At 45.1% G+C, this 72,089-nt stretch overlaps 2 protein-coding genes across 2 annotated transcripts; one reads left to right on the top strand and one right to left on the bottom strand.

The window, feature by feature from the left end:
• Positions 1 to 12,475: 12,475 nt before the first annotated feature.
• LOC144609151 (kelch-like protein 25) lies at positions 12,476 to 48,572 on the bottom strand. Its single transcript, XM_078427574.1, has 4 exons — positions 48,466 to 48,572; positions 29,793 to 31,661; positions 25,805 to 25,852; positions 12,476 to 12,978 (listed from the first exon to the last, which is right to left on the bottom strand). The coding sequence occupies exon 2, from the start codon at positions 31,625 to 31,627 to the stop codon at positions 29,801 to 29,803; it is 1,827 nt and encodes a 608-aa protein (XP_078283700.1). The 5' UTR covers positions 31,628 to 31,661; positions 48,466 to 48,572; the 3' UTR covers positions 12,476 to 12,978; positions 25,805 to 25,852; positions 29,793 to 29,800.
• A 7,425-nt stretch (positions 48,573 to 55,997) lies between these two features.
• On the top strand, positions 55,998 to 64,370 carry LOC144608909 (apoptosis-enhancing nuclease-like). The gene is made up of 4 exons (XM_078427150.1): positions 55,998 to 56,031; positions 57,323 to 58,062; positions 58,712 to 58,912; positions 61,359 to 64,370. Exons 2-4 carry the CDS (start codon positions 57,361 to 57,363, stop codon positions 61,572 to 61,574), a joined length of 1,119 nt encoding a protein of 372 aa, XP_078283276.1. The 5' UTR covers positions 55,998 to 56,031; positions 57,323 to 57,360; the 3' UTR covers positions 61,575 to 64,370.
• Positions 64,371 to 72,089: the final 7,719 nt, after the last annotated feature.

The raw sequence follows: 72,089 nt of genomic DNA, 5'->3' as shown, positions 1-72,089 counted from the left end.
CAACATTTGACAGTCCCGCCATTCCGGGAATTAACCTAGTAAACCTACGCTGCACGCCCTCAATAGCAAGAATATCCTTCCTCAAATTTGGAGGAAGTGTTTTGTGTTTATCTTCGATGTAAACCAGCATCTGCAGTTCTTTCCTACACAGCTAAAGTTACTGGTCCTTGTGGTTAGTGTCAGATGTGATTTATTTTTAATTGGTTGGTTTGCAAATCTTTCCAGGGTCTCACTCCTTCCCCATTTCTCCTTGTACTCCCTCTCCCCCTCCCCCTCCCTCTCCCCCCTCCCCCTCTCCCCCTCTCCCTCTCAAGGTTGACTTGCTTCTAATCTGGTTCTGAGTGTGGGAGTCACAAATGGGGCAAGAGGTCCTCGATGGGGCAGGTGGGAGAGGAGGTTAAGAGGTTCTGCTTGTTCCAAGATCACTGTGTTCCTCCAATTTTCCTTCCTAATAATCACTCCTCCATTGGCAGCCATGTCTTCAGCTGCCATGGCCCTACGCTTGAGAATTCTCTCGCTAAACCTCTCCACCTCCCTAACCCTCTCAAACACGCTCTCAAAACGACCAAGCTTTTGATGGTCTGTCCTTAAAGCCTCCCTATGTGGGTCAGTGTAAGTTTTTGTTGGACAATGCCCCTTGGGCATTAACAGCACTCCATGATTGAAAGCTGCTGAGATTGAGTTGGTGCTGTGTTCTAAAGAATAGCCTTCAATCCATAAAGCGAGTGGCTGTAAAACTGTGCCATCTCCCACTTGCTGAAACATGTCCTTGGGCCTTTGAAGAAAGCAACCAATAATCTCTTCTCTTTCTTTCAAGCCTTGAGCTATATTTTTTGCTATCATTCAGATGTTTTCAACATTGGAAAAAAAAACACTTGGAACTGTTGGCATCAGCAACATTCTTGTGTGTAGCTGACAAACAAGCCTCCAAGCAACTTTTCCCTTTTTTCTTTTGATGTTACTATTGTGCTTGTGTTATAATAATGTCTCGGAGTACTTTCTATTTCAGTGACCTATTTTCAATATCATCAGGAGCACAAATTATTTACGGAGTAGAGACATCTTCAGGCAGCACAATGGAGCTGCTGCTCACAGCGCCAGAGACCCGGTTCAATCTTGACCTCGGGTACCGTCTGTGTGGAGTTTGCACGTTCTCCCTGTGACCACATGGGCTTCCTTCGGGTGTTCTCGTTTCCTACCGCATCCCAAACACTTGCGGGTTTGCAGATTAATTGGTCTCTGTAAATTTGTGGATACGAAAGTGGGATAACATGGAACTAGTGTGAACAGGCAAAGTTTCCAGGTGAGACAAAGGTTCACCTGCACCTCCTCCAACCTCATCTATTGCATCCGCTGCTCTAGATGTCAACTTATTTACATCGGCGAAACCAAGCGCAGGCTCGGCGATCGCTTCGCTGAACACCTGCGCTCGGTCCGCGTTGGCCAATCTGATCTCCCGGTGGCCGAGCACTTCAACTCCCCCTCCCATTCCCAGTCTGACCTTTCTGTCATGGGCCTCCTCCAGTGCCATAGTGAGGCCCACCGGAAATTGGAGGAACAGCACCTCATATTTCGCCTGGGCAGCTTGCAGCCCAGTGGTATGAACATCGACTTCTCCAACTTTAGATAGTTCCTCTGTCCCTCTCTTCCCCTCCTCCTTCCCAGATCTCCCTCTATCTTCCTGTCTCCACCTATATCCTTCCTTTGTCCCGCTCCCCTGACATCAGTCTGAAGAAGGGTCTCGACCCGAAACGTCACCCATTCCTTCTCTCCTGAGATGCTGCCTGACCCGCTGAGTTACTCCAGCATTTTGTGAATAAATACCTTCGATTTGTACCAGCATCTGCAGTTATTTCCGTATACTACAGGCAACCAATGGTCAGTTTGGACTAGGTGGGGCCTGTGTCCAAGCTGCATTTTTATTCAATTCCATTCTCTCCCCAAATCAGATGCACCAACTCCATCCTTGAAAATATGCCATCCTCAGCTTTTTTTCACTGTTGTGCCTCCAAAGTTTAATTCTGGTTAATCATTATGAGGATTTCCTTCTAAACGTCATCAGAGTAAACCCTTATGCAGCCAATCCTTGTTCCTAATCATGAGACAGACAAGGTATTGTAGTTTTAATCAGTGACCAGCAGGATGTGTGATTCCCCACTCATTGTGTTGAATCCATTCCTGTACCCTTGGATCAAGGTACTTGTCCAACCCGGTCCCTACCTCTTTACATAAACATGGATGTCCTGGAATCTGTTTGATGTCACTGTCTGTCTGTCCGGAACATTTACTTGCTGTGGAACACTAATCAAGTATTATCTTTCCATTGACTGGTTAGCACGCAAGAAAAGCTTTTCATTGTACACGTGACAATAAACGGAACTCAAACGCAAACCTTGAAGGATAGAAAGTATGAAGATAGACACAGAAAGCTGGAGTAACTCCAGACTGGTCTGAAGAAGGGTCTCAACCGAAACATCACCCATTCCTTTTCTCCAGAGATGCTGCCTGTTCTGCTGAGTTACTCCTGCATTTTGTGTCTAGGTTCTTGAACTGACCTGCACAACCCTAATCCTACCTTGACAATGAAACACCAAGGACCATCGATGTTTAGTATGGGTGTCAGGGGTTATTTGGAGAAGGCAGGAGAATGGTGTTGAGAGGGAAAGATAGATTAAACCATGAGTGAATGGCAGAGTAGCCTTGATGGGCTGAACGGCCTAACTCTGCTCCTGTAACTTATTAACATATGAAGATGTTTTCTAATTGTGCATTTTGGTGCTACTTGTTTCTTTGTTCCAGTTTTTTAATGTAATTTATGTTTTAGTGTGACTGATGTTGCTGCAAGCATGATTTCCATTGTACCCGCACGTCTCTGTAGTTGTGCATGTGGCAGTAACCTCCAACTTTACATCTGTTGTGGATCACCAGTGCAATGGCTTGACAAGTCTGAAATTCCCTCACTTACAACTCACCTGTCAGTGATCCTGACAGGAAAACTGAGGGATCCTGAGGGAAAACTGATCCTGTCTGGCAAAGGATTAAAACTGAATTCACATTGAAAGAGCGTTGCATATTGAGCAATAGTTAATGGCCCATCAGTCTCTTCTTGGACGATGATACTTGGGATTGCTGACCTGGGGGAGGTTGAAAAATAATGTCTGAACAAACATATCGATCTAGTCCAATAATAAAGAGGAAGAAGATGGACTTTATTGCCTTCCATCACAGTGAGGAATGTGGGGAATCCGCTGTGGTGGATGTTTATGTTAACTTTTATGTAGTTGTGTGTCTTGTTGCTTTTTTTTGGTATGGCTGTATGGTAATTCGCATATCACGGTACCTTAATTGGCACACGTGACAATAAAAGACCTTTGAAACCTTTAAATGGCAATTCCAACTAACCAATGCTTTTAATTAATACTGAAAAATAACAATTTCACCACTGGTAAACCCTATTCAATTGGTGATTTCTTGGAGCGCAGAAGGGAAGGGGTAATCTTATAGAGGTATAAAAAAAATCACGAGGGGAACAAGGTGGTTGCACAGAGTCTTTTACCCAGAGTAGGGTGAATCAAGAACCAGGAGACATAAGTTTAAAAGGTGAGAGGGGAAAGATTGAATAGGTACCTGGGGGAGCAATGTTTTCACACACAGTCTCATCTGTTCAGAATGTCCCTCGTGATGTATTGTCTTTCCGCTGACTGGTTAGCACGTAACACAAGCTTTTCACTGTACCTCGGTACACGTGGGAATACACTAAACTCAAACTCAATGCTGCCAAGAATAAAGTCAAACTATTTGCAACACTACAGGTTAAAACTGAAGCCCAGCATAAGTACATCAAAGTGCCTGGTTTTGCATTGCTTATTTGTGGTATTCCTAATCACTTTGTAAGTGCATTTTATTGACACTAACTCCATTGGCAGAGTTCCCACTCTGCACAGTACCGGCTTTCTGGTCTTGTTTCTGAAGACTGATGTTCTGCCAAGATTGAGAGCCTTTCAAATACCTTGCAGAAAGATGTGGCCAAGGTGCTATTAGCATCTTCAAAGCACACAGTTCATCAAAACGTGAGACACCAAAGCATTAATTATAATTTTTAACCAAACAATGATAAATGGAGTTATTCACAAAATGCTGGAGTAACTCAGCAGGTCAGGCAGCATCTCAGGAGAGAAGGAATGGGTGACGTTTCGGGTCGAGACCCTTCTTCAGACTGATGTCAGGGGGGCGGGACAAAGGAAGGATATAGGTGGAGACAGGAAGATAGAGGGAGATCTGGGAAGGAGGAAGGGAAGGGAGGGACATAGGAACTATCTAAAGTTGGAGAAGTCGATGTTCATACCACTGGGCTGCAAGCTGCCCAGGCGAAATATGAGGTGCTGTTCCTCCAATTTCCGGTGGGCCTCACTATGGCACTGGAGGACGCCCATGACAGAAAGGTAGGACTGGGAATGGGAGGGGGAGTTGAAGTGCTCGGCCACCGGGAGATCAGTTTGGTTAATGCGGACCGAGCGCAGGTGTTCAGCGAAGTGATCGCCGAGCCTGCGTTTGGTTTCGCCGATGTAAATAAGTTGACATCTAGAGCAGCGGATGCAATAGATGAGGTTGGAGGAGGTGCAGGTGAACCTTTATCTCACCTGGAAAGACTGTTTGGGTCCTTGGATGGAGTTGAGGGGGGAGGTAAAGGGACAGGTGTTGCATCTCGTGCGGTTGCAGGGGAAAGTGCCTGGGGTTGGGGTGGTTTGGGTAGGAAGGGACGAGTGGACCAGGGAGTTATGGAGGGAACGGTCTCTGCGGAACGCAGAGAGGGGAGGGGATGGGAAGATATGGCCAGTGGTGGGGTCCCGTTGTAGGTGACGGAAATGTTGGTGGATGATATGTTGGATCCGCTGGCTGGTGGGGTGGAAGGTGAGAACGAGGGGGATTCTGTCCTTGTTGCGAGTGGGGGGAGGGGGAGCAAGAGCGGAGCTGCGGGATGTAGAAGAGACCCTAGTGAGAGCCTCTTCTATAATGGAGGAGGGGAAGCCCCGTTTCCTGAAGAACGAGGACATCTCGGAAGCCCTAGTGTGAAACACCTCATCCCGGGCGCAGATGCGGTGTAGACGGGAGAATTGGGAGTAGGGGATAGACTTTTTGCAGGGGACCGGGTGGGAAGAAGTGTAGTCCAGATAGCTGTGCGAGTCAGTGGGTTACTGATAAATGGAGTGTGGCTTCATAATTCAGAGTTAAAGCTTAGAAAATCAAATTGGGTTTTAGGAGATTTACTATAAGACTTTGGGGACCCTTAAATAAAACTTCGGGTTATTAAATCATAAACAGTGTGATGAGACCTGAACCTCGTTAGACCAAGGGAATTGGGGTTGAATAATAAAGGTCAGAGAATCAAAGACCAAGATCTTGGACCCTGTCTGACACTGAATTAGTCTCCGTGTTGTATTTAACTCGTATCCATATCATCCATATCATGGTTACGCAGCGGTAAGTTGCTGTCTTACAGCACCAGAGATCCGGGTTCGATCCTGACTACGGGTGCTGTCTGTATGGAGTTTGTACGTTCTCCCTGTGATCGCGTGGGTTTTCTCCGGGTGCTCTGGTTTCCTCCCGCATTCCAAAGACGTTCAGGTTTGTAGGTTAATTGACTTTGGTAAAATTGTAAATTCTCCCTAGTGTAAAGGATAGTGCTAATGTATGGGGTGATTGCTAGTCGATGTGGACTCGGTGGGCAGAATGGCCTCTTCCTCTAAAGTGTAACTCTGGGATGTGAGATCAAGGCATTTGAGATAAAGAGCCAAAAACCAGAGCAAAAGGATACAAGAACAAACCTTAGAAATGACATATAAGGATAATATATATCTTTGCTTAACTTATGTAAGGGAAATCCTTTTGAGGCCTGGGTCAGGTCAGATTTGGTAGCTATTTGAGGGGAAAACAGCTAGTGTTGAAGGACTTTTTTCATTCTTATGCTCTTCAATCCTCCAACTAAATATTGGAAAGACCATCACTTTCTGTCCTGACAGTAGGTTGGTTTCCAACTCCACTCCACCAACTCCAACAGCAATGATTTAACACTTTCCCAAGTGGGATTAATTCAGGAGTTTGTAGCCCCCAGTCTCTTCCCACTGGATCACCGATCATAAGTGCAGCACCTAAGAGAAAGAAAGTTGCCAAAATATATCCAATGGCCATGCGAATGTGTATCGCAGAATTGCAGCATTAATAAAATAGATTCTCTATGTAGGGGCAACATGGGAAGACAAGAAAAAGAGGTTTGAGGGATGAAATAAGAGGGTAAAGTTAATTACAGCAGATTAAGGACAGGATGACACCACAAATTACTGGCAAGCCAGGTTACATTAATCATTCACAGAACAAGATTGGTCATTATCAGAGCACATTCTATACAGACCTAGAGAGTAATTCAGTTCCAATTCATTGTGATATATGATTGATTTTCTCATAACTGGTTCTTTAAACTGTTACGTACCTACCTTTCTCATTACCAGGGCAACAAACACTTCAAGGCTACGACTTAATCTCCTTTTACGGTGCTGGAAACAAATGCGATTAGTGAAAGGGTTAGTAAGTCAGTGCTATTTTGTTCAACTATGAATCATATTGAATTTTTTTTAATGTTTAAAGGTTGACAAGGAATGAGTGGAATTTCTTGTATCATGAAATTAATTCCTCTGACATACTTTGTTTTAATTTAATTGAAAGTGATATAAAATGCATTTCTGCTAGTAGTTCTTTGCATTTCAAAGTTATTCTAATTTCTTGTTCCTTGAAAGGCTGCATCAAGTGAAGCCGACATCTTAAACCACTACCGAAGGTATCACAAAATGCTGGAGTAACTCAGCATTCCACTACAATCCATGTGTTGAAACTACATCCACAGTGCATGCTAATAAGATCAGATGAGATTAGTTTATTGTCATATGCACCTGGGTGCAATGAAATTTCCTTGTGCAGGAAGCTCATAGAGTATACAGTATAGATGGTATTGATAGATAAGACAATAAATACAGACCTGTTTGAAACAGCAGAATGGGGCAAGATTGTGGTGCAAAAAATCACCTAAGTGCAATAACAGAATAACCGGTTGTAGTAGAGTTAAGAGTAAGAGTACATTGCAGCAACTCCGGAGGAGGGAGTGTGAAGGAGGTGAATGGTTCAGAATCCGATAACTGTGTGGAATGAAGCTGTTCTTAAGTCTTGAACACCCAAGCTTTCAAGCTCCTGTATCTTTTCCAGAAAGTAAAAGAAATGGGAATGGCCAGGGTGGCGGGTATCTTTGACGCTACTTCCAGCCGTCCTGATGTAACGCACCATGTAGACTGGATGGATGGACGTACTGAGCCTGTGATGGACTGGGCTGTGTTCACCACTCCTTGCAAGTTCAGGTAGTCAAGAGCAGGACAGTTGCCGTACAAGGCCGCGATGCTTCCTGTCATAATACTCTCCATGGTCCATTGTGGATGAATCTTTGTGGACATGCTGAATCTTCTCAGATATTTAAGAAAGTAAATACGCTGAAATGCTTTCTTGATCACCGCATTGTTGTGAAGAGACCAGGTGAGGTTGTTGGAGATATGAATGCCTTGGAACTTGAAGTTCGGAACATCAGAATTCTGGCCCATATTTGATGAAGGACTACAAAATATGTCCTTGCCTTAATGTTGGATGGCTTAAAAGGGAACCCAATGGTCCTTGTGCATCTGTTGCTCTTGCTTGTCAAACATAGAAAATAGGTGCAGGAGTAGGCCATTCGGCCCTTCGAGCCTGCACCGCCATTCAATATGATCATGGCTGATCATCCAACTCAGTATCCCGTACCTGCCTTCTCTCCATACCCCCTGATCCTTTTAGCCACAAGGGCCACATCTAACTCCCTCTTAAATATAGCCAATGAACTGGCCTCAACTACCTTCTGTGGCAGAGAATTCCACCAATCTTCAAGGTTAGTGAAGATTTTTGTTCAGTAGTCTATCAAAGATTCGTTGGCAGTTTGTGGCCAGTGCAGCTAGAGTGTATTAGTGGATGAGGATGAGATATCCACTGGAATCATGAATGGTTACCAATGTTAATATCAGTGCAATCTTTCATAATTCTCATGTGCTTGCTCCGGTTCATCTTAATTTCCTCTGTCACGAGGCATTTAATCTCTGGGGCTATCAGCAGTAGCTGATCAGATCAACATTTCAAAGCCTTCTCTGGTTTTGACCACTTGTTTGTCTTATGAAATTATAAACATGTCAAACCAGTCCTTTTTCTATCGATGCTCCTTTTGGTGGGGCTTTGCTTGTGGAACGGTTCATTCTTTTTTTTAGTTATTGCGTTTTATTTTTGTTGACAAGGCCAGTTCATATTGCACTTTCAACGGGCACTAAGGATTATATTACTGAGGGTCTGGGATCATATAAGTGGCCAGAGAAGAGGCAAACATTGGAGATATCATTCTCTGAAGGAGATCGATAGGTTCTTGATTAGTACGGGCATCAAAGGTCATGGGGATAAGGCAGAAAAACGGGTTGAGAGGGAGGAATAGATGCCATGATTAAATGTTAGAGCAAACTCAATGCCAAATGACCTAATTCTGCTCCTGTCTTATGGTCTAAGTCTGGGAGGTTCCAATGTCGGCATTATTGATACTAGTACTTTCATTACCGATTTATTTAGTTGTACTAAACTAAATTCTATACTGGTCTGGTGGGGTTTGAACTTGAGTCTCCTAATCACATCCAAATTACTAGTTCAGTAAGATAACCACAACATTATCATGCCAATGTAAGATTTTCACAGACTATGGTGATATCCTTGTTTCTTAAAATGTTATAAAGTTCAGCTTTTGTTTCCATGCTAATATTATTTGAAGTGTGGCACTAATATTTGCTTTGGACCAAGTAAGATATCTCATCTGCTTTTCATTCGTCGCATTTATTGTTGTATTTATCTATCATTTCCATGTATACTGTGTACTCTGTGAACTTCATGTAAACAAGGACTTTCATTGCACACTGGTGTGTATGACAATAAACTAATCTGAATCTGGGACATTGTACAGAAATTGTGGTGATCCAGCTGGACATTCATTCATGATCCCTTATTCTTTCCAAAATGGAGCACAAAAAGTTCCAACGTGCTAACATTTCTCCCTCAGTCAACATTGCCAAAACAAAGTAACCAACTATAAATTTTGTCTTGGTGAGGCTTTGCTGCATTTGTTTAAATAAAGTCGAAACAATCATACGTATTGAATGATTTTGAAAAATGTCATTGAATCTATGTACTAAAACTCTCGTTTGTTTGTTCCTGAACTACAGCCAAAACGGTACACGATGGCGCGACAATTTTAGGCCCACCTTACTCACCATCGTCCCTTTGGTGCTAATGGAAGAAGTTTCATAGAAACATAGAAAATAGGTGCAGGAGTAGGCCATTCGGCCCTTCGAGCCTGCACCACCATTCAATATGATCATGGCTGATCAGTTTCATTGAAATCGGTGTTATATTTTTTAAGTTATTCACATTTCAAAGTTTAAATCTAGTGGAGGGAGGGTTGAGGGTTGGGGGGGAGGAGGGAGGATAAGGGGGGTTGAGAGGGATGTAGTGGGGGGAAGGGAAGAGAGGGGAGGGGGGGGAGTGGAGAGGGGAGGAGATGGTGCTGCACCAATGCAGGAGAGGTTTGGGCCCAACGGGTCCACTTGGTCTAATTATCTACAAAATTCCTCCTTTTCTTCAGTGCCTTAGGCAAAGGAGGCTCCTGCCATGTGGTTTTATTGCACATGATGAGAATTCTGTCTGACAGATGGGCTTGTCTTCATTTTGCTCAAAGTGCATTTACTTGATTATTCTTCCAGTGATAATATATATATATATATTACAGCGGGCAGCCGCAGGCTTACAAATCAACCGACGATTACACTGAAGGACAGCTGAATCTGGATAAAGTCTATATGGCAGCATTCAGATTCAATCTGCTTTGAGTTTTGAGGCAGTTACATTAATGAAGGTTGATGGAGCATGGTCATGCAGTCCTGTCTGCTCATTGCAACCAAGCAGAACGAGAGTGGGGCAATGTAATCCTTTTTAGACATTCTTTTGAAGACATTGACCTCCATGCAGGATAGAACCGCAGAATATTAGTAGGTTGGTAAAATCTCAAGGAACCATTTTCACTAGTCATTGAAATGTCCAGGATAAACAGTAGAGAAATAATTTTGGACCTGTACCTGCAGGAGTTTAGAAAGATGAGGGGGGACTTCATTGAAACTTACCAAATAGTGATGGAGTGGATATGGAGAGAATGTTTCCAGCAGTGGGAGAGTAGGAACAGAGGACACACTCACAGAATTAACGTTTTTTTAACTTCTGGAAAGGAGATGGGAAAGAATTTATTTGGTCAGAGGGTGGTGAAACTGTGGAATTCATTGCCACAAACTGCCATGGAGGCCGTCATTGAGTATTTTTAAAGCAGAGATTGATAGATCCTTGATTAGTAGGGATGTCAAAGGTTATGGGGAGCAGACAGGAGAATGGGGTTGAGGGGGAAAGGTAGATCAGCCATGATTGAATGGCGGAGCAGACTTGATGGGCTGAATGGCCTAATTTTGCTCCTATGACTTATGAACATGAAGATTGGTGGGTGCTTGGAACTGCTGCCTGCAGCAGGTACGATAGTGGTGTTTCAGGCTTTTTGATGGGCACATGGATATGTGGGGAATGGATGGATATACATGCAGAGATTAGTTTAACTTGGAAACATGTTTGGCACAAGCATTGTGGATCGAAGGGCCAGTTCCACACTGTTCAATCTTCTATGCTTTTTGCATCATTCTTCATACTCTTCTTTCCAGTTGATTAAGTTTTAAATTGATCATCATTTGTTGAAATAAAGGCGTATCCACAGGGCAGGAATAGGTTAGAATGGAGGGAATTGTCAGCACTCAAGCTGTGAACAGCCAGCCACAAAGGCAAAGCTTCATCCTTCGGGGTTCCTGCAAATGACACAGCTCACATACAGACAGGTATACGGGGGTATTTCACCCCCTACCCAGGTTTCTGAAATTCCTGGGGCACAAGGTTAATTGCTGTATTTATTGTCTCTGCTCAATCATCAACAGATCCAGATGGTACACTTTAAAGCAAATGCATTTAACAAAGAAGTCAAGAGATTATGGTTCCAACTTGCAAAGCAACCAGGAGGGAAATTAGGATTTTTCTTTTCCCTGGAGGGTTTAGATCGGAAACGTAAATCTAAAAGGTGGAATCAAATTTCATGTAAATGTTTGAAAGGCAGATGAACATGTTTCTGAAAAGGATTCACTTGCATTTCTGTGGAGCAAAAGCTGAGAGCCAAGTCCTCAGTGAAATGGTCACTTCCTGGAGTGCAATTGTAGAAATTAAGATACAGTAAATATACCATACAAGATGCAGCTCTCCACTTTCCTTTGAAAGTAAAATATTCTGGGCTTTAATCGATAGGTAAATGCACCGCTCAAATTGATACTGAACAAAAAGCACCAGGTAAATTCATCAGTATGCTCCCTACATTCAAAAATTCCCAGTCACAATTTGAAGCTTTCGGGAGCAAAATCTAATTCAATATCCAATATTAAGCTCTTTTCCAGCGAATACAGGACCTCTGCAACAAGTTGTTTGATTGTATGGTACTGCCAATGCACTGGATTCCTTCAACAGAGATCAATGACTGTGCCAGGCTGGGGCAGCGATCACCTCAAACAAGGGGGAGGTGGTGCATAACATTAAGCTTAGCCAGTGAGTCTTCAGTGAGTGCACAGTCAAATGCCCAGACTTTACACATGTTCTTTCCCTAACCCCTACCTTCTACCAAGAATAGAACTGTCATTGTACCTTTGGCACTCCCATGGGATTACATGGCCTTAAGTAGGTGGTAAATTTGCAAGTGTGGTGCACAGATTAGTGCTGTGGGGCAGATTGGGTGGAGCGGATAATCATTCTTTTCTTCATAGTTTATAAAAGAAATACAAATACGCAGATTCACAAAGAGGTTGCACCATGGAAGGTGCATTGAGTCAGCGCTATGCAACAGAAATCCATTTAATAGTGCAGTCAAAATCTTGGAATAGAACCTCATTAGTCAGGTACAGGGCTAAACCTCAGTGCCCACTCCCAGACCAAGGGCTCCTATCTAGTGAGGTGCTGATCTAAGAATTGCACTGAGTGAACACGCATTTAAGTTGTTCATTTATTGATCGTCTGGTAATATTATATAAAGTAACCCTAGACATCTTCATTTTCCCTTTTCAAGCCTTGAAAGAGAAAAACACAAAGTGCTGGAGTAACTTAGTGGCTCCGGCAGCATCTGTGGAGAGAATGGACAGTTGACATGTCGGATTGGGACCCTTTAAACTACTTGGGTATGAAAGAATTTAATAATGCAGACACAGAAATGGAAATCAGAAACATTTTTATTCAAAAATTCAACTGCTCGTCTATTTCCAACATATTAACTAACAATGTTTCATAAAAGTTGTGCACAATTCTTTTCCTGAAATAGTTAAAGTAACTTGCCATGCTATCTGTTGGAGACATATCGTTCTTTTCCGTATTTAAAAAAATACAAAAATTTAGTCGTTTCTTTAAAAAGAGGGCTCAGTGCAAACGAACAGTAGTTTCAGGAAGAAACCGTGCTGCTTTATCTGTAACCAGTATCACAGAAGTCTCGGAGAAATCTTACACCATCGCCCGTCGTTGGTGCTGTGCCAAGTTCTAAGGTTTCACTCCAATCATCACACTTCACCCAGTTTCTCTCTCCTCTTCATTATCTTCATCTTTTCCCACACGCTTAAAGTCACATCCGTCTAAGTCCCGATTAAAATGACAACGATGATCAACAGCCAAGCCTGACAGTTTTTGCAGCTTCTTGCTCTGTTGGTTTTGTGGGCGTCCAAGATCTTGGGAGGGACAGGTGCCAACAGCTTGACGTGAAGCTTCCTGCAGAACAAAAGGACTACTTTGTAAAATGTGATTATAAGCATATCACTTGATTTGTGGCAAGAGTGAAACAAAGAGCTTTGTTTTAAAAATCAAAAGTTCAGTATTGTCATAAGTATTCAGTATACCCACCACTGCGTTCAAACCGTTTAAAAACACTTGCTAATCAGATATGATTTGAGGATTCATGGGGGTCATTTAGGAACAGGAGTGAGGGGGTATGGGGAGAAGGCAGGAACGGGGTACTGATTGAGAGTGATCAGCCATGATCGCATTGAATGGCGGTGCTGGCTCGAAGGGCTGAATGGCCTACTCCTGCACCTATTGTCTATTGTCTATTGTCTATTGCCTTCACTTTAATGCCTAGTGTCAGATGGGGGTGGGGGAATGCAACATATGTGGGATTCGTCTCACACATTGGTGCTGTGGTGTCCTGTTTCTAATATAGAGCAAGCATTTTTTGATTTACCTTTTATGATAAAAATAACTAAAGGAAGCAAACGGTGCCAGGGTTTGTGGAAGAAATGGAATCGACTAGAAAGGTAAAGTGCAGCAGCACACAATGCACATAGTTCCCCTGGACTTGTATAGGCCAGTGCCTTTCACTTTTTACAGATGATGCAATATTACACAAAGTGCTTCAGGTACAATAGCTAACCAAACATTTTTACTTTACTATTCAGTAAGAGCGAAAAGGTGATAAACATTTAATAAAAAAGTACATATCTATTCAACGCTAAGTTTTCACAATTCACTTTAGCGACATTTGGTTCATTAAAAATATCCATAACCGCTGTGATTTATTCATTTCTTCACCATCATCTTCCTTGTTCCTGGAGAAATCAACTCAGTGGGTGTGGGAAGGAACTGCAGATGCTGGTTTAAACAGTAGACACAAAAAGCTGGAGTAATTCAGCGGGCAGGACAGCATCTCTGGAGTAAAAGGAATAGGTGATGTTTTGGTTTGTATGACTAATGTCAGACATTTGAAAATTGAACTTTCTGATCCCTTACGGAAGGATAAAGTAGCACTGGAGGAAGCCCAGAGGAGACGCACCAGGCTAATTCCTGGGAAGAGGGGGTTGTCTGATCAAGATAGGCTTGTTAGTCCTTGTATTCCATTTGGTTGAATAGCAGCACCCTGTAAAATTCTAAAAGAGCCTGATAGGGTAAAGGTTAAAATCTTTTCTTTAACGGGAGAAACACAAGAGAATGTAGCTGCAAAATAAAGGGCCAATTAAAAAACTTTGACAAGTGGAAATTTCTTCTGAGGATGGTGAATCTCTGGAGTTTTTTTGCCTAAAAGTTGTGGAGTCTAGATCATTTAAAGTGGAGAAAAATATTTTTAAGTTCAAAATGTTTGAATGGTTCTAAAGAAATAGCGCAAAAGGCCAGCATAGATCAGCCATGGTCTTACTGAATGGCTTGAGTGGCCAAACTGCTCCTGTTTTCTGAACAGTAGCCATTTTCTCCCTTTCTTTTGCTGAAGGCTAACGGAACTGTGACTTTAGAAAGACCTTGCACATATTAACAAAGGAGTTTCTAAAATATATCAATGCCTTAATATGTCTCTATATTCATATAGATTACCTGACAGAAGTTCATTAACAAAAAACACTTGCCAAAAGACACAGCAGCTGATTTGACCATGTTCCTTTGATTGCTGTTCAACAACCTGTCCCTGTGGGGCATACATGACGGGCTCTGGTTTAGCTCCAATGCCTGTCAACATTAATCTATCTACTAATAAGAAGCTCAAGTAAAAGAAACCAGATAAAAACCCAAACGTTCTGGGCACCCAAAAAAATCTTCTGATTTCACCTATCTCCACATAAAACCAAGGTTTTCAAAGCAGGAGTTATATGTGTCTAGGAAAAGGCAGGTAAATCCAAGTACTTTCCTGGGAGGAAGTTGCTACATTCACACGTCAGAGATGGTTCAGGAAGAAAGAAAATGGAAAGACAATCAGAATAAAAAGTAAAAGGATCATTAAAAGCAAGCCTGTCCTGAAAATTGTATCCTCTCGATTCTAGTTTTTCAGATTGGACAACCTTTTTTTTCCCCAAGAATTAGCCTGGTGAATCTCCTTTGGACTCCCTGCATTTGCTCTTTCTCAAGGATTTCTATACCCTTTTAGTAACAGTGGTCAGACACTGAATGGTGCTCATGCATAATAGAACTGGATCTGACTAAGTTTTGCTGTTGGCAAAGTAAAGCACAGGCAAATTACCAGTGTCGTCATTGGGGTTTTTACGTTTTGGGTCTGAACTACTCTCCAGGCTCTCTTTGTGATCTCCAAGGACTGCTGAGTTTTAAAATCAGAGGGAATTAAGAAATCTTAACATACTTCAGTAAAGTAAATTAGTCCATGCCTCTGTGTACATGTATGGCAACATTGCCTTGAAGGAAAAATCACAACATGTTTCCTCTCATATTATAGCCTAGTCCTGCAAATTCCATAGTCAATAAAAGTCTACAACTGACTAATCAGCAGCAGAAAAATCATAGGAGACACAAGAGACTGCAGATTTCAAAATCTGATGCAACAGACAAACTATGGGAGGAACCTGGCAGGTTGAGGGGAATGTAGGGGTTGACATTGAGTTGGCCCTGCATCAGGAAGAGTAGAGGGGGGATAACTAGTGTGGAGGAGAGGGAGTGAGGTCAGATGGTGACCTCCAGGTGATTGGTAGACAAAGGAGGGATGAGGGACAATGGGCAGATGGAGCTAGGCAGGGATGTGCTAGATTGGGAATGATAGACAAAGGCAGTGAGGAAAAGAAAACAGATGGAGCCAGGTAGATTGGGGGGGGGGGGGGGGGGTGAAAAGCTGGAATAAAGGCTACCAGTGCTGGAATCTGATGGATAAGGAAGGTGATAACAGAAACCACCTGGGGAGAGGGGAGGAGCAGATGGAACCAAAACTAGGTGGGAGCCAGTTGGTAGAATGGGGTGGGTAGTAGGTGGTTAGAACCATATGGGGGGCTCATGTTGTCGACCTCCCCGTGGTGAGCCCTGTCAACTGACCACAGTCAGGCGAACGACAACAAACAGAGGAAGCAGAAGCAGCTTCAAAACTTCTGTTGCCTCAAACGCAAGAAGAAGAAGAACCATGTGGGTAGGAGGAGAACAAAAAATGGATGATAAGGAAGGGGGTGAGGGGCTGGGTGGAAGCAAACACACAAGAACATAGAATATAGAACGGTACAGCACACAACAGGCCCTTCGGACCACAATGTCCATGCATTTGATCATGATGCCAAATTAAAATAATCTCCTCTGCCTACATTTGATCCATATCCATCTATTCCTTAATTAAACATGCACCTATTCAAAAGCCTCTTAAACACAACCATCACATCTATCTCCACCACCACCCCGGCACCATGTTCTCACCACCCTCTGTGTAAAAACAAACTTGCCCTGCACACCTCCTCTAAACTTTTCTCCTCTCACCTTGTCTTCCTATCTATGCCTCAATTTTATAGACTTCTAACAGCTCTCTTCTCAAGCCACCGACACTCCAGAGAAACCAATCCAAGTTTGTCCTACCTCTCTGTATGGCTAATACCCTCTAAACATGGCAGCATTCTGGTAAACCCCTTCTGCACCTTGTCAAAAGCCTTCAAATCCTTCGCGTAATGGGACAACCAGAACTGCACACAACATCGCAAACGTAGTCAAATCAAAGCCCTATAAAGCTGCATCATGACTTCTTGACTCTTTTACTCAATTCCTCGACAGATGAAGGCAAGCATACCATATGCCTTCATCAGTTGTGGAATTGAGTATAAGAGTCAAGAAGTCATGATGCAGCTTTATAGGACTTTGATTTGACTACGTTTGCAATGTTGTACCAGAAAGCAGGAACGGGGTATTGATTTTGGATGATCAGCCATGATCATATTGAATGGCGGTACTGGCTTGAAGGGCCAAATGGCCTACTCCTGCACCTATTTTCTGTATCTAATCTGTGGGTCCTTGTTGAGTCATATTTATTACCAATGTCAGTACAAATGTCTGCAGTGGGGGGTTTCTCCACCTTGACAACACTTCCTGACACAGAAATACTTGACGCTACAATAGTGAGATCACCCTGAGATGGTCCACATCCCCTGTGCCAGAGCGAGGCCACATGCAAACTGGAGGAACAGTACCTCTTATTCTGTATAACACGATATGACATTGAATTCTCCAATTTTAGGTCATTACTAAAACCCCCCTTTCTTTTCCCCTCTCTCCCCACCTGGGCTCACACTTATTTTTCCCCTCCCCTTCCACTAGCTTAACAATTCCCAACTCTTCAATCCTTTTGTCTGACACCTTCTGCCTATTTATCTCTGCCCTTTTGTCCAACCATCTGTCCAAAAAAACCTCACCTGTATTCATCTATTACCTACCAGTCTTTGTCCTGCCCCTCCTGTCTTCCAGCTTTCTCCCTCCCACCCCTGCCACAATCAGTTTGACCCAAAACATCACCTTTCCATATTCACCAAAGATGCTTCCTGACCTGCTGAGCTACTCTAGCACTGTCTTTTATTAGAAGCGAACATCTGCAGTTCCTTGTGTCTACATTCAAAGTGCTTATGTTTTGTTTAGAGTAATCTGATTTCAACATACATCATGCTCTGGTGTACCAATTAACTCAAATAAATGTACATACATTACTGTCCAGACAATTCAGTCTACTTAGCATAAGCTTAACACAGTGCTTTCAGGATAAAAATTCAACAACTCATGTACAATAACAGATATAAGAAAATAACTGCAGATGCTGGTACAAATCGATTTATTCACAAAATGCTGGAGTAACTCAGCAGGTCAGGCAGCATCTCGGGAGAGAAGGAATGGGTGACGTTTCGGGTCGAGACCCTTCTTCAGACTGATGTCGCGGGTGGGACAAAGGAAGGATATAGGTGGAGACAGGAAGATAGAGGGAGATCTGGGAAGGAGGAGGGGAAGGGAGGGACAGAGGAGCTATCTGAAGTTGGAGAAGTCGACGTTCATACCACCGGGCCGCAAACTGCCCAGGCGAAATATGAGGTGCTGCTCCTCCAATTTCCGGCGGGCCTCACTATGGCACTGGAGGAGGCCCATGACAGAGAGGTCAGACTGGGAATGGGAGGGGGAGTTAAAGTGCTGGGCACAGATAGCATATTTACCTCAGTTCATGTGCCAAATCATTGGCAAATTGTTCTCTCAGATTTTCCTACTAAGTCTTTCACTTCAGCTTTCATTCCTGACGTACAATAATTCACAAGCCCTCTTCAAGACAACATTCTGCCCTTAATGTAATCCATCCCATTAGCCATGCAGTGGAGCTATCAAGCACGACTGCTATGTCTCTTCATGTAAAACAAATTGCTTTGTATTTGTGCAGGAAGGAACTGCAAATGCTAGTTTTAACAGAAGGTAGGCACAAAAAACTGGAGTAACTCAGCGGGACAGGCAGAATTTCTGGAGAGAAGGAATGGGTGACGTTTTGGGTCGAGACCCTTCTTCAGACTTCAGGCTCAACCCAAAACCTCACCCATTCCTTCTCTCCAGAGATGCTGCCTGTCCTGCTGAGTTACTCCTGCTTTTTGTGTCTATCTTCTGCTTTGTATCATATCATCATATCATATATATACAGCCGGAAACAGGCCTTTTCGGCCCACCAAGTCCGTGCCGCCCAGCGATCCCCGTACATTAACACTATCCTACACCCACTAGGGACAATTTTTACCTTTACCCAGCCAATTAACCTACATACCTGTACGTCTTTGGAGTGTGGGAGGAAACCGAAGATCTCAGAGAAAACCCACGCAGGTCACGGGGGGAACGTACAAACTCCTTACAGTGCAGCACCCGTAGTCAGGATCGAACCTGAGTCTCCGGCGCTGCATTCACTGTAAAGCAGCAACTCTACCGCTGCGCTACCGTACTTTCAATTCGTAGGATTTTTCATTTTCACCTCACATCTGTGCAGTGGTACTGTAGTGCGATGGTTGTACATTGTTATTTAAGTTTGTTAGTAAACATGTTAGGGTGAATATTAAATATTTTATTACAAACTACCCAAAACTGTTTCTCTTATCTTCCCGTCTGTACGGCACGGTAGCGCAGCGGTAGAGTTGCTGCTTTACAGCGAATGCAGCGCCGGAGACTCAGGTTCGATCCTGACTACGGGTGCTGCACTGTAAGGAGTTTGTACGTTCTCCCCGTGACCTGCGTGGGTTTTCTCCGAGATCTTCGGTTTCCTCCCACACTCCAAAGACGTACAGGTATGTAGGTTAATTGGCTGGGTAGATGTAAAAAAAAAAATTGTCCCTAGTGGGTGTAGGATAGTGTTAATGTACGGGGATCACTGGGCGGCACGGACTTGGAGGGCCGAAAAGGCCTGTTTCCGGCTGTATATATATGATATGATATGATATGATATACTAGCAGAATTCTATATTGAATGATTGGCCTCCTCCACTCTGTTCACTTACTACATTTCCCCTCTACCTGGATTCAATATCATATCATATCATATATATACAGCGCGGAAACAGGCCTTTTCGGCCCACCAAGTCCGCGCCGCCCAGCGATCCCCGCACACTAACACTATCCTACACCCACTAGGGACAATTTTTTACATTTACATTTACATTTACATTTACCCAGTCAATTAACCTTTGTACGTCTTTGGAGTGTGGGAGGAAACCGAAGATCTCGGAGAAAACCCACGTGAACTTTATACTGCCATTTGCTCTCCGAGACATCTTGGGGCAAGATGGACCTCGTGGAGTTCTACTTAAATTCTGGAGAACTTCTCACCATGACCAGGAATTCCAGAGAGATAAAACACAAATCAATTTGCACAACATGAATTAGTTCAAAACAGACATCATGTACCAACGTTTTCCACCCAACCCAACCCAATAGAGCAATGAAATAGTAATAGAAATTAAATGTTGTTAGAAGTATAGAAAACAGGTGCAGGAGTAGGCCATTCAGCCCTTCGAGTCAGCACCGCCATTCAATATGATCATGGTTGATCATCCAGAATCAGTACCCCATCACGGCTTTCTCCCCATATCCCATGATTCCGTTAGCCGCAAGAGCTATATCCAACTCTCTCTTGAATACATCCAATGAATTGTCCTCCACTGCCTTCTGTGGCGGAGAATTCCACAGATTCACAACTCTCTGGGTGAAAAAGTTTTTTCTCATCTCAGTGGCCTTATTCTTAAACTGTGACCCCCCTTGTTCTGGACTCCCCCAACTTCGGGACCATTTTTCCTGCATCGAACTTGTCCAATGCCCTAAGAATTTTATATGTTTCTACAAGATCCCTTCTCATCCTTTTAAATTCCAGTCGATCCATTCTTTCATCATATGTCAGTCCCGCCATCCGGGGAATTAACCTGGTGAACCTCAGCTGCACTCCCCAATAGTAGGAATCTCCTTCCTCAAACTAGGAGAGCAAAACTGCACACAATACTCCAGGTGCAATCTCACCAGGTACAACTGCAGTAGGACCTCCTTGCTCCTATACTCAAATCCTCTCACTATGAAACATAGAAAATAGGTGCAGGAGTTGGCCATTCGAGCCAGCACCGCCATTCAATATGATCATGGCTGATCATCCAAAATCAGTACCCCGTTCTGGCTTTTTCCCCATATTCCTTGATTCCCTTAGCCCTAAGAGCTGAATCTAAATCTAACTAAAATGAAGGCCAACATGCCATTTGCTTTCTTCACTGCCTGCTGTTAGGCAGAGAATATTTCCTGGTACATAGGAGAACCATTTACAAGCTTGTTGGTTATTTGCTGTCCCATAATACTTTTAACAGTTTAAATCAGAATTTTATGTGCCTCCCAATAAATAAATTGTAATATGGAGTCAGTATAACGGTCTCATTTAACATAGAAGACAGTAAGGGTTCTCTTGTGTAAAGAGGTCTGACCTTGATACTACTTCCCAGTTAGTGAAATGAGAAAATGCCAAAGCTCCACCCTGTCTAAATCAGTCATTCTTTAAAAAGGTAGTTAGGAGATTTCATTGCATCTCTCAGGATATTATCTTTCACCTTGCTTAGGATTCAAACAATGCCGCTTCCGTTTCTCTTTGGAAAGTGAGAGAACAGATGACAAAAAGTAACAAAGGAGCCTTTTCAGCAAAACGGGAGGTTACCTGAATGGCATTGTTAACAGAACCAGAGTAAACGTTGCTAGCTTAACAACACAAACATAGCAGCATCACAGCGCAAGGATTGTGCAAGATCGCCTCAATGGGAGTTTTGTGAAACTAGGTGATAAATTGGTTTACATTTTAGCATAGCATGGCAACAGTCATAACTTTGAAGATGATGGAATTAAAAAGCAACACAATTAAGGCTGACAATCCATAGAAAGTATACTGTCGACTTGCATCACAGCTTGGTTTGGAAACAGCTCTACCCAAGACCACAAGAAATTGCAGAGTTGTGATGTAGCCTAGACAATCACACAGACCAGATTCCCCACTGTTTAGTTTAGAGATTTAGTTTAGAGATTCAGCACCGAAGCAGGCCCTTTCGGCCCACCGGGTCCGCGCTAACCAGCGATCCCTGCACATTAACACTATCCTACACACACATTAACACAATCCTATACCCACTAGGGACAATTTTTACATTTACCAAGTCAATTTACCTACAAACCTGTACATCCTTGGAGTGTGGGAAGAAACCGAAGATCTCGGAGAAAACCCACGCAGGTCACGGGGAGAACGTACAAACTCCGTACAGACAGCAACCGTAGTCGGGATCGAACCGGGTCTCCGGCGCTGCATTCACTGTAAGGATAGAGTTCCAAATCTCCAACCTACCTCATTGCAGACATTGGACTTTTTCTCTGGAACTGTTATGCTACAACGCTGTGAACTATATTCTGCACTCTATCTTTCACCACACTCTACCCATTGTGCAGGAAAGAACTGCAGATGCTGGTTTAAATCGAAGGTAGACACAAAATGCTAGAGTGATGCTGAGTGCTGAGTAATGCTCAGCGGGACAGGCAGCATCTCTGGAGAGAAGGAATGGGTGGCATTTCAGGTCGAGACCCTTCTTCAGACTGATGTCAGGGGAGTGGGTCGGACAGAGATAGAATGTAGTCGGAGACAGTTAGATTGGTGGGAGAACTGGGAAGGGGGAGGGGATGGAGAGGGAAAGCAAGGGCTATTTGAAGTTAGAGAAGTCAATATTCATACCGCTGGGGTGTAAGCTACCCAAACGAAATAGGAGGTGCTGTTCCTCCAATTTGCGCTGGGCCTCACTCTGACAATGGAGGAGGCCCAGGACAGAAAGGTCAGATTGGGAATGGGAGGGGGAGTTAAAGTGCTGAGCAACCGGGAGATCAGGTAGGCGGACTGAGCAGAGGTATTCAGCGAATCATTTATACAGCGCGGAAATAAGGCCTTCGGTCCACCGAGACCACGCCGACCAGCGATCCCCGCATATTGATACTATCTTACACACACACGAGGAACAATTTACATTTATACAAAGCTAATTGACCATAGCAACCGCGCCAACAGTCTGTCTGTTTTTTGTTGTTGTCCTTTTTGTTATTTTTAGTGTGTTTAAAAAGTATGTGTTAATGTTCTCTGGTTTGTTTTATGTGGGCGGGGGGGCAGGGGAAACTTTTTTTCAAACTTTTACCTTGCCGGAGATGTGATTGGCGTCCGGATCGTATCGCCGGTCGCTCTGTGACCAACATCATGGAGCTGGTGGCCTTGCTCGGGACTGACTTTGAGCCGAACCACGGGGCTGTGGACTTACCATCAGAGTGTGCGATTCCTTGCCTGGGATCGACAAAGCCTGCGGACTTCAACATCGAGGAGCTCGCAGTCTCGGGTAGAGACCGATGTCTGGAAGCTTCAAAGAACGCGGAAGGTTTGACCAGCCCCGACCCGGGTCAGATCGCCCAGTGGGGGAGCTGAGATTCACCCCTGATGCAGGAGCTTGATCGCCCCGTTACGGAGGACCTGACCGCCGGCTACGGGAGTAAGATCGCCCCGTCAACGGAAGGCTCGATGCCCCCCCGAGGACAAAGAAGGGAAGAGATTGAACTTATTTCGTCTTCCATCACAGTGAGGAATGTGGAGGAGTCACTGTGGTGGATGTTCATGTTCAAATGTATTTTGTGTGCTCTGTTGCTTTTTATTGGTATGAAATTCCTCATATGTTGCAAAACATGCTTGGCTAATAAACTATAATTATGATGATTATGATTCCTGTACATCTTTGGAGTGTGGGAGGAAACCAAAGATCTGGGACAAGGGTGGCAGGGGTGGGGCAGCGGTACACTTGGTTTTTTTTTTTTGTGGTTTTTTTAATTTTAATATTTTATTTAAGTTTTAATAGAACTCATACATTTTAAATTTCATAATAAACAATAATAACTACATTATACATTCGATTATACACGTATTGTTCTGTATTTTCTCCCCTCCCCCTCCCCCCCCTTCCCCCCACCCCCCAGTTAAAAAGAAGGAAAAAGAAAAAGCAAAAGAAAGAGAGAAAGAGAGGAACCTGGAGTCCCGAGGGAGTCACTTCCGAGTACTTTCTTATTAAATTCTTATTAAAGGTAACAAAACAATCCTGAATTTAAATATTTCCAATTCTTAATCCTAGCTTTAAAACGAATGGGTTCCACACCTTCAAGAAGAAGTCATATCTATTTCTCAGATTATACGTTGCTTTTTCTAATGGGATACAACTACGCATTTCTGCATACCATCTTTCAAATCTTATTTCATTTTGATCTTTCCAAGTGACCGCTACACATTTTTTTGCTACTGCTATTGATATTTTGAGAAATCTTGTTGCCTTATAGCGAATGCAGCGCCGGAGACCCGGGTTCGATCTCGACTACGGGTGCTGTCTGTACGGAGTTTGTACGTTCTCCCCGTGACCTGCGTGGGTTTTCTCTGAGATCTTGTTTCCTCCCACACTCCAAAGACGTACTGGTGTGTAGGTTAATTGGCATGGCAAATGTTTTTTTTTAAAATTGGCCCTAGTGGGTATAGGATAGTGTTAGTGTGTGGGGATTGCTGGTCGTGGCAGACCCGGTGGGCCGAAAGGGTTTGTTTCCGCGCTGTATTTCTAAACTAAACTTCTAAACAAAACCTACACGATCACAGGGAACATATACAAACTCCTCACAGACAGCACCAGCAGTCAGGATCGAACCCGGATCTCGTAAAACAGCAGCTCCACCACTGTGCCACCCTATCTCTTATGAATTCTTTTTATTAATTCCATAAACTCCTCCACTACCTAAGTTTTTGCATGGTCCTCCATCTCTCCCCTATGTACTGTGTTTTTGTTTATCTTCTGCCTTTCGTAAAATACCACGGGATTATTTGGTATTTTATACAAAAAATGCAGCTAGATAAATATAAATGGTTATGAAAGCACAGTCTACTGATGTCATTGTAGCCATTTACTTAAACTAAACCCACAAATGCATTAGCCATGCTTATCTATAGAACAGAACTCGTACCAAGACTACAAAATTAGTCTAGATATAAAGTCAGTTGCAAACTAATATGAGGCACTTTGTGAATTTTCGTGGTTTTGAGACAATAAACAATTGTTTTTCATTCCCTTTTGAAACTTGAGGCTAATCTAATTAGCTAGTCATTTCTTATAATAGACAGAGTACTGCCCTTTGAGTTTTTAGTAGGCCGAACAAATGCCAGAGGCATTGTTCTGTTAGGTTTCTAACTATAAATTCTACCATACATACAAGACAGTTAATTAAAATATTATACTCTCAAGTTTCATGTTTGGTACCAGCACATAATATAGTTTATCTCATTAGTTTTAAATATGTAAAAAGCTGACTGCATGTCATTAACCCCTCTTCAATTTAAAATGCTAATGGACACAAGCTTAGAGCCACAAATTTGGAGTCAAGCCGTTTTCTGTGTATATTAGATCCCAATAAGCAAATTCAATTCCCTTCTGGACTGTTTATTACCAGAATGAATTGCTCATCTTGCTCCACATTCACTAGAATTCCTTTGATAATTCAGTTGTGACCACTACTCATGTGCCAGCCATTCCACAATTCTCTGATAGATCCAGCATCATTCTCCAACACCTGCACATAAAACATTTTTTAACAGTAGGAACAGAACAGTGAAGGGAACCGTGGCTAATTTTGAGCCCTTCCAAACCAAGGAACATTAGTTCCATCAGTATAACTGACATTACTGCACAAAAAGAAAACATAATGAGCCTCTAGAGTATGAAATTAGTTAATAAACTTGAGGGGGAGAGAGAGATCTTCAGACTGATGTCAGGGGAGCGGGAGGTGTTAACTATCACATAGATAAGCAAGTGTATAGGTAAGGAAGTGTCAGGTGTGAAAACAGGACAAAGGGAATGGAAAATCAAAGGAAATGAAGAATCAGTGTTGGCTGGAAGAAGGTAACAAAGCTAACAGAGATAAAATGTAGTCAGAGACAGTGAGACTGGTCAGAGAACTGCGAATGGCGAGGCAGTGGAGAGAGAGGAAAAGCAAGGGTTACTTGAAGACAATGTTCATACCGCTGGGGTGTAAGTTCCCCAAGCAAAATATGAGGTGCTGTTCCTCCAATTACAGCTCCAGATCTCCATGGCTCCACCACAAACCAGTCAGTGCTTCAATCACTGATCATTGGGGAGAGAAAAATATATTCACAATTAACTGGAGGAAGACCAAAAGAACCAGGCAAGGTTGTCGTCATGTCTTGTGCCAGTTTCTCACGTATTATTCTCTTTGGAGCAGAAAATGGGATATTTACTGTATAAACGATTGGAATACTCACATGATTGCTTGGCCCATTCTAAATTGTTGTTGGGGTGTCTAGTGGAACCTGAAAGAGGAAATGCCAGATTTTGGCTGAGAATATAGCACATTAAGAAACAGAAGCCATTACAAAGATAAGAAAAATAAATTAATCCAACACAATAAGAAGGGGCTCGACTCAAAACATCACCCATTCCTTCTCTCCAGAGATGTTGCCTGTCCTGTTGAGATACTCCAGCATTTTGTCTACCTTCGATTTAAACCAGCATCTGCAGTTTTTTCCCTACACAATAATAGTTTAAAAGGCCTCTAATCTGCCAAGGGATCAAAGAAGAGTTTAACATTCTTCATTGCATTTTAAAGAGGATGGATAAACCTGATCTGAGACATTTGCTGTCAATACTTGAAGCTCGTACTTCATGTAGAAAAACATTAACATAACTATTCTCTTTGCAGATGTTCTCCAGTGTTGAGCTTTCATACACTTTAGCCAATATTTCAAGTTTATGACTTGTTAAAGTAATATGTATGCAAACACTAAACTTTTAGCTCAAGAACAGTGTAGTTGTGATATTTTTCCAAAAAGATTCATGTCACTGGTATGTATATCCAGGATCTATTTCCCAACAGACAATTAGCAATACCTACATATTTTTCTTAGTTTCAAAGTTATTTTTCACAAATATTGTAGTAGAGCTCAGAGCATATATCATGATTTTTCTTCACATAAAGTTAGAAACAAACTCTGCTGCTAAAGTCCTCTTAAATATTAACAATGGAAAATATCTGGAAAAGGAAGATGTAATGGAATTGTGGAAATAGCAATCTAAGCTGTATAAGGAAGCCTGTCAGTCAGGGAAAGTTTGATGGATTGATATTTGTGATTAACCAAACTATGCAAAGCTACATGCTTGAGCATCCAATTATTTATTTATTGAGGTGTCCTATAAGTACAGTTCAGAGACAAAAAACGCAGGTTGCCAGCTCGGAGTTCTGGTCACGTCCACCCCCCACGACCGCAATAGTTGCTGCAAATCTGTCTGGAGTTGGCACAATTCCTTCTGACCCTGCCTTGCTCTCTGGACAGCTTTGAGGATGAAAAACCTCAATGTTCTCCTTGGATGCTATCCACCAGTGTATTGGGGAGTCAAGGAGGGGTTTCATGGTTCTCCAACCTCTGTAGTCCCTCTTTAGTTCCTCAATGTTATCTGGGGTACATTTAACTTCCGTGTACCCCTGCCTGCCTTCTGGTCCTCACGTAATGCTAGACTTATTTGTTGGGTGGACAAAACAAATTCAGTCTCGAGAATGGTGAGACAATGCATTTGGGGAGGTACAATAAGAACACAACGATACCTTGAAGGGGTGGTGGGGGAAAAGAGAATATCTTTTATGGGTGACATAAAATGTGTTAATGTGGCAGTTTGAAGCAGATTATTTATTTGTCTGAAAACATAAGGAACTGCAGATGCTGGTTTAAAAAAAAAGACAGAGTTTGAGTAACTCAGCAGGTCAGGCAGCCTCTCAATAGACAATAGGTGCAGGAATAGGCCATTTGGCCCTTCAAGCCAGCACCACCATTCAATGTGATCATGGCTGATCATTCTCAATCAGTACCCCGTTCCTGCCTTCCCCCCATACCCCCTGACTCCGCTATCCTTAAGAGCTCTATCTAGCTCTCTCTTGAATCCATTCAGAGAATTGGCCTCCACTGCCTTCTGAGGCAGAGAATTCCACAGATTCACAACTCTCTGACTGAAAAAGTTTTTCCTCATCTTTGTTCTAAAAGGCCTACCCCTTATTCTTAAACTGTGGCCCCTGGTTCTGGACTCCCCCAACATTGGGAACATGTTTCCTGCCTCTAACGTGTCCAACCCCTTAATAATCTTATATGTTTCGATAAGATCCCCTCTCATCCTTCTAAATTCCAGTGTATACAAGCCTAGCCGCTCCAGTCTTTCAACATATGACAGTCCCGCCATTCCGGAAATTAACCTAGTAAACCTACGCTGCACGCCCTCAATAGCAAGAATATCCATCCTCAAATTTGGAGACCAAAACTGCACACAGTACTCTAGGTACGGTCTTTACTAGGGCCCTGTACAACTGCAGAAGGACCTCTTTGCTCCTATACTCAACTCCTCTTGTTATGAAGGCCAACATTCCATTGGCTTTCTTCACTGCCTGCTCTCTGGAGAACATGGATAGGTGACGATTCAGCTCAGTACCCCTCTTCAGAAATGTCACCTATCCATGTTCCCCAGAGATGCTGCATGACTCGCTGAGTTACTCCAGCACTGTGCGTTTCTTTGTCTGTGTGTAGTTAACAGCAGGGCTCCCTGGAGGCCACACCATACTAATGGGGAGAGAAAAGCTGAGCCAAAAATCACAGGCAGATGACTGGCAAAAATGAACAATGCTGATACAGTCAGAAAGATTCCCCAAATGCATTACCTCACAATTACAAGGATAGTTTTCTTGTCATCTGCAAGTTTTTTTTTGTTGTGCTTTTGTTTTAAGTGTAATCATTGTGTGCCATAAACAGCAATATCCTGATTACTGGGTTTTTTGGAACGTGTTGCAAAAACATCCCAGAGCCAGACATTGATGATAGGGCTGTGCCCTAGGCTTAGATTTTAACAACATCTTCCATCTACACAGCACTTAGAAATCTGCTGAGATGCTTCACATGAATGTTTTTTAAAGTGCCATGCTCTGATAGAAGATGCAATGTTGTTCCTCAAGCTTGCATTGGGCCTCATTGCAAAAGTGCAGAAGTCTAGTGATAGGTCTGAATGACAGGGGGATAGAGAAATTAAATAGCCAGAGATATTTTCTTTATTTTATTAATCCTCCCCACTTCTTAGCCATTGAAAGCTAACTTATTTCTTTTTTATTTCTCAAGTCAGATAAGGATCTCAACCTCGAGATCTCTCCATAGACACCATTGGACTTACTGCGTGTTTCCAGCATTTCACATTTTTATCCCCAATGTCTCCCCCATCATGATTATAACATATATGTCCTGGAAGCTTCCTTGTCTTTTCAGCATCTGTTTTTTTTTTTAAATTACATTTACTCAAAGATTGAGATTTTTGGGGGGAAAAGAGGATACAGAGGAAGACTTATTTGAGGTATTGAATATTATGGGATGTCTAGGTTGCCTGAGAAAACTATTACTGCTAGAAAGGGGACAATTGTACATAAATTTTGCCAGGACCTTCAAAGATAAAGTTCAAGATAAAGTTCAAATACATCTACATATCAGGGTAGTGTTTGACATGATGCAAGTGACTATACTTCAATATGCCTAGTCCTCCTTGATTGTAGAGTTTGCTGGTATTGGAGAAGTTGAAGAGTTAGCCAAGGAAATACTTAATTCATGTCGAGGTATTTGCAGAGATTAGATTATAGGTCAGGTTAAATGGATTTAACTTTGAACATCTTCTACCCCCTACCTAAACTCTTCATATGTGTAGGAAGGAACTGCAGATAGACACAAAAAACTGGAGTAACTCACAGCGGGTCAACCAGGCAGCATCTCCGGAGAAAAGGAATAGATCACATTTCGGCCGAGTTTCTCCAGTTTTTTGTGTCTATTTTCAGATTAAACCTGACCTGCCTAAACTATTCATAGTTAGTTTCCCTTGATTATACATATGAAAAGTCCAGATATGCAGCTGTATTTCTCCAGCACTCTTGTGCCTTTTGTTAAAACATTGCATTATTCCCTCTGGGTACACAAGAGTTACTCCAGCACTGCTGTGTCTTTTGTTGAAACATAGCACTATTCCCCCTGGGTATACAAGAGTTACTCCAGCACTGTTGTGCCTCATTGCATTATTCCCCCTGGGTACACACGAGTTACTCCAGTACTGCTGTCTTTTGTTATAACATTGCATTATTCCCCCTGGGTACACACGAGTTACTCCAGTACTGCTGTCTTTTGTTATAACATACCATTATTCCCTCTCTGGGTACAGATAATAATCACAGTCCTGACCCACCTGGGCCTCTAGTCGGTGTCGAGCAGGTCGCGGTGCTTCCAGGTGCTGACGAAGGCGGTGGGGATAAGCGAGTAGGGCACGGTGGTGATGCTGCTCCAGGTGTCCGAGGTCGGGTCGTAGCAGTCGAGGCTCTTGCAGCGCTGGGTGCCGAAGTACCCGCCCACCACGTACAGCTTGTTGCCCGAGGCCACGGCATGGCAGCTCATGCGTTTGGCCGACATGTCGCCCAGCCGGCTCCACTCGTTGGTGTCGCAGTCGAATCGGTAGGCCGAGGCGGCCGTGAACTCCGTGTCGCCGCCCATGATGAAGATCTGGCTGCCCAGCACGGCGGCGGCCGCCGTGTAGCGCCAGGCCTGGGGGCAGGCGGCCGCCACGGTCCAGTGGTCGTCGTCTGGATCGTAGCGCTGCACGTTGGGGGCGCGCTCCCGCTCGTGCTCGTGCCCCCGCCGCGGGCCCGCGCCCGCGCCCCCGATGACGAAGAGGCGGCGGCGCGCGCTCACCACTGCCGCGTTGCTGACGCCGTCGTGCAGCGGTGCCACCATGCGCCAGGCGTCGGCCCGCGGCTCGTAGCGCTCGACGGACGGCGATGCCGCCTGCCCGCCGCCGCCATCCCCCGTCGGCACGGCCGACGTGTGGCCGCCCACCACGTACAGCGAGCCCAGCAGCTCGGCCGAGCCGTGGCCGAAGCGCGCCAGCAGCATGGGCGCCGCCCGGGCCCAACCGCCCCCCGCCGCCGTGTCCAACACCCACACGTCACGTGACACGCCGGTCTCCGAGCCCCGCCCCCCGCTGACGTACACCTTGGCCCCCAGCGCGCAGGCGCTGAACTCTTTGCGTGGGCTAGGCAGCGCGGCCCTGGGCACGATGCGCCGCGCGCGCCGCTCCAGCTCGTACACCTTGTCGCACATGAAGGTGCGGCCACCCAGGATCAGCAGCGTGTGTCCGGCCCGCCGAGGCCGGGCGCAGGGGCTGGGAGACGGAGACGACGACGGCAGCAGCTGGCAGCGCCGGGCCTCGGCCACCAGCCGCAGGCTCCGCTCGTCCGCCACCACCAGCCCGTCCCGGGCCACGGTCCGCTCCAGGTAGCCGGCGGGCAGCAGGCCCAGCCGCACGTGACCCAGCAGGCGGGGCAGGCAGTGGCGGCGGGCGTCGGCGTCGTGCCGCACCCACCTCATGAGGGCGCGGTGTACCAGCCGCTCGTCGTCCGCCTCCAGCTCGTCGCAGGCCAGCAGCTCGCCCAGCTTGGCCTCGGGCAGGCCGCAGAAGTCGTCGTCGTCGTTCCCGTCCACGCCGCCGTCGGCGTACGTCTCGAAGTGGGCCAGACACATGCCCCAGGCCTGCTGGTACAGGCAGCGGCACTGGTGCGCGTCCGCCAGCAGCATGAGGCGCAGGCAGTTGTCGGCACTCAGGCTCCGCTCCAAGAAGTCGGCGGCCGCCTGGCGCACGTCGTGCAGCTGCAGCATGTCGCCGGCCTGCAGCAGGGACTCGGCGTTGTCGCCGCTCAGTGCCAGCCGCGACGTGTACGCGTACTCCAGCAGCTGCTCCAGCGCCTCGGGCTGCACACTCTCGCCGAAGTCCACCTCGCCCGCCCTGCTCTCCCGCAGCCCGCTGCTGAACATAGCCTCGAAGTAGCGGCTGCAGGCGGCCAGCACGGCCCGGTGGCACGGGAAGGAGCGGCTGCCCGCCCGCAGGGTGACGTCGGTGAAGAGGCACTGTCTGCGCAGGTTGTCCAGCTGGCTCAGGACGCTCTCCGGGTGCGAGGCTTTTTGGAACAGCGACGTGTTGGTCGGGCCCTGGCTGCGGGACTTGCGGTTCTCATGCTCGCTCACCGACATGGTCGCACCTCACACAATGGCGCACAGGATCACACTGCGGGGCAAAAGACATGGCTTTCAGATTTGGTCCCATTGACTGCCCAGAAACATCCAGCGTAATCTTACAAGATTAGAGCACAGAACATTTGCTAAAGAGCCGAGAAAGCAAAACTCACTTATTTTAGAGGAAAATGCTGGAGTTGGCAGATTAGGTAGCATGTGTGGATATTTCAGGGGACATTTCAGGTCGGGAACCTTCTTTAGACTCGGTTTGGATGATCCACGCCTACTCTAGCATTGTGTGCTGCTCAAGATTTCTACAACAGCAGATCCTTGTGTCTTCCTTGTTTAGAATCACTTAAATAATTGACTAGGAATGTCCACTATGGACATAAATGCTTGGAATGGTTACCAAATAAACTCATTCAATCTGTTTTAAATTTTATTAGCACCTTATGTATCCTAGTATTGGAATCAAAAGATAAATCACACTTTCATGGTCACAGTCTAAGCATCAGTGAAAAGCCACTTAACTCGTTTTAACGCCTTTGTCAACTTAGACAACACATGGGAGGAATATAGTGAAGATTAATAGACAGATGTATTTGAATTGATTGAAAGATACAGCACGACTCTTGTGGATCCCTTTGATGGGGAGGTCAGTACCCGTGATGGATTGGGCAGTGTTCACTTTTTTGCAACCTCCTTCGTTCCTGGCCGTTCGAGTTACCAAACCAGGCCGTTGTCACAGTCTGTCCTGTTCACTCACCTGCCAGCCACGCCCACCACGTTTAGCAAACTCCCCTCACCTGTTCACTCACCTGCTCCAGATCACCAATCAAGCCAGCATATAAACCCTTCCTGCACACACACTCTTTGCCAGATTGTTCTTAGCCCTCATGCAAGACTCTCCAGCATGCTCTCTTGGACTGATTTCCCATTGCTGACCCTGCCTGCTCCCGACCTTCATGCCTCGTCGTAGCCCTGGTGAACGCCTCAGTCTTTTGTCCCTGACCACGAGCAGGTAGAAATAAAGCTCATTCTAAAACTACTTCCTTGGTTCCGTGTGCTGCATTTGGGTCTACCTGCGGTCCGTTACAGCCGTGATGCAACCAGTCAACATGCTCTCTACATTGGTTGAAGTTCAAGTGGGGTATTTGTTGACATACAGAAACTCCTCAATACTCTACAGAACTCAAGGCATATGTCATGGTAACTGACGTTGTATTTAAATGTATCACGTGTTACTATGAGTCATGAAGGTCAGAGGACACATGTTGCCAGGATGTAAAGGAATGGCGGAATAAAACAAATCGTTTAAATTCGGTGTCCTTGAAGTATGTTTATTATATTCGGATCAAGGCGAGGATCTGACATTGGCGACAAGGATGAACTAGGAATTGTTTAGTTCAGCTTTTGAAGCAGATATGGTGTTTAACAAAGCAGCTGAAATTAGAAAATGAATTCAGTCGACCCGAGTGGTGAAATGAGTGTCGTGAGTGCAAGGTGGGCGCATGACTAGAGGAATTGGATGGTCATGCAGACGGCCTTGGACTGTTTGTTGAAGGAGCAATGCTGGTGCAGTTCATATGATGGAGAGCATTGTTATTGTACATTGCTGGAGCTTCAGTTCGGGAGACTTTCAAAACACTTCTAGAGACAGGAGGCATAATAGATTATGTGATGGCTGTTGATGCTTTGTAGAAGTATTATGTGGTGCAAACAAATGCTACATTTCAACAACATGTATTTCAGTAGACGACAGCGAGAGGGGGAAGACATTGCTCAGTTTGTCAAAAGGTTCTGTCAAATTTCTGAGGGCTGCAAATATGGACTGATTTGGAGAATCAAATTGGGGATCAGGTTGTACGTAGTTGGGAAATCAAATGGCTTGAGACGCAAGTTGTTGGAGAAAGGTGACACGCTATCATTAGGTGAAACACTGACAATTGCTGCTTCCTTTGAAGCCATGGAATCCCAGTATCAGACCACGAGATTGGATGGAGGAAGCCACGTTAACAAGATGACATCTATTGGCACTAGCAAGGGACATGGTAAGGATCATTCCAAAGCTGAAGATGACTGAGTGTTTTAGATGTGGGAATTTTGGACATTTTGCCCAGGATTCATGCCAGGGGTCAAACGTGTCGAAAGTGTGGGGAAAAAATAAAATTTTGCAAAGAAGTCGACTGGATGAGAATGCAGCTAAAGAGACTTCTGGCATGTAGGAGGCTTTTAAAAGTGCAATAGCAAGAGTTCAGGGACAGCATGTTACTGTTAGGGTAAAATGCAAGGCTGACATGCATGGGTAAACGTGGTTGACGAGAGATTTTGAGTCTGGTCACAAATAAAGGAGGCATTCATCAGTTTTAGGCCCTTAGGACTAAGTGAATCGTTTGAGTATAAGAGGTGTAGAAGTATGCTTTTGAAGGGTAATCAGAAGCTCAAAAAGGACATGATTTGGATCTGCCATGGGCCTGCAGACATCGCCATAAGTTGGATATTCATATCCAGGTACAGGACATAAGGTTTGCCATCTTTTCATTTTGTAGAAAATGTGGTCCTAATGAATCAATAAATATGTAATGATTCTTATCAGTAAAATACCACAGTTTGCAGCAGCAATGTATAAAAGTGGATTATTTTATAGTTAATTAGTTAAAACAAGAATATTATCGAGGACAAAAAATATATTGCACTGCAAGTAATACATGCTGCCATTCATTGCTTGTACATGGTTGTTCAAGAAATTGGTAGGTCTTGAACTAGGGTTGCTTGTTTGATAATGATACCAATGCAGTGGTTAGAAGAGCTGTGTCTCAACTCCAGTGACCTGGGTTCAATCCTGGACTCCAGTGTAAAGTTTGTCTATGTGGAGTTTGTACTTTCTGGGAATTCTTGGATTTCCACTGATACTCTGGTTACACCTCAAAGATGTGCAATAGGTATAACAGTAGCCTCCGTGGAGTTGGATGGGAGGATGTTGAGAGGAATAGTTTAAAGGGAAAAATCACTTCTGTGAGTAGGCATAGATTCAATGAGGCGTAGACTTTTCTGCATTATGGAAGTATGAAAGTGTGCAGTGAATCCAGGCAAACCCATCGCTAAAGAGCTGTGACAGATACAATTTGTCATTTGAATAATATGTTTTGGCTTTGAGGCAATATTTCTGGCATAGGTTTATAGTGAGAAGGAGGTTTAAAGCCAAGCTAAGGTGCAAGCTTTTCACACAAAAAACTAGTTGGCACCTGGAATGAGTTGTCAGAGGAAGTGGGAGAGCGGGAACAAGCAAGAACAACATTTAAGAGGCAACGGGACAAGTACTTGAATGAACAAGGCATAGAGAGACGGAATTAATGCAGGCAAATGGGATTTGTATAATACGCATGAAGGCTGGCATCGATATGCTCGGCTGAAGGGACTTTCTAAGCTGTACAATTACATGACTTTATATTGCAGGCTTGGGGTTTTTTTCAGGCTGAGAATTTGCCTAATCTTGATAAGCTCCAAATGCATTATTTTTTTGTTGGATGGAAAGGGGAAACCTCTGCTTCACCACTTTCAAAGAACATCTTGCAAGGTACGAAGCCTTAGCACATATAATATCAAAAATAACTAAGCATCTAACAAAGTAAATATTTTATTTAAAACCAAAGATATTAAATATTTTGTAAACGCTCATTTTATCTGTCACATAACCAGGTAATCAATATTTTCTTCAGCACTTAAATACATAATCACTACCCAGCACTTTCTACCTCGGAAAACATTATAGCCTGTGTGTGTAATGCAATCCTAAAAGTGTAAAAGATCACCTATCTTTACTAGTTTATACAGCCAAGCAATGCATAAAGTAAGTGGGGGGGAAAAATGCAATATTTTTAATTTCCAGGTGTTAAGGTGTTTTTTTTGTCAATGGAAACTGATAATACAGATTGCCAGTAACTCTGACCTAAGCCCACACCTATAAAATCTGACAAATTTAAGGTCAACCAAAGGAATTCTTGTTTTGTTAATGACTCAGGAGAACGCAAATGACAATGAAGGGGGCGTGGCTGTGTTCTGCAGCTGCGGCTCACCGGCAGTCTCTCTGTCTTTTTTTTGTTTTTTTGTCTATTGTCATCGTTTAATGTGCGTTTTGTTCTATTTTTAACTGTGTATGTGGGGGGGTGGTGGGGGGGTGGGGGAAACCTTTTTTCTAATCTCTTCCTCAACGGAGATGCGACCTTTATCGTGTCGTATCTCCGTTCGCGCTACGGCCTAACACCGTGGAGTCGGCGGCCTCCAGCTGGGATCGACCTTGAAGACTCCGGTCGCAGGGCCTGGACTTACCATCTCGGAGGCTTCGGCCGTGGGCCCTGCAGACTGCAACATCGGGAGCTCGCAGGTCCCTGGCTGGCGACCGGTTTTTGGGAGCTCCAGCCGTAGCAGCTTCGACCGCCCCGAAGTGCAAGGTACGATCGACCCGCTCACAGGCCCTTCATCGCCCTGCGTGGCTCGGCCGCAGCACTTTCCATCGCCCGGTGGGGGCTCAGGACCTTCATCGGCCTGCTCGGCTCGGCCCTGGGACTTTCCATCGCCCGGTGGGGACTCAGGACTTTCATCGGCCTGCTCGGCTCGGCCCTGGGACTTTCCATCGCCCGGTGGGGGCTTCAAAAAGTTGGGAGCCTCGATCACCTCGTGGCACCACGGGAGAAGAAATCAGGAGGAGATAAAACTTTGCCTTCCATCACAGTGAGGGTGTGCCTGGAGCAATCACTGTGATGGCTGTTTGTGTAAAAATTGTATCTGTGTGTCCTGTGCTTTTTGTTGTCTACTGCCGGACCCTGACGTGAGAGGACGCTGGCGTTGTTTATTCGCCGCTTTTCCGTTAGGATAGTTTGTCTGTTTGTTTTTATGTTATGATTGTTTATGTAAAGCGCTTTGAGCACCTGATAAGGCGCTATATAAAATAAATGCTTATTATTATTATTATTATTATTATTATAATCTTGGCCATATTGGGAACTCTTGGTTGACCTGCTTGACTTATTTATTCCAGAATTGTGACTTCCCCACATTGAAGACTCACAGACTATCTTTAATTGGACTTTATCTTACACTAAACGTTATTCCCTTTATCCTGTATCTATCTGTACACTGTGGACGGCTTGATTGTAATCATGGAGTCTTTTCATGGACTGGATAGCACACAAGAAGGCTTTTCACGGTACCTCAGTACACGTGACAGTAATAAAATAAACTTATGCACTGCATCCATTTCTTCTTTTCTTGCTTTGCAGATGTTTACAACTGCCGCCCTACCTTCAGAACTATCATCAAGAATTCAGTCCAGACAAATGTTTAAGTATTTGGTCCAACACCAGCTTGTTACTAAAGTGATAGCAAGTTAAAACACCAGTACAAGCAAGTTTTTTTTTCATTCGCGCCACCACAGAAATGTTAAATAGAGGGAAGGTTTATGACAGTAAATCTATGGTATAATCAAAACAAGTCAAAACAGCAGTAACTATTTATTTACCAGCTCTGGAATCTTACGGACATTTATGGCATAGAAAGCTGGTGTACAAGCATTGAGGAATTCCTGTGCAAAAATAGTAATTAAGACTATGCCGCATCATCTCTTGTTTAGTAGCCTTGGAGAGAATTACTAAAACTGCTCATGCAGGTACTTTAAAAATGTGACTCAGGTTTCTGTCTCAGGTAGTGAAGTCTTAAACCCTGCCTCTCATAGAGTGGAAAAAATGTTGCGATGTTCTCATATAGACAATGGACGCCCTTCAATGACTTTAGCCAAGCACCCATTCATTTTTCAAGGCATAACTGAGGCACTAATGTAAATTTGGCAGCCACTATAAGGATCTGACTTTTAGCTTACATTTCCACATGTTACCTTGTCCCAGAGGGAATGAAAATAGATTCCAAATAAGGTTGATTTCTTTAATCCATTTTGTGGAAATTTTGGTCACTGCTCCATGAAACTTTTCCTCCAGTTTTCATCCCAAGGATTGAAAATAGAGTAGTTACTGGAGTTAAATCAAAGTACACCTTAAGTCGTGTAGCACTGTAAGACTCCAGCTCTAATTCCTTCAGCTACCAGTCTGAAGGATCCCGAGCCAAAGTATCCCCTATTCATTCCTCATGGATGCTCCCTGACTGCTGAGGTCCTCCAGCTCTTTGTGTTTTGCTCTAATTCCTTGTTGAGTAAATACCTTGACAGATATACTGAGTCGTAAAAACTCCCTGTTGAGTTCAGACGAAGAATCTTCGTTCTGAAAAGTCGACACTGTTCCTCTTTCCACAGATGTGAACTGTCCTTCTGAGTATTTCTAGCATTATATTTTAGATTTTGAGCATCTGCAGTTTTTTTTTAAATTATCTCTGCTAATCTGTTGATCTCAAAGGAAGCAGCACCACATGTGCTAAGATTAAACCCAGAACACACGAGAATTAAAAATATATTGGGTAAGAAGGAGCTGCAGATGCTGGTTTAAACCGAAGATGGACACAAAAAGCTGGAGTAACTCAGCGGGACAGGCAGCACCTCTGGGGAGAAGGAATGGGTGACGTTTCGAGTCGAGACCCTTCAGACTGGTTAGGTTTAAGGGAAACGAGAGATATAGACAGTGATGTGGAGAGATATGAATTAAAGATATGCAAAAAAGTAACGATGATAAAGGAAACAAGCCATTGTTAGCTGTTTGTAGGGTGAAAATGAGAAGCTAGCGCGACTTGGGTGGGGGAGGGGTAGAGAGAGGGAATGCTGGGGGCCACAAAATCAAAATCAGTGACAGAAATCAATATTCATACCACTGGGCTGTAAGCTGCCCAAGCGAATTATGAGATACTGGTTGCTCCAATTTGCGTTTAGCCTCACTCTGACAATGGAGGAGACCTAAGACAGAAAAGTATGTGTAGGAATGGGAAGGAGAATTAACGTGTCCAGCAACCGGGAGATCAGGTAGATTCAGGCGGGTTGAGCGAAGGTGTTCCGCGAAACGATCGCCCAGTCTGCGTTTGGTCTCGCCGATGTATAAGAGTCCACATCTTGAACAACGGATACAGCAGAAGAGGTTGGAGGAGATGCAAGTGAACCTCTGCCTACCCTGAAAGGACTTTTGGGGTCGCTGTACAGAGTCGAGGGAGGAGGTATAACGACAGGTGTTGCATCCTCTGCGGTTGCAGGGGAAGGTTCCTGGGGAGGGGGTGGTTTGGGTGGGGAAAAATACTGGCCTGGTTTATTACAGTGAATTGCTAGACAATTTGAAAATTCATGTTGGATACAAAAAGGATTGGATTTAGTTGTAATATCTCTCCCCAAACCCAGTCTCAACCCTCTTTTCCCAGTGAAGCTGGAACATCTAAACAAAGGTAGACACAAAATGCTGGCGTAACTCAGCGGGTCAGGCAGCATCCCTGGAGAGAAGGAATGGGTGATGTTTTGGGTGGAGACCCTTGCTCTCCCCTCTGCGATTCCTCCTTCCCATGCTCCCCCAACATCTAAATCATGTGATTCCTGGACTCTATGAAATTGCAAAGCGTCTAGTGGGTGCTTTCCACCTTTGTTTATGCACAGAGAGAAACTCGCACAACCAATTTCCTGCACCAAGTGATCATGGAGTTATACATTGATACTGATAATGCACAGAACTAGTTCTGACACATTGTAGCACGGTAGCGCAGCGGTAGAGTTGCTGCTTTACAGCGAATGCAGCGCCGGAGACTCAGGTTCGATCCTGACTACAGGTGCTGCACTGTAAGGAGTTTGTACGTTCTCCCCGTGACCTGCGTGGGTTTTCTCCGAGATCTTCGGTTTCCTCCCACACTCCAAAGATGTACAGGTATGTAGGTTAATTGGCTGGGTAAATGTAAAAAATTGTCCCTAGTGGGTGTAGGATAGTGTTAATGTACGGGGATCGCTGGGCGGCACGGACTTGGAGGGCCGAAAAGGACTGTTTCCGGCTGTATATATATGATATGATATGATAAACTGGATATTTACAGGTCTCAAACATCCAGGATTTGGGAATATTTTACACCATTTGACATGAATATACATACATACATGTATGGTATGATTTGTAGAAAGGAACGGGAGATGCTGGTTAATACCAAAGATAGCCAAAATGCTGGAGAAACTCAGTGGGTCAGGCAGTATCTCAGGAGAAAAGGAACAGGTGGCATTTCAGGTCTTAAGAAAGGTTCCGAAACAAAACGACACCCAAAGCGTGTCATAAATTCCCCATCCTGTTGACAGTCCCAGGGCAATAGGCCAATATAATGCAACCACCACCATCATGCCAGTCATTTCACCAAAGGAAAAATAAATATGACTAATTTTATTACCTGTATCTCTAATAAAAATGACTGCAAACTGTGGGTCATGGAACAGAGACTGGTGTGCAGCATATTGAATTTTAGGGCACTAAACTAATTTCAAAGGGAATAAGTACAGGTGGTGCGATTCCACACCTACAACTCTGGAGAAGCACGAAAAACTTTACTTGAAAATAGCCACTGGGCTCCTTGGACATCCTTTGTGTGGATCTCATGTCAACTCCAGAATTCAGTGCTAAACTGAACAAAGCTTGTCCTCCTGGTGCTTATCAAGAATCTATAGTGCATTTTTTAAAAGTGTATGTTCAAAAGATATACATTTTTTGTTTTCAAAAATCACCCTATATTTGAGTATCTTTCTGTTCATTATTCCAATATCACTGAAACTCAATGAGCATTACCCAAGTACCTCATCATCAAGTGCAAACTGCAGATATCATGCTGATTTGGATTGGTATGCAGAGTAGACATTTCTTTGTTGCACATCTAAAACCCAGTCCTTCCAGAGGCTTCGATCAGCAGCAGTATACACATGATAATATGTACACTGGTTGGTACCCACAGTGTATGTTCCCTTCCATTAACACAGTATGTTCCCTTCCATTAATTCCCACAGAACTGAATGCACTTTAAGTCTTGTTGAGCCTCTTGGGACAATTAGGACATCATAAGCACGCATTTAGGGCGAGCACCTACTGAAAGTTAATCAAATGATCAGATTACAATTTAGTAATCCTGTTGGAATTAAATGCAACAAACAGAATGGAAAATAGTAGGAAAGCACCTGCTGGCGATTAGTCCTTCATATTATATTCTGAAATAAGGAAGAATAGTTGTTTCTAGTGTCCCTTTTCATCACCACTCAAACATGCATCATGTTGTTAACAATATCAACTTATTTTTCAGGCAACATTGCAACCATTTTGGAGAGAGTAAGACCCCATAATTGGAATCACATCGGTTTTTGGATTACTGGGTCGTGGAAAACAGACAGGAAACTGGAGTGAAAGTCAGGATGAGATGAGCGAAGACCTCCTTGAATACGTACATCCTTCCCTGAATTTGGCGCCACATGTAGACAGGGTGGTGAAGGCTTTGGCAGGGTGGTGAATGCTTTGGCACGCTGGTCTTTATCAGTGAGGACATTGAGAAGTTGCAGTGACATTGATGAGGCCGTGCTTGGAGTATTGTGTTCAACTTTGGTCAACCTTCTGCAGGAAAGATGGCGTTAAAGCAGCAAATAGTGAGGGATAGGATTTAAGAGGTGGTTGCAGGGTGTCGAGGGATTTAGTTAAAGGGAGAGTTTGGGCAGATTAGAACTTTATTCCTTGTAGTAGAGGAGACCAAGCGATGATCTTGGAGAGGTACATAAAATCACGACAGGCAGAGGTTGGATGAGTGAACACAGACATTTTCCAGGGTTGGGGTACGAGGGGATATAGGTTCAAGGCGAAAGGGGAAAGATGTTATTCGGAACCCGAGGGCCAACTTCAGGTAGGCACCGAGGGAGGAATGAGCTTTCAGACAAAGGTGTGGCAGGTATTATAACTATTTTAAAGACATTTGCACTAGTAAGATTTAGAGGGTCAAACGCAAGAAAACGGGACTAGCTTCGATGGGCGTATTAGTCAACATAGACATTTAGGCCCGAGGTCCTGCTTCCATGATGTATGTCTCTGTGATAAAGCAAGCCCGAGATGCCATATGACATTGCCCTCCTAACCTTTGTCAATCCTGTTCTCATAGTTCTTCATTCACTATCCAATCGCGAGTACCTAACCTGGTAACAATTCATGCTCAGAGCAACAGAACATCGTACAGTGCTGGATATAGGCCAGTGAAAGAGTTGGCCTTGGGCTATGACTACACTTAGTGAAACATACTGGAGTAAAGCTCATTGGAAGTGACCCATTTTATCAAGACAAAGCTCCTTTGTGTTTGCAACCTCTTTGTGCCGCAGCGAGACTCCTGACGGGTACCCGTAAAAGGGACCACATCACCCCGATTCTGGCCTCTCTCCACTGGCTCCCTGTACGGTACAGAATCAACTTCAAGCTCCTCCTATTCACGTATAAAGCCCTAAATGGACACTCCCCCCCCTACATCAAAAATCTTCTAACCCCCCTCTCTAACTCCAGGTCCCTCAGATCGGCCGACTTGGGGCTATTCACTATCCCACGGTCTAGGCTTAAACTCAGGGGTGACCGCGCTTTTGCGGTTGCAGCTCCTAGACTGTGGAACAGCATCCCTCTCCCGATCAGAACTGCCCCCTCCATCGACTCCTTTAAGTCCAGGCTCAAAACATATTTCTACTCCCTAGCGTTTGAGGCTCATTGAGGAGGCGCTGTGAACTGTTTGCGTGCTACTGTATGTTTTCATTTTTTTTTCTATTGGAACCTAATCAAATGTACAGCACTTTGGTCAACGTGGGTTGTTTTTAAATGTGCTATACAAATAAAATTGACTTGACTTGACTTGACTTTAGTTGGAAACATTACCAAGATACTGGAGAGTAAATGTACCCTCTGTACCTATTCCAATCCAGCCTTGATCACCATTAATGCAATGCAAGATACTTGCTGCAGGGAACTGACACATTGTGCACCATAAATTCACCCTACCCATTAGTTCAGTTGTGGCATCCTTAATCAGTTGAATGAGCTAAAAACAACTTGCATTTATATTGTGTAGGAAGGAACTTCAGATGCTGGCTTATACCGAAGATAGGCACAAAGTGCTGGAGCAACTCAGCGGGTCAGGCAACATCTCTAGATTAAAGGAACAGGTGATGTTTTGGGTCATAATCCATCTTCCGACTAAAAGTCAGGAGTGGGGGGACGGGACTGGAGGTAGGAAAAGGCCAGGACAAATCAGGGCTGGCAGCAGAACACAAAGGTTGGAACCCATAATGCCCCATTTTTGGCTGGGGAAGGGACACAGGGATGCAAATAGTGGAACTGATTGGACGACTAAAGTGTGGTTGGGGGGGGGGGGCGGGAGGGCATGCAGGAGTTACTTGAAATGAGAGAAATCAATGCTCATAACTCTGGGTAGGAAGCTGCCCCTTTAACATAGTAAAATGAACCAAGCCATTTCACAAAACCTTAAATATGCGATATGAAACACATACAGTAACTAAATAAAAGGCTTACAGGGAGAAGGCGTTCCCTTTTATTTAGTCAATGAGCCGAGTTTTGAAGAACGACTTTAACGGGGAAGAGTTATAGTGAGGTTGAGAGAAAGAATCCCAGAGCTCTGGATATGGCCTGAATCCAAACGGGTTCGCAATTAAAATCAGAGAGTGTCAAGGTTGGAGGGTACAGAATGATGCAGAGGTTACCACATTCAATCTATCACCAATGCTGAATTCACCTTCAAATAATTGAAGGGTGGAGAAACACCAATTTTTTTGGATTCCTACACTGACATTGCAAGGTTGTTGTTCTGTTACCATTCAATCAGACGATCGATCTCCTTCCTATACTCTGACTCATCATTACCCATAACTCATCCAACAATGCTGGTGTCATCACCAAATTTAAAGATGGAGGTGGAACTGTGCCCGGCTACACTGTCGGGTTTAGAATGAGTGCTCCAATGATGATGGTTATGAAGGAAGAGGTGTTGCTGCCAACTCATTCTGATTGTGGTCTGTTGATGAGGAAGTCGAGGATTTAGTTGCAAAGGGATGTGCAGAGACCCAGTCAGAGGAATAGAGTGAGTAGAGCTGTGACTCAGAGTGAATTAACCTGTGTTTCCACTCTGACTGCAGTGTCATTAGCTGCACTAACATTTAACACCTGTTTACACTCAGAGCATAATTATGCAAATTCTTTATTATACATTACTAATAACCCTGGCTTTAGTAAGTGAAGAGAGATCCTAACCTGTTAATCATGACATATAGTTGATGACAAAGAACACTGTTGGTTCAAGAACTGCACCAGACCTTTGGGCACAAAACTAGCTGATACTCCATTGCAGGACGAAGGAAAGTTAAGGGAGCTGCCCTTTAGATGAGGGGGGCTAAATGAGATGAGATGAGTTAAAATCCCAGCTGCATCTGCCATCTCAGTAGTCTGTGAAATATGCCAGGGCATTGTTCTGAAGGACTAGTGGAGATCTTTCTGGTGTCTTGGCCAACATATCAGATTCCTACACGTTACAAAAATAGATGTCCTGGTCGCTGTCACTATGCTGTCCTCAAAATGGTCACCGTCTCATACTTGGCGACAATTATTACCTTTCAAAAATTAGTCAACTGCCTCCAAAGCATTTCCAAATCACTTTACATGCACAATAATGATGCAAGATTTTGTTTCAGTGCTGAGATCTTGAAGTCCTTGTTTGAATCATATAACAAAAGGAAGAATAAGATGAATTGAATAGTTTCCAAATGGGTCTTTGTAATCCATATAAAATAGTTCTGGCAACCAACAGCTCTGGCAGGCTATCAGTGTTCCTATTTATTAAGAAGGGTGGAGTTCACCTAGATGTGTGATACAACATATAAGATGAGTGAGCACTGTTGTCTTCCCATCATAGTGAGGTCAAACAGTTGAGAAGAGGCTGATGGTATTGCGGTATGTTTGTTTCATGCACAAGTACTAGAATAGACGAGTTGCTCTCCCAACCTGTTCATAGTGTGCTCATATTTCCATTATTCCACTCTCCATGTGCACTGCTGACATTCATAGCTCCCTACCTTTCCAAAAAATATATAGATATATTTGAGCGACATATCCTTTCTTTGTCCTTCCCCCCCCCCCGCCCCGACATAATTCTGAAGAAGGGTCTCGACCCGAAACGTCACCCATTCCTTCTCTCCAGAGATGCTGCCTGACCCGCTCAGTTCCTCCAGCATTTTGTGATACCTACAGCTGATAGAGCTGCTGCCTCACAGCGCTGGAGACCCGGCTTCCATCCTGACCGCTGGGTACGGCTGTGTGAAGTTTATAGATGTGACCACATGGGTTTCCTTTGGGTGCTCCAGATTCCTCCCACATCCCAAGGACGTGCGGGTTTGTAGGCTAATTAGCCACTGTCAATCGCCCCTGACATATGGGGAGTGGATAAGAAAATGGGATGACATAGAACTAGTGTGAACGGGTGATCGATGGACCAAAGGGCCTGTCCCCATGCTCTATCTCTAAACTAAACTAAATTGATTTTGTGGTGGGGTGTGGTGGAAGGTGAAGTAATAAAATGAAAACTTGATCCCTGTGTGATTGTTAATGATTCACACTTCAGAGTTAAATTTGTGCAACATGGACCTGATGGATGTAGCCAAGAGACGAATAATGTGATGCTGCTTCTCTTGAGATGTTGCCTTCCTGTTCTTCCAGGATAGTTTTACCAGTCTGCAGCTGGTGGCTTGCCTTTGATTTCAGTCACAGAGGTCTCGTTTTATTTTTAAAAAACAAGGAAAATGTGTTCACCGTTACGATGTGATAGAATCAGACTGCACAGAACCTTCCTAACGTGACCTCTAAACCTCCACCATGGAGGATAGAGATAAGTTACTGGACCAACATAGAGAAGATTGGTGTACTGAGCTAGGGATGTCGTTGAATCACACTACAACAAGTGGAGGTCCTTTACATTTAATCAATTAAATAAATCTGGATTTAGAATCTAGTCACAATAAATCTACTGGATCAAAATCTACTGAAACAAAAGATGGTTCCCGACCAAAAAGGTCACCCCTCCATTCCCTCCACAAATGCTACCTGAGCTGCTGAGTTCCTCCAGCACTTTGTGTTTTGCTCAAGATTTCAGCATCTGCAGTTCCTTGTGTCTACATTTCCTGAAACGTCTTTCGAGAAAGGAGATCTGCCCTCCTTTACAAGTCTCACCAAGTGCCTTTAGGTCCACCAATGTGGTTTACTTTGAACTAAATTTCAGTTTAATTTACATAAAATTGTCCAGCAAGCCACTCAATTCGAGGCCAATTAGTGGCAGAGACTCCAGTGCTAGTTTGTTGCTGAGGTTCACATCCCTTGAACAAATGAACAGCGCAAATGTTTACAATCCCTTAATTGGCTCATGACTTAACATCTTTTCCAGGGATATTAAGACGAACAATGAAGGTGTGCAGGAAGGAATTGCAGATGATGGTTTACACCGAAGATAGACGCAAAAAGCTGGAGTAACTCAGCGGACCAGGTATCATCTTTGGAGAAAAGGAATAGGTGACGTTTCGGGTCGAGGCCCTTCTTCAGACTGAGAGTCAGGGGAGAGGGAAATGAGAGATATGAAAAGGTACAAAGAACAAATGAATGAAAGCTGTGATGTTCCCAGATGTTCAAACACATCTGCAGCTTGATATTGTGGAAATGTTCCTGAAAGGGAACAGCTCCACGAAACTATAATGGAATTAATTCCTTGTTTCTACAAGCTGGAATGCCACATACAGTTCTTGTCACAGCACTACTGGAAGGATGTTGTTGCACTTGAGCGGGGTTAGAAGATCTATATGTTGCCAAATTGGAGAAAACAGGTTAAGAGGAAAGAGTGCACGGCTGCGATTGTTTTCTTTAGAACAAAGGAGAAGGACAGAGATTTAAATAGGGCATATAAAACCGAGAGCCAAGACGGTCTGTAAAGGGAGAACTTAGTTTCCATAACAGTGAAGTGAAGGACTTTGAGTGCATGGATTTAGGGTGATAGCAGGTAAACTGTGATGAGCTGAGAGGAAAATCTTTCATTCAAAGTGGCACAGTGGCGCAGCTGGTAGAGGTACTGCCTCAAGTGCCAGAGACCCAGGTTCGATCCTGACCTCGGGTGCTGCCAGTGTGGAGTTTGTCCATTCCCTCTGTGACCAGTTGGCTTTCCTCCGGGTGCTCCGGTTTTCTCCCACATCCCAAAGACGTGCGGGTTTGTAAATCAGTTGGCCTCTGTAAAATCCCCACTCATGTGCGGTGTTAGGATAATACAAATGGGATAACATTGAACAAGTGTCGACTGGTGGTCAGCATGGACTCGGTGGGCCGAAGGGCCTGTTTCCATGCTGTATCTTTCAATCTGGCCTTCAGAGTAGGAAGTGTATGAAAGGAAACCCCATCACATTTACAAAACATCTATACAAGGACTAGTAGTGATGTGGTATTCACCAAGAGCTACAAACGGAAGGTATTTATTCACAAAATGCTGGAGTAACTTAGCAGGTCAGGCAGCATCTCAGGAGAAGGAATGGGTGACGTTTCGGGTCGAGACCCTTCTTCAGACAAGCAGTCTGAAGTCGAAGAAGGGTCTCGACCCGAAACGTCACCCATTCCTTCTCTCCTGAGATGCTGCCTGACCTGCTGAGTTACTCCAGCATTTTGTGCCAGCATCTGCAATTATTTTCCTACAAGTGCTACAAATGGAATTAGTCTAAATATATTAGGGTAAATTGAGTGGCTCTTTCTGTGCTATCAATTCCTTTGATATTTAATCATTAACTGGCTGTTTGTAGTTTATGGAGTTTCATTATTTAAAAGTAATAAATAAATTAACTGTCACGTTTCTATAAAAGCCAAAATAGGAATCGATTGTTGCATTCTAATGGGATAATGCCATTCTTCGAATGCTGGCATTAATTTTTTTTTACTGAAGCCACAGCAATCAGTGGTGTTTCCTTTATCATTGTTACATTTTTTGCATATCTTTCATTCATTGTTCTTTATCTCTCTACATCGGCGTCTATATCTCTCGTTTCCATTTCCCCTGACTAGTCTGAAGAAAGGGTTTCGACCCGAAACGTCGCCCATTCCTTCTCTCCGGAGATGCTGCCTGTTCCACTGAGTTACTCCAGCTTTTTTGCGTCCACAATCAGTGGCGAATATGTTCTATCTCAACGGGGCGCAGTGGTTAGGTTTTGCAGTGAAGATTGAAAACACTGCCTCAGAGAAGACGCTTATAGACTCCTCTTTCCCGCACCTCAATCAAGCGCCGCTTTCTTCGAGTTTTAACGGTGTCTTTCAGCAATTAATTACAGTCCTACAATCACACATATAAGCAGAGCTGGGTGATAGCAATTTCCCCGTCCGTTTTCTACCCCGAAGTACTGAGCCGAGCCGTGAAAACTGCACTCTTTGGGGAGGTAAAGAGTTCCATTAAGTGTGGATTTTATGGGACCACAGTGTACAATAAACAACCGTCTTTATGGCGATTCAGTCCTTGCTCTTCCTAAAATGCAGCCGCTTTCCTGCAGTGGCCATACCAATGCATTGAATGCAGAAATCGATCAAAACAATGTACATTACCAGAGTGCCACACACCAGGAGCCAAACTCTAAAATGATTCACTTAAAAAACACCGAGATTAATTGTTCTGCATTGCCCCCAAAGCTCCCACAGATGGACCAGGGATAATATTCTTCCCTGGTCGAGTAGATAAATTAGATAATGCACCTGAAATTACTGTGTGAAAGTGCAGCAAGACAGTCCCCAGCCGGAATAAACAAAATCCTTTTGCAATGAACTTGGGTTTTTTTTTAAAGATCGCATCGTTTTAAAGATCGCTCTTAAGCTGCTACTTACGTTTTGGCGAAATGGACATATTCCGCAAAATACTGAGACTTGAATTCCCCACCGAGCGAATTTTGCAACACACAGTACGGATACAATTCGGGGCTCTCCTGGAACTGTCAGGAGGGGTTGTGCTCTCAGCTGTCAACAAAGGACTGCCCAGAGGAAGCGCCTTTCAATGCCGACTGATTGCAGGAAAGACCAATCATCGCAGTCAATGCAATGATTGCCAGAAGGAGATGTGGTCCAATGACAGATGAAGCAGGCGGGCATTTGGTGGCTTTGAGAAAAGTACACCCATTTGCCAAGTTTAAGTGTAGGAAGTATAAGAAAATAACTGCAGATGCTGGTACAAGTGTAGGAAGGAACCACAGATGCTGGTTTACACCCAAGATAGACACAAAAAGCTGGAGTAACTCTGTGGAGATCCCAGCATCTCAGGAGAGTAGGGATGGGTGATATTTCTGTTCGAGACCTTTCTTCAGACTGGTGTCTCCCATTCCTTTTCTCCAGAGATTTTGACTGTCCAACTGTTAGACAATAGACAATAGGTGCAGGAGTAGGCCAATAAACAATAGACAATAGGTGCAGGAGGAGGCCATTCGGCCCTTCGAGCCATCACCGCCATTCAATGTGATCATGGCTGATCATTCTCAATCAGTACCCCGTTCTTGCCTTCTCCCCATACCCCCTGACTCCACTAACCTTAAGAGCTCTAGCTAGCTCTCTCTTGAGCGTTTCTTCAGCATTTTGTGTCTATGCCTAGTTTAAGTGTTGGCTGAATTAATCAGCTGATCAGAGCCTCGCCCTAATAACTGTCCTCCAGCGATAAATCTGTTCATCTACTGAGAGCTGTGTTTGCACGCCCAGCCCTCCTTTTGGGTGGATAATTCCACATTTTCACTCACCCTGTGAGACAGGAATGAATAAGATTGCAAATGAGTGGTGAACACGGCCCAGTCCATCACAGGTACTGACCTCCCCACCATCGAAGGGGTCTACATGAGTCGCTGCCTCAAAAGGACAGCCAGCATCATCATCAGAGACCCACAATCTCATTTCACTCCTGCCTTCGGGAAGAAGATATGGGAGCCTGAAAACGGTAACGTCCAGATTCATTAGATTTTTTTTAGATTTAGAGATACAGCGCGGAAACAGGCCCTTCGGCCCACCGAATCCGCACCGCCCAGCGATTCCCGCACATTAACACTATCCTACACACACTAGGGACAATTTTTACATTTACCCAGTCAATTAACCTACAAACCTGTACGTCTTTGGAGTGTGGGAGGAAACCGAAGATCTCGGAGAAAACCCACGCAGGTCACGGGGAGAACGTACAAACTCCATACAGACGGCGCCCGTAGTCAGGATCGAACCTGAGTCTCCGGCGCTGCATCCGCTGTAAGGCAGCAACTCTACTGCTGCGCCACCGTGCCGCCCATTCAGGAGCAGCTTCTTCCCTACAACCATCAGGTTATTAGACACTACAATCTCCAAATAGGTTCCGAACTATATAGACTTAGGGACATTATTTTTAACTTTGCGCTACTATTGTCTATTTATTTTAATATATTCTGAACTTTTTTTTTGTTGATTATGTTTTTTATAGTGTAATATGTTTACATATCTGTTATGCTGCTGCAAGTAAAAAATGTACTCTAATCTTTGTTACTGGCACTCTGGTTAGAGCTGCTCCCTCAGCATCAGACACACGGGGTCAGTCATGACCTTGGACGCTGCCTGTGTGGAGTTTGCCTGATCTCCCTGAAACCGCATAGGTTTCCTCTGGTGCCATAGAGTTATTCAGCGTAGAAACAGGCCCTGTGGTCATGCCGACCAATGTAGCTTCATGAACTAGTCCCATTTATCTGCATTTGGCCCATATCCCTCTGATCCTTTCCTATCGATGACCCTGTCCAAATGTCTTTTGGACATTATTCCTGTACCACTTCCTCGGGCAGCTCGTTCCACATATCTAGCACGGTGCTCCGATTTAGTCCCACATTCCAAAGATGTGACCATTGGTAGTTTAGTTTAGAAATACCGCATGGAAACAGGCCCTTTGGCCCACCGAGTCTGTGCCGGCCAGCGATCGCCCGTATACTAGTTACATGGTTAAAGAGGTTAAAGAGCAACCAGGAGATCCGGTAGGTCTTGATGGACCGAGTGCAAGTGTTCAGCAAAATCGCCACTGAGTCTGAGTCTATGCTTTGTCTCTTGAAGCCCACATAGGGAACACCGACAGGATGCAGTAGATGAGGCTACAGGAGTTGCATGTTACATTAACTTATGTTTAGGTTTATTATTGTCACATGTACAGAGGTACTTTGAAAAGCGTTGTTTTGCATACTGTCCAATCAGATCAGATAATACTGTACATAAATACAATCAAACCAAACTCAAGTACCATAGGTAGAGCTAAGGGAAAGATACAGAGTGCAGACTTGTGACAGTGTGGACCTGACTTTGTACAGCGCAAGTATCTGTCCGTATTATTTATGCTCATGTCTCTGGAGCAGGAATTGAATCCACAAATTATTTTCCCACAGGCAAGGATGTTACCCAAGGGGCCACATTAACCCATTAAGCTGTTATTACCTGTGCTAAATAAAGAATTTTATGGAGAGAGTTAACTAATGGTACATCAAACTCTATCCATTCCTGCTTTCATGTTCAGTACATTTCTGAATGGTCTAGTTAAGCCAGGTGGGTGGGGACTGTAGTTCAAAGCCACAGCAAATTATTGAGATAGAGTCTTTAAAACAGCAGTGATCCTGTGGGGCTCAGAAGCTGCAGGCGCATAAGTGGGTAAGCATTTTTATAATCTGTCCTTTGCTGGCGTTCCTGCCTCAGGGCCAGAGAGCTATTCTCCTAGAATTACATGGAAATCTTCAGTGAAGCCCAGCATCAAAGCTGACATTTGGCTCAAACGATTGAAGAGATTCAAACATTAATGACACGTTCTTAAAACCAAGCCGAAATGTCGGGGCCTCTGGCAATTTATTAACGTCAAACTTTCCTAGGAGTGTATGTTTACTGCATTTGTCTCAATTCAGGTGGAAATAGTCACTTCTACTAGTGGTACTGCGAGGCTCAGGGTCACATTTCCAGTTTAGGTTTAGGCTTAATATTGTCACATGTACCGAGGTGCAGTGAAAAGTTTGTTTTGCTTATCCAAAAGGATCAGATATACCAGACATAGATACAATCTATGTACCTATCTATGTAATTATGTACCAATCTATGTACCTATGTACCTATCAGCCATGATCATATTGATCAGCCATGATCAATTGAATGGCGGTGCAGGCTCGAAGGGCTGAATGGCCTACTCCTGCACCTATTTTCTATGTTTCTATGTTTCTAATCACATCAAACTCAAGTACAATAGATAGAGCAAAGGGGGAAAAATGGAGTGTAGTTCTCAACATTGTATTGCGTCAGTTCCTTAGACAAAGTCCAATGACTGTAATAGGGTAGAGGTGAATCGAACAGTACCCTAGCTAATGGAGAGCCTGTTCAGAGGTCTGATAATTGAGGGGAAGAAGCTGTTCCTGAGTCTGGCGGTATTTTACAGATTATGTTTGCATTTCTGAGATATTCTTACTCTTTTACACCACGATATGTGAGGTTAAAATTAAAGAGATCCTCTTATAACATTATTTTATGTGAAGAGACAAGAGACTGTAGAGGTGGAATCTTGAGCTCCAGAATCTAGTTTTTGACCTAGTCACTCTCTCCCATAGCTTTCTAACTGACAGAATTCATTTAAATAATCGTTAGTGACTGCAACTCTTTTTAGATTTATTATGTACTCCAAACAACAGTAATTAGATGTATTGCAACACATTTGAAAGTTGTCGACAATTAGATCCTTGGTGATATCTCAATACAAAGGACACTTGACCCTAATGATGTCAAAGGAAGACACAAGAAAGAGCCTGCAGATGCTGGAATCTTGACCAAACCAAAAATTGCTGGAGGAACTCAGTGGGTCAGGCAGCATCTGAGGAAGGAATGGACAGACAATGTTTTGGGTCGGGACCGTTCTTCAGATTGATGAAGTGGGTGGGGAGAAACCTGGGAAAGAGAAGTGTGGGGTGGGGGGGGGGGGGGAGGGGGGGGGAGGGGGGGGGAGGAGAGGAGGAGGGGGGAGGGGGGAGGGGGGAGGGGGGAGGGGGGGGAGGAGGGGAGGAGGGGGGAGGGGGGGAGGGGGGGGAGGGGGGAGGAGAAAAAAGTTAGGTGGATCCAGGTGAGGTGGGCTTTGAGAGTCAGATAGGTGACAAAGGTTAGAGGTGGATAAAAAGGTTTCAGAAAAGGAGAGGAGAGAGATGTAAAGCCGGAGGAAAGGATGTCGGTAAAAGGGAATAAAGGCAGTGTAAAAGAGGGGAGGGAGACGAGTGTATGCAGGAGGGGGAAAAAGCAGGGAAACAGAGGAGGGGGAATGTGGGAGATGGGGTGGGGTGCACGGGATTCTATTCCTTGGAGCGCAGGAGGATGAGGGATGATCTTATGGAGGTGTATAAGATCATGAGAGGAATAGATTGGGTGGATGCACAGTCTCTTGCCCAGAATAGGTGAATCGACAACCAAAGGACATAGCTTCAAGGTGAAGGGGAAAAGATATAACAGAAATCTGAGGGGCACCTTTTTCACACAAAGGGTGGTGGGTGTATGGAACAAGCTGCCAGAGGAGGTAGTTGAGGCTTGGACTATCCCCAACACTTAAGAAGCAGTTAGACAGGTACATGGATAGGACGGGTTTGGAGGGATATGGACCAAATGTTGGCAGGTGGGACTAGTGTAGCTGGGACATGTTGGCTAGTGTGGGCAAGTTGGTCTGAAAGACCTGTATCCACACTGTATCACTCAATGAGTCTACAACCCAAGGAAGTGGAGTGGAAGGAGGACATACTGGACCCTAAGGCAAAGGGAGAAGGCAGGAGAATGGGGTTGAGAGGGAAAGATAGATCTACCATGCTGGTGGAGTATACTTGATGGGCCGAACGGCCTAATTCTGCTCCTAGAATCCATGACCCTTGTCCTCCGGGCAGTCGTTGGCACTGGAGAACAAAGATAATTGCTCTGACACACACTGTGCACAAATTTAACTTATTATATACATAAACATAGCACAAAAAGTAAGAAAATTTGTGTTTGGTAGATTATTTCTTTGTTGTAACAATGCTTCTTGGCAATAAATCTTATACCGTTGGAAAGCCTGTTTATTTCCCTTTTAAATGGTGCCACATTTGTAAGGAACATGCATTTGTGGGATGAGCAGCAGAGCTGAGTATGTGGGTTGCGCCCATGAAAATTCTGCCAAATCTTCTCTGCCAATGCCAAACAGCTTATTCTGCCATTGACTCTTGTTCGGTGTTGTTTGGTGGATTGGATGATTGAAGTCTGAAGAAACAAGACATATTGGCAATTTAACAATTTATTCATTTAATAAACAGGAGCCTCAGTAGCGTGTGGAAGAACCATACACAGCCACAACAGCCTGGCACCTCCTCCTCATGCTGGTCACCAGCCTGGTCACACACTGTTGTGGGATGGCATCCCATTCTTCAACCAGCATTTGTCGCAAGTCAGCCAACGTGGTTGTGTTGGTCACTCTGGCACGAACAGCACGCCCAAGCTGATCCCACAAGTGTTCAATGGGGTTGAGGTCAGGACTGCTGGCAGGCCATTCCATCCTCTCCACTCCCAAATTCTGGAGGTAGTCTCTGAGAAACCCTGCTCTGTGGGGGCGAGCATTGTCATCTTGGAGGATAGAGTTCGGTCCCAGACTGTGGAGATATGGGATTGCCACTGGTTGCAGAATCTCATCTCGATATCTCTCTGCATTGAGATTGCCTCCAATGATGACAAGCCTCATTATTCCAGTGAGGGAGATGCCGCCCCACACCATCACACTGCCTCCACCAAAAGATGTTACTCTATCGGTGCAGCAATCAGCATAGCGTTCTCCGCGTCTTCTCCACACTTTGACCCTATGATCCAACTGCCGTAGGCAGAATCTGGACTCATCGCTGAACATAACGTTCCTCCACATGTTCAGGTTCCAGTGCACGTGTTGCCGACACCAGCGCAAACGGGCCTGACGGTGAAGGGCAGTCATGGCAGGCCTCCTGGCAGCACTATGAGACCGGAGATCGGCTGCGTGCAGTCTGTTCCGAATTAGCCGTCGGCATATCGTCCTGCAAACCTTGACTGCAAATCTGTAGAAGACAGCCTACGGTTCCTAAGTGCTGACAGGGTGAGGAAACGGTCTTCTTCGGGTGTCGTTTTCTTGGGAAGCCCACTTCGCGGCCTGTCTCTGACATCCCCCGTTATATGGAACTTGGCCTTCACTTTGGAGATGGTACTAGGGCTCACTCCAAATAATGCCGCAACTTGGTTTTGCGGAACACCAGCTTGAAGTTGCCCTATCGCACGGGCCCTATCCAGATCAGTCAAACGTGGCATGCTGATTCTTGGAGCAGACACCTACTGACCACTGTAGCAGGGCCCATGCTCACAGATGCTGCCAATCAGGCACCTGATTGTCAGCACCTGGGGGTACCAGAAGCTCAAAACAAGAGGCAATAGCAACAGCAGAATAAGCTGTTTGGCATTGGCAGAGAAGATTTGGCAAATTATTCATGGGCGCAACCCATATACTCATCTCTGCTGCTCATCCCACAAATGCATGTTCCTTACAAATGTGGCACCATTTAAAAGGGAAATAAACAGGCTTTCCAATGGTATAAGATTTATTGCCAAGTACAACAAATAAATAATCTACCAAACACAAATTTGCTTACTTTTTGTGCTATGTTTATATATAAATGTGTGTTTGTGTGTGTGTCTGTGAGAGGCAAGATAGAGATAAATGGATCTCAAAGTCAGGGGAAACTGCACAAAAGAGGGTGTTGGGGAGGAAGGATGGGAGGGAAATGGGCAGAAACAGTAAGAAAGAATAAAATCAGAGAGGATTAATAAAATTAATAAAATTAAGCAGGGGGAAAACATTTTAAAAGAAAAATAACAAAAATCTGTGAGTTGATGGATGGATGGATGAGATATATTCTGCATTTTATGGTATTTTAGCACATACATTTTAACACATATTGTTCCCCCACAAAACTGATTACACTGCGAGAGGCACAAGGGTGCGGGTTTTGCCCACTAAAAGGGAGGACGTTCTGCTCCGTTGAGGACCACACTTCAGTCTGCGCGATTTTCCAGGAGTTGTCCATCTTGCTCCTCTATTATCTTTGCTGGACACCGCCGAGCTGATGTTTGGCGACGAGGCGAGGTGCTCTGCCTGCCCTCCGTCCGGCAGTGGGCGCTGGCGGCCGCCTGGGGATGAGGCGCTGTGCTCCCCCTCTCCGCCGCCCCCGCCCAGCCGGAGAGAGCCCCGCCCACAGAAGAGGGTCCCGCCCACAGGAGAGGGCCCCGCCCACCACTGACGTAAACGCGTTGCGGGCGAGCGTGCCGACGTGGAGCGTCCTGGCCAATGAGGAGCGGCGGAAGGCGGGGCCAACGTGCGGCCGGGGAAGGAACGGTGGCGGCGGCAGCACGTGGAAGGTGAAGGGCCGTTCCCCGGGCCCCGCGATACGGACACTCAATCCCCGCGATACGGACACCCCACCCCCGCGATACGGACACACCCCCGCGATACGGACCCCAACCCCACGCGATACGGACACTCCCCCGCGATACGGACACACCACCCCCGCGATACGGACATTCAACCCCCCCGCGATACGGACACCCCCCCCCCGTGATACGGACCCCAACCCCACGCGATACGGACACCCCCCCCCCCCCCGTGATACGGACCCCAACCCCACGCGATACGGACCCCAACCCCACGCGATACGGACACCCCCCCCCCCCCGCGATACGGACACTCCCCCGCGATACGGACACACCACCCCCGCGATACGGACACTCAACCCCCCGCGATACGGACACTCCCCCGCGATACGGACACACCACCCCCGCGATACGGACATTCAACCCTCACGATACGGACCCCAACCCCACGCGATAGAGCCCCCCGCGATACAGACCCCCCTGCGATACGACCCCCCGCTCATCACCCACTCACTCACTCACTCACGCTGTGTATTTCAGATTTCAACCGCCATCTGTGTGGTCCAATTCTTCACATTGCCTCTAAATCTTTTCTCTTAGTCTTACCACAGACCTTGAGCACGAGTTTTAGAAACTTTTATTTATGACGTGGAAATGTTCCTTGTTTCTCTAACCCTCATGCATTCCTCTAAGACATCTCGCCATCCCAAACTTAACATCTCACCATCCCAAACTTTTCTCTGTTGTAACTTCTATTGTCGACACGAGGAACTGCAGATGTTGGAATCATGAGCAAAACATGTGGGGCTGTGGGTAACAGAATTTCATCCAAAAGCCTTGTCTTTTTGGATGACAATAAAGGTTATTGTCATTCTGAAACACGAGGTTTCAGGTTGGAGCCCTTCTTCAGACTGTATTGTACATTGTTTTTTAACTGGCAATACAGTGGTGAAGGAAGCTGGTAGAGCTGCTGCCTCACAGCGTGGGTTTGATCCCTGACCCCGTGTTTGTGTGTGGCATTTGCACGTTCTCCCTGTGACCGCATGAGTTTCCTTGCGGGTACTCCGGTTTCCTCCCATGTCCCAAAGACATGCGGATTTGTAGCTTAATTGGCTGCTGTAAATTGCCCCTGGTGTGTAGGAAGTGGGTGAGGAACTTGGATAACAAAGAACTGGTGTGAACAGGGGATCGATGCTGGGTGCGCACTAAGTGGGCCAAAGGCCCTGTTTCCATAGTATGTCTCTAAACTCTTGAATTAAAGGACCTTTCTTCTATCTAGGTTCAACAGCCATTGAGTGGGGGTGGTGTGAGTAAAGGATGCCGGGTGTAGCTGAAGCAGACGATCTCACTGTGTCAGTGCCTGAAGGCTCGGCCTCCAGGTGGCTGCTCCATGGTATCTCCTGCACAGCGAGGCCCCTCCACCAGAGCCCGGAGTGCCGGAACGCCAGGCGCAAGAAGAAACTCAGCCGGCGGTACCAACGATTTTTGGAAAGGAAAGCATTCCTGGAAAGAAGGGGGCTACTGAAACGACGTCGGGTGAGGGAGAAGGTAGGGCTGGGTGGCAGCTCCCCCCTGCAGAGGCAGGAAGGCACTGAGCTGCCGAGTGGTGCCAACGTGAATGGTGATTGCTGTGCCTCGTCTGGTGCCCAGCAAACCAAGTCCAAAAGTGAACGAACCAAACCCAGCAAGGGTGGCCCCCTGGTACGCGGGATGATCCCACTCGCTCGGACGAGTCTCGGCGAGCCGCCGGGCACCGTGGCTACCCCCAGGGCAAAGCTGGGGGGCTTCTGCTGCAGCGCCGCCAAGTGCGTGGCCATCGACTGTGAGATGGTGGGTACCGGCCCTAACGGGGGGCTGGGGGAGCTGGCCAGGTGCAGCATCGTCAGCTATCAGGGCCACGTCATCTACGACAAGTATGTGAGGCCGGAAGGTGCCATCACCGACTACCGGACACGGTGGAGCGGCATCCGCGAGCAACATATGGCCACTGCAACAGAGTTTAACTTTGCCCAGACGGAGGTGAGTGCACAGGGAATCACCTGTGTGATTTACTCAACATAGAACATCGAAATCTACAGTGCTCGAGTAACTTAGCGGGTCAGGCAGCATCTCTGGAGAGTGTAGCAAGGAACTACAGGTGCTGTTTACACCGAAGATAAATACAAAAAACTGGAGTAACTGAACAGGTCAGGCAGCATCTTTGGGGAACATGCACAGGTGATGTTTTGGGTCGGAACCCTTCTTTGGACATGAAATATCGCATATACTACAGAGATGCTGCCTGATCTGCTGAATTACTCCAGCACCTTGTATATTTTTTTGTAACCCAGCATCTGTAGTTTATTATGTCTGTAGAGACACAGCACAGTACACAAGCACTATTCAAGACACTAGGGACAATTTATAATCTTTACCAAAGTTAATTCATCTAATGGTTGGTAGGATGGTTCAGTTGCCTGAGAGCAGCTGGGAAGAAACTGTCCCTGAATCTGGAGGAGTGCGTTTTCATACTTCTACACCGTTTGCCCAATAGGAGAGGGGAGACGAGGGAGTGGCCGGGGTGCGACTCGTCTTTGATTATGTTGGTGGCTTTGCCGAGGCAGTGTGTGTGATGTTGGACGGGGAAGATAAATCAGATAAATCATTTTTAATTTTTGCTTTTACTCAGATCGTAAAGATCCTTGAAGGTAAAGTTGTGGTCGGCCACGCATTGCACAATGACTTTAAAGTTCTGAAGTATTCTCATCCGAGATCTCTCACGAGAGATACGAGTAAGATGCCGTTCCTGAAGAAGGTGGCTGGTTTCCCATTGAGAGAGTCTGTGTCCCTGAAGAATCTCGCAAAGCAGCTCCTGCGCCAATCCATACAAGTGAGTGGCAGACTGATGGCTTACTGCAAGGGAGAGGTCACGCACGGTAAGGCTGCTTACATTCAGCTGGCCAGCTGAGGGCAGCAGTCCCGGAGTACACAGGCTGATACGATACGAGAGAACTTTATTTATCCCAGGAGGGAAATTGGCCTGCCCAATTCATAAAACACAACAAGATACATGAAACACGAAATTAAAGTGACGAGTGGAAAGTCCAGGATTGGGGACGTGCAAAGATTGGGGAGGGTGGGGGGGAGAGGAAGGGAAGGAACGACAGAAAAGGGTTGTACAGTTTGACAGCCAGAGGGAAAAAGGATCTCCTGTGGCATTCTGTACTGCGTCATCTGTTGCTGCAGGTGCTCCTCAGGTTGACCAGTGTGCCATGGAGGGAGTGAGCTGTATTGTCCAAGATGCTCCACAGTTTGAGGAGCATCCTCCCCTCCAAGACCACCTGTCACAAATCCAACTCCACTTCTAGGACGGAGCCACCCTTCCTGATGAGCTTGTTGGTTCTGTTAGCGTCGCCCTGCTATTCCAGCACGCGACAGCGAAGAAGATTGGAATTATGGTTTGCTATGTCCAAAAGAGGGTGCCCATCAATCAGAAAACTCTTCAGTGCCATGCCCGATAGTTTGCCTGCAGTGTATGGGAGATCATTCTAAGCCTCCTGTGACATATAAAATTATAATTACACTGGAATTTCAATCTCTTGGGTGTGCGCACTTTGTAGACACTGTTAATTAAAGTTCTAGGGGGAAAAACACAGCCACTTATTTTAGTCCCAAAACAGCCACTTAGCTTTCAGCCCAACCTGACTGACCATAAACCGCCTTACAGCGACAGACACTCAGGTTCGATCCTGACTACTGCTGCTGTCTGTACAGAGTCTATGTTCTCTCCATGACCGCGTGGTTTTGCTCTGGGTACTCCTGTTTCCTCCCACACTCCAAAGACGTACAGGTTTGTAGGTTAATTGGCTTCGGTAAAAATTGTAAAATTGTCCCTAATGTTTAGGATAGTGCTAGTGTACAAGGATTGCAGGTCGGCGTGGACTCGGTGGACCGGAAGGCCTGTTTCCACACTGTATCCCTAAAGTCTAAAGTCTTGGGTGTGCAAACTTTGCACACACTATCAGGTTCTAGGGGGGAAAAAATGGCCACATGTTAGTCATAGAGTTGTACATTTTGGAAAGAGGCTCTTCGGCCCATCCTGACCATAAACTACCCATCCATATACATCTCATTCACGAGCATTTGGTTCATAGCCTACTATTCCCTGGCAGTTCAAGTGCTTGACTAGATGCCATTTAAATGTTGTGTGTTGCTACCTCCACCCCTTCGAGCCAGCACCGCCATTCAATGCGATCATGGCTGATCACTCTCAATCAATAGTCTCCTAAGCCTATGCCCTCTGGTCATGGATACTTATGCAACGGGGAAGTGTTTGCGACTGGCATCCACATCTAAGCCTCCCATAATTTTGTTCACCGCCATCAATCCCCCATCGGCTGCCACTGTTCCAAGAAAAAACTATACATCTGTGGGAGGAAACAGGAGCACCCGGAGAAAACTCACAAAGTCACACGGAGAACATACGAACTCCGCACAGACAGCTCCCATAGTCAGGATTGAACCCGGGTCTCTGACGCTGTAAGGCAGCAACTCTACCGCTGTACCACTGTGTTCCCAAATGTTGCACTTTTCGCCATCAGCTTGTTGGCGAAGAACCAACTTCCGTAAAACATTGTTTCTGCATCATTTCAGCAGGCGTTGGCCTCAACATGAGCACGCAACAAAAAGCTTTTCACTGTACCGAGGTACACGTGACAATAAACTGAACTCAACAGGTGACACTGAATAGATTGATTTTTACCTGCTGATTGTGTTAAAATGGGGACGTGGCAGTCTGCAAAACCTGTTTAACTGGTACAGAAGGAGTTATAATGCAGGTTGACATGTAAATATGGGTTCATGGAGGAAACCATTTGTTTGCATCAGAATCGCTGGTTCCCAGCCAGCATGCCAGAAATTGACCAAGCAGTCTGTCACTGAAATGCACACGCCACCAGGAGGCCTATTTGTGCCGAGTTAGTTGGTCTCCATCTTGCATTTGTACCGAGCATTTTTTTTTTCTCTTGAGTTGTCCTAAATATTTTGTAGTCAATGAAGTTTCGTTACTCTTGTAGTGTAGTAAGTGTGCCGACAATGTGCCTAGCCAGCCCCCACAATCGCAGTGTAACCAAGACCATATGTTAGTGAGAGGTATATATTGGTCTAATCGCTCCTACACTCTGAAATGGTGCCGTGGGATCTTTTTATCCACCTGAGAGGATTAATAATTCTGCGGTGGGCAACAGCTGAATAATTTGGCAGTGGGACGTGCAATGGTCAGGGAAGACATTATACCCTCCCCCTCCCTGATTTGCTCTTGTTCCCTCCTGCGACAGGTTGGCAGTGACGGCCACTGCTCTGTTGAGGATGCCCGCACTGCCATGCAGCTGTACCGACTGGTGGAGGTTGAGTGGGAGCAGCAACTGCACAGTGAGTTATCGACGGCACACGATCATACGACAGCTGACACAGCCTCTGAAGTCAGTCACTACATGGATGACCAGTACTGGCCTGCTGAACTAAATGACTGGGGACCGTTCACCTCAGGATGAAGACTCGCCAGCGGAGATGAACATTTATGGTGCTGACGAACTATAGCAATTCAAATTCAAATGTACTTGCCAGTTGGAGGAGGAGATTTGTTTTTCTCACTGATTCACCTGTTCTCAGGCCTTCACCTTGCTCCTGCCCAGCAAATTGGTGCTTAATCCCTCTCGCCGGTAGAATTTGGCTGTTAGGATGCAGGAGTTCAGGGTTAATGTTGAGATGGACTAACTCGGCCCAAGTTGAACAGAGAGTCCCCCTCAACTCCAACTTGCTCTACTACCACAACATTTAGCCTGCCACTGAGGTATCCAGAATGAGTTGCGAGGAATGCTGTTTTGTCCACTGGATTCATTGTGATGCCTGGATGAAAATTCACCCCCAATGCAATCACAGTCCAGCAGACCCTGGGGTAGAAAATTATGCCAGGGTAGTTTTTTGTGTGGCGGGTAAACGTTGAGGGTGGTGTTCTGTGTTAGGGGCTGAGGCATATGGACGGAGCACAGGGGAGCAAGATTTGCATTCCTGTACTTTCTCTTGTAATGTTTATCTTCAACATTTCTGCACCCAACTCCCACCTGTGTTACTGTTCTTCTGCTGCCAAATGTCCCCATTCCCAGACGCTGGCTGTGACCCTGGAGAGCATCGGGCAGTGCAGCCTCGGGTTTGCTCCTCTGTCCTCATTCCAGCTCACTGTCTGGTTCTGAGACATTGAGTTTGATGTTTAAACTGGCATCACCCTCGACGGCTTAAAAGCCAAGATGTGAACTTTCAATGAGTTATAACTCTCCTGGTCTGTGTTACTCTACTAACCGAATGATGCTGCCTTGGTATTCTTCACAGGGCCTGTGTTGCAAGTGGGTGTTAAAGAGAGTGGAATGCGAGTTTCTCATCTCCCTGCTTCCTTTGTTCACTGTAGTTTAAAGATGGAAGCAGACCCTTCGGCCCAATAAGTCCGTGCCGACCATTCATCACCCGTTCACGCTAGTTCTATGTCATTCCACTTCCTCATCCACTCGTGCCATGCTGGAGATAATTTACAGAGTGCAATTAACCTACAAACCCATACAACGTTGGGATGTGGGAGGAAACCGGAGCACCCGGAGGAAACGCATGCGGTCACAGCGAATGTGCAAACTCTACACAGAGAGCACCCGTGGTCAGGATCGAACCCTCGCCTCTGGCACTGTGAGGCAGCAGAGGCGCCACTGTGCCTGACTTTGGTGCAACGTGGACCTGCAAGACCAAGGCGAGAGAAAGGAAAGCAAGGAATATGTTACCATGATAGACTGTCGAAAGCAGAGCAGCTCAATGCAGAAGTTGGAATAACAAGCAATGGAGAACGTCAGCAGGGAGTTCATGGGCTAAGCAGCCATTAATACGAATGCTTATCTCAATTTTTTTAATTCTTTCCACGTCCCCATCAGCTCTCCCCAAATAATGCCACTAAATCGGCACGGTAGCGCAGCGGTAGAGTTGCTGCTTTACAGCGAATGCAGCGCCGGAGACTCAGGTTCGATCCTGACTACGGGTGCTGCACTGTAAGGAGTTTGTACGTTCTCCCCGTGACCTGCGTGGGTTTACTCCGAGATCTTCGGTTTCCTCCCACACTCCAAAGACGTACAGGTATGTAGGTTAATTGGCTGGGTAAATGTAAAAATTGTCCCTAGTGGGTGTAGGATAGTGTTAATGTGCGGGGATCACTGGGCGGCACGGACTTGGAGGGCCGAAAAGGCCTGTTTCCGGCTGTATATATATGATATGATATGATATGATAATCTGCACACACTTGCCATCGATCTGGCTTCTCGCCAGCAACACAGTGACACAGCTGGCAGAGCTGCTTCCTCATAGCTACAACAACCCAGATTTATAGTCATACCGAGTGGAAGCAGGCCCTTATAGACAATAGACAATAGGTGCAGGAGTAGGCCATTCAGCCCTTCGAGCCAGCACCGCCATTCAATGCGATCATGGCTGATCACTCTCAATCAGTACCCCGTTCCTGCCTTCTCCCCATACCCCCTCACTCCGCTATCCTTAAGAGCTCTATCCAGCTCTCTCTTGAAAGCATCCAACGAACTGGCCTCCACTGTCTTCTGCGGCAGAGAATTCCACACCTTCACCACTCTCTTGACTGAAAAAGTTCTTCCTCATCTCCGTTCTAAATGGCCCACCCCTTATTCTTAAACTGTGGCCTCTTGTTCTGGACTCCCCCAACATTGGGAACATGTTTCCTGCCTCTAATGTGTCCAATCCCCTAATTATCTTATATGTTTCAATAAGATCCCCCCTCATCCTTCTAAATTCCAGTGTATACAAGCCCAATCGCTCCAGCCTTTCAACATACGACAGTCCCGCCATTCCGGGAATTAACCTAGTGAACCTACGCTGCACGCCCTCTATAGCAAGAATATCCTTCCTCAAATTTGGAGACCAAAACTGCACACAGTACTCCAGGTGCGGTCTCACCAGGGCCCGGTACAACTGTAGAAGGACCTCTTTGCTCCTATACTCAACTCCTCTTGTTATGAAGGCCAACATTCCATTGGCTTTCTTCACTGCCTGCTGTACCTGCATGCTTCCTTTCATTGACTGATGCACTAGGACACCCAGATCTCGTTGAACTCCCCCTCCTCCTAACTTGACACCGTTCAGATAATAATCTGCCTTTCTATTCTTCCTTCCAAAGTGAATAACCTCACACTTATCTACATTAAACTGCATCTGCCATGTATCCGCCCACTCACACAACCTGTCCAAGTCACCCTGCAGCCTTATTGCATCTTCCTCACAATTCACACTACCCCCCAGCTTAGTATCATCTGCAAATTTGCTAATGGTACTTTTAATCCCTTCGTCTAAGTCATTAATGTATATCGTAAATAGCTGGGGTCCCAGCACCGAACCTTGCGGTACCCCACTGGTCACTGCCTGCCATTCTGAAAGGGCCCCATTTATCCCCACTCTTTGCTTTCTGTCTGTCAACCAATTTTCTATCCATGTCAGTACCCTACCCCCAATACCATGTGCCCTAATTTTGCCCACTAATCTCCTATGTGGGACCTTGTCGAAGGCTTTCTGAAAGTTGAGGTACACCACATCCACTGACTCTCTCCTGTCAATTTTCCTAGTTACATCCTCAAAAAATTCCAGTAGATTTGTCAAGCATGATTTCCCCTTCGTAAATCCATGCTGACTCGGAATGATCCCGTTACTGCTATCCAAATGCTCAGCAATTTCGTCTTTTATAATTGACTCCAGCATCTTCCCCACCACTGATGTCAGACTAACTGGTCTATAATTACCCGTTTTCTCTCTCCCTCCTTTCTTAAAAAGTGGGATAACATTTGCTATCCTCCAATCCACAGGAACTGATCCTGAATCTATAGAACATTGAAAAATGATCTCCAATGCTTCCACTATTTCTAGAGCCACCTCCTTAAGTACCCTGGGATGCAGACCATCAGGCCCTGGGGATTTATCAGCCTTCAGTCCCATCAGTCTACCCAAAACCATTTCCTGCCTAATGTGGATTTCCTTCAGTTCCTCCATCACCCTAGGTTCTCCGGCCTCTAGAACATTTGGGAGATTGTGTGTATCTTCCTCAGTGAAGACAGATCCAAAGTAACGGTTTAACTCGTCTGCCATTTCTTTGTTCCCCATAATAAATTCCCCTGTTTCTGTCTTCAAGGGACCCACATTTGCCTTGACTATTTTTTTCCTCTTCACGTACCTAAAAAAACTTTTGCTATCCTCCTTTATATTATTGGCTAGTTTACCCTCGTACCTCATCTTTTCTCCCCGTATTGCCTTTTTAGTTAACTTGGCCACAACAGCCAACATGTCCCATCTACACTAGTCCCACCTGCCTGCACTTGGCCCATATCCCTCTAAACCTGTCCTATCCATGTACCTGTCGAAATGTGCTGACCTCTGGTGCAGTCTGTGTGGAGTTTGCTTGTTCTTCTCCTGAGTGTGGATATCCCCACATCCCAAAGATGGTGGTGAGAAGCCAGTAGATCAATTGGCATGTGAATGGCCACATTTGGGAAGAGTTGATGGGAATGTGGAGAGAATAAAAAATTGAGATAAGTGTTTGTGTTAATGGCTGCTTGCTGGTCGGCGTGGGCTAAAGGGCCTGTTTCCATGCCGAATGCCTTGTGACTCTTGGTCCCTGTGATGTCATCGGTGGGCCGAGGGTTTGTGGTATCAATCCCCCATTGATGATGTCACGTGAGGGAGGAGTTCTATTCAAAATGTCTGCTTCATGCATGTCTCTAACCTGCAGAATCACAAGTAACGGCAAAATCTGGCGAAAACAGAAGTAAGTTTACCGGCCCACTCCACTTATGTAAAATATTCATTTGTTTCAAGAATAGTTGAGGATTTGCATTCTGTGGCTCATGTTTCAGGAATGGAGGATAGGACGTCGCCTGCTTTCTGTGTTACAACTCTAAAGCCACCCTACCACGGTCAAACAGTGATTTTTTGACCCCAGGAAGCAGCTGATTAACCCGTTGATGCCCACTGCATCTATTCTTATTTATCTCAATTGTCTTTTGAACTGCTGTGTCCTCAACAATCATCCATGCTAATGGTTTCTGTGCTGTTACCTTGCGTGTGTATATCTGCAGTGTACCAAAGATTGCAAGGTCAGGTGATCGCATTGCTGTTCTACTCGAGAACTTGTACTCCAGTGAGAATGCTAGCTCTGCCTTTCACGTAGGCTATCGATCTCAAACTCTGCTGTGCCCTCAGATTAACACAAGAGGCCATGTCAATTTTTCCAAGGAAAAGCTCTTGCATTCTCTCCAATACCCTGATCAACATTCATCCCTCAACCACATTTCTGAACCGATTTGATTATTCTCCTTTGGTTCGTTGGCGCAGGGCGGATACTTCCTTTGAATGTAGAATTCTTTGGCCCGTCATCATGTTTGGAAATAGTCTATCCAAGATCACCGTGACCACCCCCGTCCTCTGTTTATTTTTGTGTTGTTGAGTCCATGAGATCAATTACAGTGATGTTTACTTTCTCTACCCAGCCCCTCGAGTGAATTGCAGGTTTACAATGTCAGTGGAACTGGTTTAGAACAAAGGGCCGTAGTGATTGAGTTCAAACAAACTCTCGGAATGGGTTCGCAGAGACACAAGGAACCGCAGATGCTGGAATCCTGAGCAAAATGCAAAGTAGGGACAGGCAGCATCTGTGAAGGGAATGGATAGGCGGTGTTCGGGCCGGGACCTTTCTTGAGACTGGCTTCTGAGTGGGTTCATCACCATATCCAATGACATTTGGGTAAAACTGTTTGAAGTCTGAAGAAGGGTCTTGATCCAAAACATCACTTATCCATGTGATCCAGGGGAGCTGCATCACCTGCTGAGTTGTCCAGCACTTTGTGTCTTTTATTTGGTTAATACTGTGTTTGATGACATATTTTAATGGTCACAAATCTTCCCTCGGGTTGTGCCCTGTGTATACCCAGTGCTGTACAAATTCACTCGTCTCAATGGCACACTTCTGAATCAGCCTACCTGGAAGGTGTCAAAATTCAAACCATCTCTCTATTGCAAACTGGGAACATCACCTTTGGTTGTGGACGATAATGATCATCAGCAGAGTTTCTGCTCCCGCTATCTTCTGGCATCGGTCCTGAATCCATCCAGAGCCGAAGGCAGGCTCACAGGGAGCAGTGATTATTTCTCCTCTTGAATGTTCTCTCACAGTTTGCATCCTTGCATCCACTGGTGCCTTCAGAAGGGGAGGTGATTCGTATTTGAGGACACCTTTGCGAACGGTTGCAATTGCTTTCCCCAAATTGAAAATGAAATGTATACCACGATGGAGGCAGTTCCTGCTAATAGTATGACACAGGAGAAGATTTAGGCCATTCAGACCATTGAGTCTGCTCTGCCATTTGATCATGGCTGATCTATTTTTCCCTCTCAGCCCCATTCTCCCCCTTCTCATTGTAATCTGCGACACCCTTACTAATACTCAACCCAATGGTCTTTCTGAAGCTTTGATCATTCTTCGTTAGAAGGGGATTCCAGACCAGTTCATTACTGTCCACTACATTCATCATTCTGTCATATTTTCCCATTTATTTAAGACATCAAAATTAACTTTAATGTTTTTTTTGGATAAATTTATCATATGGCTCTGTGGCAATAAATTATTTTCAAAAGATTTGCTTTCTTGTGTTATGTGGTATCTCTGCCTGAGGTCTATGTTACCAGGCTCTGTGTCTCCATTGGTACTTTGGAGGGAGCTCACAGCTCAAATTGCCATCACTGAAGAGAGCTACAAGTCGCACAAATCAATTTCTGCTCAGAAAGTACAGCAAAACTCCAATAGTTCAGCATTCGTTTGTTCGGGAATCCTGATAGTCCAGCATTTGGCTCCATCATTAGTCCGTAACGTGAGCCTATGGTGCAGAGTATAATCGAGATTTCGGCCCGGGTCAGTGTCTGAAATCGGGGCAGGGTGTGAGCCATGATGTGGGCACCTCAACAGGGAACAGCGACCAGGGTAAGATTATAGGATCCAGAGTGTTTGTATGTTTCTTGTTCCTTTAAACTCATGATTCACCGGGGCGGTGGGGGAGGGGTTGCAGCATTAAAATAAAAAGTGAAGTGAAATTATTTGGGTATTAATAGAAAAAACATTTGAAAATCTGCTAGTCTGGTAATAGCCCAAGGCCGTCGGTTATCGGAGTTTTATGGTTAGTGGTTCCTGTGTAGCACATGGTGTTGAAGTAATTTGCAATGTAAATTAAACTGGATAATGAACAAGATGGGGTATGATGCAAATAAATTGTAGGATACTGAGAGATGGAGAGAAGCTAAAGGTTGGAATGCTTGAATATGGATCGCTGAATGTAGCAGGTTGACAATAGGTGGTTCAGAAGATGTATTGGATATTTCTTTCCACTAAATCTTTTTTTCATAAAGTTCCTTGTCAAGTCAAGTTTATTTGTCACATACATAACATATAACATATAACAACTACAGCATGGAAACAGGCCTGTCCGGCCCTACCAGTCCACGCCGACCATTCTCCCTGACCTAGTCTCATCTACCTGCACTCAGACCATAACCCTCTAATCCCCTCTTATCCATATACCTATCCAATTTACTCTTAAATAATAAAATCGAGCCAGCCTCCACCACTTCCACCGGAAGCCCATTCCATACAGCCACAACCCTCTGAGTAAAGAAGTTCCCCCTCATGTTACCCCTAAACCTTTGTCCCTCAATTCTGAAGCTATGTCCCCTTGTTGGAATCTTCCCCACTCTCAAAGGGAAAAGCCTACCCACGTCAACTCTGTCCGTCCCTCTCAAAATTTTAAAAACCTCTATCAAGTCCCCCCTCAACCTTCTACGCTCCAAAGAATAAAGACCCAACCTGTTCAACCTCTCTCTGTAGCCTAAGTGCTGAAACCCAGGCAACATTCTAGTAAATCTCCTCTGTACCCTCTCCATTTTGTCGACATCCTTCCTATAATCCTCCCTTAACATCACCGGCACAGCCCTATCCTGGTTTAAATCTTACCTCTCTGACAGACACCAGTTCATCTCCATTAACAACTGTAAATCCCCCACCGCTCCCCTCCCCCAAGGTGTCCCCCAAGGCTCAGTCCTTGGCCCCCTCCTCTTCATCCTCTACCTGTTCCCCCTTGGTCAATTAATCCGCCGTCATGGTCTCAACTTCCACTGCTTCGCCGATGATATCCAGCTCCTCATCTCCACCAAGTCAATCTCCTCCACCACACACTCTACACTGACAAACTGCATTACTGAAATAAAATCTTGGCTTCAATCAAACTTCCTCAAACTCAATTGCAACAAATCTGAAATCATCATCATTGGTCCAAAAATGCTCACCAAATCCACCCAAAACTTCATCCTCAACATTGATGGTCTCCCAGTATCCACCTCACCTCACATCCGGAATCTTGGAATCATCCTTGATCAAACCCTCTCCTTCGACAAACACATCAAACACATCACAAAGACAGCCTTCTTCCACCTCAAAAACATTGCCCGTCTCCGTCCATCCCTCTCCTCCACAGCTGCAGAAACCCTCATCCATGCCTTCATCACCTCCCGTCTGGACTACTGCAACAGCCTCCTCTATGGCGCACCCTCAAAAATCATCAATAAACTTCAATACATTCAAAACTCCGCTGCCCGTCTACTCACACACACCTCGATCCGTGACCATATCACCCCCGTCCTTTATAAACTCCACTGGCTCCCCATCCCCCAGAGAATCCAGTACAAAATCCTCCTCATAACCTACAAAGCCCTCCATAACCTGGCCCCATCCTACCTGACCGACCTCCTCCACAGGCACACTCCCACCTGCACCCTCCGCTCTGCCGCTGCCAATCTCCTATCCCCCCACATCCGGACTAAACTCAGATCCTGGGGGGACAGGGCTTTCTCCATCGCTGCTCCCACCCTATGGAACTCACTACCCCAAACCGTTAGAGACTCCCCCACACTCACCACATTCAAAACATCGCTGAAGTCTCACCTGTTCAGTACTGCCTTCAACCACTGAAGGTCACCTCACCTACTGTCTCCTTTCTCTGTTCATTTATTTATTTACTTATTTATCTATTTATTAATTTCCCTATGTTCTCAAAATCTCTGTAAAGCGTCTTTGAGTATATGAAAAGCGCTATATAAATAAAATGTATTATTATTATTATTATAATTTGGCGACCAGAACTGCACACCATACTCCAGATTTGGCCTCACCAATGCCCTGTACAATTTCAACATTACATCCCAACTTCTATACTCGATGCTCTGATTTATAAAGGCAAGCATACCAAACGCCTTCTTCACCACCCTATCCACATGAGATTCCACCTTCAGGGAACAATGCACAGTTATTCCCAGATCCCTCTGTTCCACTGCATTCATCAATTCCCTACCATTTACCCTGTACGTCCTATTTTGATTTGTCCTACCAAAATGCAGCACCTCACATTTATCAGCATTAAACTCCATCTGCCATCTTTCAGCCCACCCTTCCAAAAGGCCCAAGTCTCTCTGTAGACTTTGAAAATCTACCTCACTATCAACTACTCCACCTATCTTAGTATCATCTGCATATTTACTAATCCAATTTGCCACACCATCATCCAGATCATTAATGTAAATGACAAACAACAGTGGACCCAACACAGATCCTTGGGGCACTCCACTAGACACTGGCCTCCAACCTGACATACAATTGTCAACCGTTACCCTCTGGTATCTCCCATTCAGCCATTGTTGAATCCATCTTGCAACCTCACTATTAATACCCAACGATTTAACCTTCTTAATCAACCTTCCATGTGGAACCTTGTCAAATGCCTTACTGAAGTCCATATAGACAACATCCACAGCCTTGCCCTTATCAATTTCCCTGGTAACCTCTTCAAAAAATTCAAGAATATTAGTCAAACATGACCTTCCAGGCACAAATCCATGTTGACTGTTTCTAATCAGGCCTTGATTATCCAAATAATTATATATATTGTCCCTAAGTATCTTTTCCATTAATTTTCCCACCACAGACGTCAAACTAATAGGTCTATAATTGCTAAGTTTACTTTTAGAACCTTTTTTAAACAAAGGCACAACATGCGCAATGCGCCAATCTTCCGGCACCATCCCTGTTTCTAATGACGTTTGAAATATTTCCGTCATAGCCCCTGCTATTTCTGCACTAACTTCCCTCAATGTCCTAGGGAATATCCTATCAGGACCTGGAGACTTATCCACTTTTATATTCTTCAAAAGTGTCCGTACCTCCTCTTCTTTAATCCTCCTAATTTCCATCACTACTCTACTTGTTTCGCTTACCTCACATAATTCAATATCCTTCTCCTCGGTAAATACCGAAGAAAAGAAATTGTTTAATATCTCCCCCATTTCTTCCGGCTCAGCACATAGCTGTCCACTCTGACTCTCTAATGGACCAATTTTATCCCTCACTATCCTTTTGCTATTGACATATCTGTAGAACCCCTTGGGGTTTACTTTTACATTACTTGCCAAAGCAGCCTCATATCTTTTTTTCGCTTTTCTAATTTCCTTTTTAAGATTCCTTTTACATTCTTTATATTCCTCAAGAACCTCATTTACTCCCTGCCGCTTATATTTATTGTATATCTCCCTCTTTTTCCGAACCAAGTGTCCAATTTCCCTGGAAAACCATGGCTCTTTCAAATTATTATTCTTTCCTTTCCACCGAACAGGGACATAAAGACTCTGTACTCTCAAAATTTCACCTTTAAAAATCCTCCATTTCTCTATTATATCCTTTTCATAAAACAACAATTTCCATTTCACTCCTTTTAAATCCTTTCTCATCTCCTCAAAATTAGCCTTTCTCCAATCCAAAATCTCAACCCTTGGTCCAGATTTGACCTTCTCCATAATGATATTGAAACTAATGGCATTATGATCACTAGACCCAAAGTGCTCCTCAACACATACCTCCGTCACCTGACCCA

Source organism: Rhinoraja longicauda, chromosome 33, assembly GCF_053455715.1.
Source record: "Rhinoraja longicauda isolate Sanriku21f chromosome 33, sRhiLon1.1, whole genome shotgun sequence".
NCBI lineage: Eukaryota > Metazoa > Chordata > Chondrichthyes > Rajiformes > Arhynchobatidae > Rhinoraja > Rhinoraja longicauda.
The sequence above is the reverse complement of the archived record's forward strand: the minus strand, read 5'-3'. Positions and strand labels throughout refer to the sequence as shown.

Coding starts and splice junctions, on each gene's coding strand:
- LOC144609151 (XM_078427574.1), bottom strand. CDS start 31,627: ATGTCGGTGAGCGAGCATGAGAACCGCAAGTCCCGCAGCCAGGGCCCG.
- LOC144608909 (XM_078427150.1), top strand. CDS start 57,361: ATGCCGGGTGTAGCTGAAGCAGACGATCTCACTGTGTCAGTGCCTGAA. Junction 58,063..58,711: donor TTAACTTTGCCCAGACGGAG/GTGAGTGCACAG, acceptor GCTTTTACTCAG/ATCGTAAAGATCCTTGAAGG. Junction 58,913..61,358: donor TCCTGCGCCAATCCATACAA/GTGAGTGGCAGA, acceptor CTCCTGCGACAG/GTTGGCAGTGACGGCCACTG.